General features: G+C 36.5%; 4 protein-coding genes across 5 annotated transcripts in view; 1 reads left to right on the top strand and 3 right to left on the bottom strand.

Annotated features, from left to right (window-relative positions):
- LOC136038234 (outer membrane protein H.8-like) overlaps positions 1–5,600 on the bottom strand; it is a 27,189-nt gene extending 21,589 nt beyond the window's left edge. Inside the window, exon 1 of the mRNA XM_065721339.1 lies at positions 5,533–5,600. Within this exon, the coding sequence (XP_065577411.1) occupies positions 5,533–5,541 (9 nt within the window). The 5' untranslated portion in view covers positions 5,542–5,600. The remainder of the gene's footprint in view (positions 1–5,532) is intronic.
- Positions 5,601–25,479: 19,879 nt separating this feature from the next.
- On the bottom strand, positions 25,480–54,964 carry LOC136038232 (protein asteroid homolog 1-like). Of its 2 annotated transcripts, XM_065721337.1 has the most exons (4): positions 54,867–54,926; positions 37,955–38,005; positions 33,519–34,359; positions 25,480–26,826 (listed from the first exon to the last, which is right to left on the bottom strand). In XM_065721337.1, exons 3-4 carry the CDS (start codon positions 34,311–34,313, stop codon positions 25,534–25,536), a joined length of 2,088 nt encoding a protein of 695 aa, XP_065577409.1. In that variant the 5' UTR covers positions 34,314–34,359; positions 37,955–38,005; positions 54,867–54,926; the 3' UTR covers positions 25,480–25,533. The 2 variants fall into 2 exon arrangements, with proteins under 2 accessions (XP_065577409.1, XP_065577410.1); XM_065721338.1 differs by lacking the exon at positions 37,955–38,005 and having other exon boundaries at positions 54,867–54,964.
- LOC136037583 (52 kDa repressor of the inhibitor of the protein kinase-like) lies at positions 46,664–47,449 on the top strand. Its single transcript, XM_065720303.1, has one exon. It carries the CDS (start codon positions 46,664–46,666, stop codon positions 47,447–47,449), a length of 786 nt encoding a protein of 261 aa, XP_065576375.1.
- An 8,137-nt stretch (positions 54,965–63,101) lies between the features above and the next one.
- Positions 63,102–69,015, bottom strand: LOC136037582 (uncharacterized). Its single transcript, XM_065720302.1, has 2 exons — positions 68,925–69,015; positions 63,102–64,252 (listed from the first exon to the last, which is right to left on the bottom strand). Exons 1-2 carry the CDS (start codon positions 69,013–69,015, stop codon positions 63,102–63,104), a joined length of 1,242 nt encoding a protein of 413 aa, XP_065576374.1.
- Positions 69,016–72,089: the final 3,074 nt, after the last annotated feature.

The raw sequence follows: 72,089 nt of genomic DNA, 5'->3' as shown, positions 1-72,089 counted from the left end.
AGACAAATCACGGGTGCGTGTTTATTTGTTTGTTTTTTTTTTTCACAGGGGACATCGTATCGACAAAGTGGTCCTAGAATGTCACAAGAGGGCTCATTCTAATGGAAATAAAAAGTTCTAGTGCCATTTTTAAGTGACCAAAAAAATTGGAGGGCATCTAGGCCCCCTCCCACGCTCGTTTTTTTCCAAAAGTCAACGGATCAAAATTTTGAGATAGCTATTTTGTTCAGCATAGTCAAAAATATAATAACTATGTCTTTGGGGATGACTTACTCCCCCACAATCCCTGAGGGAGGGGCTGCAAGTTACAAACTTTGACCAGTGTTTACATATAGTAATGGTTATTGGGAAGTGTACAGACGTTTTCAGGGGGATTTTATTTTGTTTGGGGGTGGGGCTGAGGAGAGGGGGCTATGTTGGAGGATCTTTCCTTGGAGGAATCTGTCATGGGGGAAGAAAAATTCAATGAAAAGGGCGCAGGATTTTCTAGCATTACTATAAGAAAACAATGAAAAATAAACATGAAAACTTTTTTCAAATGAAAGGAAGGAGTAGCATTGAAACTTAAAACGAACAGAGATTACTACGCATATGAGGGGTTCTAAAAATACTTTAGCATAAAGAGCGAGGTATTTAGGAGGAGATAAATACCTCACTCTTTATGCTAAAGTATTTTTTAGTAATTTCAACTATTTATTCTACGGCCTTTCTTATTCAGGGGTCATTCTTAAAGAATTGGGACAAAACTTACGATTTAGTGTAAAGAGAGAGGTATTAACGAGGGTACAGACCCCCTCGTATACATAATAAAAATATAAGGTTATGAAAATTTGTTACGTAAGTTAATTCTTAAGTTACGTATATTTTTTACTAATAAAAACGTTCATTAAAAATTAAAAGTTCTAGTTGCCTTTTTAAGTAACCAAAAAATTGGAGGGCAACTAGGCCTCCTTCTCCACCCCTTATTTCTCAAAATCGTCTGATCAAAACTAAGAGAAAGCGATTTAGCCAAAAAAGAATTAATATACAAATTTCATTTTAATAATTTATGTGCGGAGAGCCAAAACCAATCATGCATTAATTCAAAAACGTTCAGAAATTAAATAAAAAAAAACTAATTTTTTTAGCTGAAAGTAAGGAGTGACATTAAAACTTAAAACGAACAGAAATTACTCCGTATATGAAATGGGTTTTCCCCTCCGCAATCCCTCGCTCTTTACGCTAAAGTTTGACTCTTTGCCACAATTCTACTTTTTAAAACAATTGAAAGCTTTAGCGTAAAGAGCGAGGGATTGCGGAGGGGAAACCCATTTCATATACGGAGTAATTTCTGTCCGTTTTAAGTTTTAATGTCGCTCCTTACTTTCAGCTAAAAAAAATTAGTTTTTTTTTATTTAATCTCGGACAGGGAACGACAGGAACAAAGGGATATGGTCACTATATTCACCTTCGAAACTGACTTTAACAATAAGATCTGCATTGGGAGGATGGAGAAAGACTACATGGCCAAGATTAGAAGTACTTTCACAAGTTGAAATAAACGAATAATTTCGATCTTTCGGTACAATCGAGTAACCGGTTGGTAGAATAAATAGAAACGTTTCAGCTCTAGCCCTTGAATTCGCAAGTAGATCACAGTTAAAGTCTCCGATAATTATACACTTCCTGCTCATCTTCTCGATCTTTTTTAACAGTTTGGCCACCTGTCTGTAAGCGATAGCAAATTTTCTTTCAGAAACGGCCCTCTAATTCGTTGGAAGATAAAGATTGACAATTACCAAGTTATCAACCGTCACAGCAAGATAGCAATCACACATTTCAAACAATTCTGATTGACAAGTTGTCAGGAAGGCTAAACCGCCACTTGGTTTTACTTTAACTTTAAATCTTCTTGCTGTGGAGAGACATATTGTTACGTTAGAGGAAGGGCATAAAAGCTGACGATTCAAATCCATCAAAAAGTGCTCCTGCATACAGATGACACTATAAGATTCGCATAACTTCTCCAGGACTGGTAGTTTATTAAGAATGCCACCGTTAATATTCCATGACACAACGGAAAAAAAAACATCAATATTCGTTGAAAGCTGTTAGATTTGTACTGTTCAGCAGTCAATTTCCGATTTTCGGGGCAGGACACTGAATAACATGAACAACCCGAAGCTTTGCACACAACACATCTTTTCTTCTACATACATGGCTACTCCTTTATATTTTTATGGTCAGAGCCTGTGCACTGAGAACAGAACTTGGCATTATGACACTCGGCCGCCAGATGTCCTACATGGTGGCATTTGAAACAACGGCAGTGTAATGTTTGAAAAACATCAATGCGAAAACGTTCAAAACCGATCTTCAGGGGTTCCTTCATGTTAGCCCCCAAGGCCTCTTTTGACGGAAAATAAAGTCTGAAAGTGCGGGACTGACCGATTTGCTCAGCTTTTTCACATGATGGAATCAACTTAGCCACATCTTTGCTTTAAGATCATTTGGGACAAATCGCAGAACTCCTAAAAACCTCTTTGATTTAACGCTTGTTTCAAGTGGACTATTTCCTACCTTCATGGCATTAGCAGACTTCTCAGCGGAATCCTTTGATTTGACTATTACTTTCCACTCATCCTTATTTTTCTTGAGCTCTACTATATCGTCACTTAGCTTTCCATATGTAGTTAGAATGAAGTCCTTATGGGCGTCGGGAGATTCAAGAGACTTTAGCGGGTTTTTCACAACGACCAAGTATGGTAGAGGGGTGGAATGCTGTTTCGTAGTAACAGCAGTGGGCCACCACATTGGAGCCTGTTTCAGATGTTCCGTGACGCTGTCTAACTTTCTAATCATCTGTTTCACTTTAGTTGTAATACCAACTGCATCGACGCTCTCGGGTACTTAATCGGGCTCATATATAACAAATCTAGGCAAAACTTTCTTGTCTTTGGAGCCTCAATAGACGGCCTTCACTAAATCTAGCACATCGAGCCCTTATTAGCTGTTCTCATTCTATCATCGTATCCCAAATTTTCATAAAATGTCCATAATACTTTCTTCGCATCAACGATAGATTCACGAGAGAAGAACTCGACTATTAACGAAAACTTGTGTTTTCAATCTACATGCTAGTGACCGGGTAATAAAGTTCAGTAGCGGATTTCATACAAGTTAAGTTTTGCCACATTAACCCATTCCGTATCCCTCTCGCCCTAATTAACACAGGCAATTTTTTTTTCAATCGTCTTGCAGAATCTAAGTCCGTATCCAAGCCGGTTATTACAATTTTTCTCCTCAATAAACAGGTGTTCAGACGACATACAATTTACCCTTGGGGCGTTAATTAGCTATGGTTACTGAATTAATTAAAGTTCACAGCAAGTTAAAATCCAATAAATCAAAAAGGTGTTCTCACTCTGAAGACTAAAAGAAGACTTTTTATTTAATTAAAAAGATATAATCAATTGATTTTATTTAATTAAAAAATAAAATCAATTTTATTTAATTAAAAGATTTTATTGAATTTCTGTCTGCTTTTCAAATCATGCCAGAGTGTAAAAATTCCCCTGAGAAAACACCCCCAGAAACTTTGCTCTTCACAAAAGTTTTTATCTATGAAATACCTCCGTGCATAAATCCCCCCCTGTTAAATTTCTGCATATTTCCCAATAGCAAAAACTACATGTAAACAATGGCAAAAATTTTAATTAAGATCGCTTATGTTTTGAGGATGATTCACCCCTTTTAGTAAATCAGGCAAATTTTCTCTGACTCTTAGCTTTTGATGGGTGACACTAAATCTAATGAATTTTATATATATGGAATCATTACAAACAGCAAGTCCTTTTGATGCATTTACTTATTATTAGAAATCATTCTTTGTAGTCCAGTTTACTGTTTGCCTTGGTCGCTTTTTACTTACAGTTTGTTACCACAAACTGTTCGAAAAATGAAAAAAAAACTGTTTTTTATTCAAATGAAAACCAAGAGTGGCATTAACACTTGAAGCGAATTGAAATTATTTCACGTATAAGAGCGTATGTCTCCTCCAATAGTGGTCCTACGTGTTTCAAGCTTATACCTTTAACCGTTCATAACACATTGCGGATACGCCCTGTTGATAACCTGGATGGTTATAGTGTGGTTTGACATAGTCCCTTTTGATCCTACATGTGAACAATTGGCAAATTGCAAAACTAACGATCCTTGCTCCAAAGCTCTGGGAGGCATGGTATCCCTAGATGCATAGCTATTAGAAGTTTTGACTAGTCTGAACAATGACAATTTCAAAATTTCGATCAGTGTCGTACAGAGGGGGAACCTAAAAAGGGCAAGGAAGGGGGTGGGGGATTCGGCTGGCCTTCAATCCATCTTTAACATCACCTCAACATACATTGGGATTTTCAAATTTTCCTTAGATATTGCCGATACATCCTTTTGATAACCAGCCTGACAATCAGCATGATCGTGTTTGACATCTCTCAGCATTTCCTTAAAGTTTCACTTTAATGCCCTAACCAGGGGCGTTTCTAGTATTCGTATTCTGGGGGAGGGAGGGGGTAAAAATACTTCACAAAATGCAGCAAAAATTTGTTTATATGCATTTTTGTTACTTTTCACGTTCGGAGATAAATATTTCATGGGGAGGAATTCAGACCCAGTAGCCCTCCCCTTTCTGAAAATATTAAACGAAATTAAAAGACGTTTGGTGCATCCACTCTGTGAAAAATATTAAGAGTAATTATACAGAATACAGTCCATTCGTTGAGAGGGCAAACGGTTCTCCTCTTATTGCAGAAATATGTCCAGCAGGAAATGAAAGACCTTGTTCTTGTTCTTTCCGGCACACGGAGGAGAGAGGTAGCGGGGTATGTACCAGAGCAAGGTACAAAAAACTGAAAGAATCTTCAAATGACTTTTGGCATTTGTTCCATGTTTGCTAATCAGTAAAAAAAAAACATAAGGAGAAAAAATTAAACCAACAAAATAAAACCATACGTTTAGGAATAGCAAATATAAAGCACAGTGAAACTCATTTATAAGCAGTAGCAGTCGTGAAATAAAAATCATCTTGAAAGCATTTCAAGGCTTCAAACATTTGAAACAGTCATATGACAAAAAAAAAGACAACAGGAAAGACAGAACTAAAAAAAATATTGGACACAAGCAGAGAACTGAAGTTAGAAATGAGCAGACCTTGAGTCATTTAAGAGTTTAGTTTAAAAAATAGATCTAGGCCAGGATATCATTCCTACTTTGATAAAATTTAAACAAATATCCAGCTTTAGATGTTTTTCAGCAAGATAAGTTAAAAAAAATTATTGCTAAAATGCAAGAAAAAGACTTTGACAAATGTAGATTTAAAAAATTGGTTGCTATTATCTTGAAAAATGACTTATTCTTTACTTAGGGTGATCAACCATGTTTTTTTAATACCATTGTTGTTTGAAATATTTTAAAATAGATGTATATCTACGAATTTAGCTTAAGTAGTAAACTAATATTAGACTTCAACAAATGTTAGCAATAGAATGGACCACTTACATATTTCATTATTAGTAAAGGATTCCTCAAACACCGTAAACTAGAGAAATCCTTATAAGTTTTGAAGATACGGATCATATATTGTTAAACCAAATTAGCTTGAAGTAAAAATACTGCGGGAATTTTTATCAATGACGTTGTAGAGGTGAAGAACCTAGATTAACCAAAAACAACAAAGAATTGATTACAAGCTCTCTCATAAAAGCTGTCTCCAAACCGGATTTTTTGACACTCCGCATTAACGTCTTTTTAACCCCAATTACAGATTTCTTTTCCTTTTCATGGGATATAAACAATTGATGAAGCATTGAAGCAAGTATTGATTGAAGCAACGTTTGGCTCTAACACTCGCAAATTGCACTACTGCAGGCTAGAGTTACTACCATCTCTAGAATACGGAAATGGCAAAAAAAGACATTACAAACAGATAATCTTGGAATCCCACAAATAGACTTAATAATTAAGTCTTCTTTGTATTCTAGCCTATAAATTTGAAACGTTACATATGAACGCATACACACATGTTTACTTTGTTTGTGGTGTTAGTTTAACATTCTATCAACCAATGGTGTACCTAATCCTCTTTTAACTTGAACAGGAGATATTAAAGACAAATATAAGTAACGATAGCATTACAACGATACCACACTAGCATTGCCTTTAGTAAAAAGCCACAAAGCTTCAGTGTATTCTTCTTCTTTTCTCCAAAGCCACTTAAAATGGAAGGGGTGGTAGTAAGAACTTTGAAAAGGACTTACTTGATTGGAAACTGAAAGTCCTACAGCCCTTTTAAAAGGCTAAAGTGATCGGAGGGCAATTAACCCCCCTCAAATGCCCCTTTTCACCAGATACATGTAATCAAAATTTTGAGATAGCCAATTTCCATCAAAATAGTCCAAAGGCCGGACAACTATGCCTCTGGGTTTAACATAACTTCCCGTAGCTCCTGGGTCAAGGGCTGTATGTTGTGCAAGTTGCCCATTCTTAACACGTAAGAATAAGAAAAGGGGACGTGCTTGATCCTTCGTTTCCAAAAAGGCTTAAGGTATTAAGGTGAAATCTTAGGGGATGAGAGGGATGCCAAACACAATCAAAACACACCCTGCGCCATCTGGTTGTCAATCAGTAATATCTAAGAATAGCCGGGATGTTATGTTGACGGGATGTTGAAGAATGATTGAGGCCAACCCCTCTTCTCTTTTACATCCTCTCTCTGCACAGAACAGATCAAAAACAGATCAAACAGATCAAACAGATCAAAAACAGATCAAGAACAGATCAAAATTTAGGTTAGGTAAAAAAAAGCCTAAATAAAGCGTGATGTGGGCACAATGTTTTATTTTTATTATTTTTTTTTATACCAGGGCTAGAAGGAGTTGTCATAGAAACTTCAAAGGGGGCTTATTTGAATGGAAATTGAATGTGCTAGTGCCTTTTTTAATAATCAAAAGTGATTGGATGGCCAAAAGCCCCCTCCCACGCCCCTCATTTGCCTAAACACATTCAGTCAAAATTTTGAGATAGCCAATTTGTTCAGCGTAGTTGAAAGTTCCGTAAATTATGTCTTTGAAGATGATAACCCCCCCAGCCCTCAGGGCAAGGGTTGTCAGCAATACCCTGGGGCATTTAGGGTTTTTATAGAAAGGGTATTCATATAAACTCCATAGGGAGATCATTGGACTGCTAATCAGAGGTTATAGGGCCCTTTTTAAGATTCAAAGTGATCAAAGGGCAGCTACTCCCTTTTTTTTCATTTTAGACCAGGGCACTTCATAAGGAAGGGGTTACCCTAGAAACTTCGAAAGGGGCTCGTTCGATTGGAAGTTGAAAGGACTAGGGTCCTTCTTTAACCGTCGAAAGTTATTGGAAGGCAACCAGCCCCTTCCCCCTGCACCCATCATTTCCCAAATACATCCAATCAAAATATTGAAACGGCCATTTTGTTTAGTGCAATTGAAAGGTCCAGTAATTATGTCTTATGTTGTAAGTTATGCCCGGGGGCATATAAGGTTTTTATGCAATGGTGGTGTATAAACTATTGAAAGGGCTCATTGGACTGTAAATCAGAAGTTCTATTGTCCTTTTTAAGAGTCAAAGTGTCTTAGGACAACTAGTCCCCCCTAAGGTCTATTTTCCCCAAATACATCTGATAGAAGTTTTAAGACAGCCATTTGCTCAAAAACAGTCAAAAGATCACACTACAAGACCTGTTGGGCTGAACAACCCCCCAGAAACTTGGGGTAAGGATTTCAAGTTGTGTCCCGGGGCATATAAGCTTTTTATAGAAGGGCTGGTTGGGTGAACTTTAGAGGAGGCTTATTTGATTGGAATTTTATATTTATGGCTCTCTTTTCAGAGTCAAAAATGTCGGGGGACAACTAGCCCCCTAATGGTCTATTTCTCCCAAATGCATCCGAGAGAAATTTAGACACAGCCATTTGTTCTAAAACTGCCCAACGATAACATAACGAGGCTTTTGGGGTTGACACGACTCTCGAGACTCTGGAGGTAAGTTTGTAAATTATGCCCCATGGGCATAATAACTTTATGTTATTATGTAGCTTCATGGGCATAAGGAACTTTAGTTTTAGTTCCCTTTTGAAAAGTGATGGAGAGAAACTAGCCCCCCTCTCTGACACCCTCTTTCTCCCAAAGCAACCGATCAATATTATAAGATATCTATTTTCTTTACAATAGTCCAAAAAGCATATAAGAATGCCTGCAGGGTGGACACAATCCTCCAGAGTCCAGGGGTTGCAAGATATGCCAAGGGCATATAAGATTTCTATGGAATAGATGTTCGCATAAGTTTCGAATCGGACTGGGCTTATATGATTGAAAGATATTATGACTTAAAAGGGAATGGAGGGCAACCAGCCCCTCCCCTAAAAGCGTATTATTGCCCAAAACACATCTTATCAAATTTTTGAGAGAACTGTTTTGTTAAGCAGTGCTGAAAGGTTTAGTAATTATGTCTTTGAGGATGTCAACCTCCAAGTCCTCAGGCTAAGGGCTGTAAGTTAGAATATTCATTCATTCTTTATATACAATATATCTTAATGAGAAAGGTATGCATGTTTGAACCTTATCAAACAGTTCGTGGTAAACTGTAGTAAGGAGCGACCCGGCTCAATAGTAACCAAAACTCTGAAAAATTGAATTTTGATATCAATAGCTACATCGAAAGAATCGAATTTTAATGCTGATTTTAAATATATAAGTTTCATCAAGTTTAGTCTTACCCATCGAAAGTTACGAGCCTGAGAAAATTTGCCTTATATAAGAAAATAGGGGGAAACACCCCCTAAAAGTCGTAGAATCTTAACGAAAATGACACCATCAGATTCAGCGTATCAGAGAACCCTACTGTAGAAGCTTCAAGCTCCTATCTACAAAAATGTGGAATTTTGTATTGTTTGCTAGAAGACAAATCACGGGTGCGTGTTTATTTGTTTGTTTTTTTGTTTTTTTCTTTTTCCCAGGGGTCATCGTATCGTCCAAGTGGCCCAAGAATTTCACAAGAGGGCTCATTCTAATGAAAATGAAAAGTTCTAGTGCCCTTTTCAAGTGACCAAAAAATTGGAGGGCATCTAGGCCCCCTCCCACGCTCATTTTTTTCCCAAAGTCAACGGATCAAAATTTTGAGATAGCCATTTTGTTCAGCATAGTCGAAAACCATAATAACTATGTCTTTGGGGATTACATACTTTGGGGATACGTTTGTAACGCTGCAAGTTACAAACTTTGACCAGTGTTTACATATAGTAATGGTTATTGGGAAGTGTACAGCGTTTTCAGGGGGATTTTGTTTTGTTTGGGGGTGGGGCTGAGGGGAGGAGGCTATGTTGGAGGATCTTTCCTTGGAGGAGTGTGTCATGGGGGAAGAAAAATTCAATGAAAAGGGCGCAGGATTTTCTAGCATTACTATAAGAAAACAATGAAAAATAAACATGAAAACGTTTTTTCAAATGAAAGGAAGGAGTAGCATTGAAACTTAAAACGAACAGAGATTATTACGCATATGAGGAGTTCTAAAAATACTTTAGCATAAAGAGCGAGGTATTTAGGAGGTGATAAATGCCTCGCTCTTTATGCTAAATTATTTCAACTATTTATTCTACGGCCTTTCTGATTCAGGGTTCATTCTTAAAGAATTGGGACAACACTTACGATTTAGTGTAAAGAGCGAGGTATTAACGAGGGTACAAACCCCCTCGTATACATAATAAAAATATAAGATTATGAAAGTTTGTTACGTAAGTTAACTCTTAAGTTCCGTATATTTTTTACTAATAAAAACGTTCGTTAAAAATTAAGAGTTCTAGTTGCCTTTTTAAGTAACCGAAAAATTGGAGGGCAACTAGGCCTCCTTCTCCACCCCTTACTTCTCAAAATCGTCTGATCAAAACTAAGAGAAAGCCATTTAGCCAAACAAAGAATTAATATACAAATTTCATTTTAATATTTTATGTGCGGAGAGCCGAAACCAAACATGCATTAATTCAAAAACGTTCAGAAATTAAATAAAAAAAACTAATTTTTTTAGATGAAAGTAAGGAGCGACATTAAAACTTAAAACGAACAGAAATTACTCCGTATATGAAATGGGTTGTCCCCTCTGCAATCCCTCGCTCTTTACGCTAAATTTTGAATTTTTGTCACAATTCTACTTTTTAAAAAAATTAAAAGCTTTAGCGTAAAGAGCGAGGGATTGCGGAGGGGACAACCCATTTCATATACGGAGTAATTTTTGTTCGTTTTAAGTTTTAATGTCGCTCCTTACTTTCAGCTAAAAAAAATTAGTTTTTTTATATTTAATTTTCTAAAAGGACTAGGGGAACTCAGGTGATCTTTTCAAATCATGTTGAAGGGAGTGTTCAACTAAATAAAAAAAAACGCTATGTGTACACGGATTGTCAAAAGAGCGTAACTCATGAATGACTTGGTATTTCGCTTCTAAACTTTCAGAAAATAATAAGGGAGGTTATCAAAAAGGTAATATTTGCACGCTACCACTAGTACTACAGCTACCATCACTACTACTTCTACCATTACTACTACCAGACTACTCCATTTACAATATTGAGGGAATGTCTAAACTAAATGAAAATACGCTATGTTTCTGCACATTGTCTGAAGGGCGTATCTCAAGACTTGATCTGATTACTAAATTAGAACTTTCAGAGTTCTAAAAGGGAAATCATCTGACCAAAAGGCAATATGTGCACGCTGCTACTAATACTTATATTACTTCGGTGGTGTTATTCAAGAGGGGGGCAAGAAGGGCAGCTACCCTCCAATAATTTGGAGAAAGATCATTACATAGCCCAATCCCCTTGACTCTCCGGATGTGGACCACGCATGCCCCCAATAAAAATGCAGAAGCTACTCCCCTGATCACTGCTACATTTGCTATTACTACTACCAATACTACTACTTCTACTACTACTACTACTTCGACTACTGCTCCTATTGCAACTACTTGTAAAGGGAATACGCCAATACTGCTGCTGCTACTATTACTAATAGTACTACAAAAATTACTACTACGGCTACTATTTCAAATATCCATAAGGGTATGAAGATGAAATTTTAACGGATTCTTTAGGTGGGGGGGGGGTGAACTTAGTCATAACATGCTATCTGGTCATATGTTGTCAAAAAAGGCGTGACTGCAATATCTTCTTAGGAACAGTTTGGTGTGTAAAGTTGAAAATAGCAGGGTTTTTTGGGGGGAGGAGGATTTTGAACTAATTAAAAGAAAATATTTGTTTCGTATTGCTACTGCTTCTGCTCATGCTGCTACTACTGCTACTATTATTACTGCCTCTAGTACTATTGCTTCCACTAAAGCAAGGGCTACAACTATTAATTCTGCTACTACTACTACTACTACTACTACTACTACTACTACTACTACTACTACTACTACTACTACTACTACTACTACTACTACTATTGCTGCTACTAAAACTAATGGTGTTAAGGCGAAAAATCTGCTAAAAACTGAAACTCTCTGGAACTAAATCGAAACACACTATGCCCACACAGGTTGTTAATATGACGTATCAGAAATACTTCAAAACGGTTCCAATGTATCAAGGTTAAACTTTCAGCGTGTGTTGAAGGGGATGTTGAAGAAACCAAAGGTGCTATGTGCATACTGCTACCATTGCTATTACATCTATTACTACTAAGCAAGCTAAGAGTAGTAAAGTGAAGCTTTCAAGGAATATTTTGGTGGATACTGAACTAAATCAAAATGTCCTAGTGCCATTTTTAAGAGTCGAAAGAGATTGGAGGGCAAGCAGCCCTCCTCCCATACCTATTCATTTTTCAAACACATCCAGCCAAAACTTCGAGACAGTCGTTTTGTTCAGCATAGTAGAGCGGTCCAGGAACTATGTCTCTAGGGATATTGGGTATGTCAGCCTCCAACAATTATGTAATCGGTATATTAAGCTTTAAAACTAAATATTGTTTCAAAACTAAATCAAAAGGCACTTTGTATATGGTTACCAATAAGGGATCTCAGCAACATATCGAGAACGACTGGGGGTATTGAGTTGAAACTTTCGGGGCATCTACTTTTACTACTTCTGCCCTTACAATTTAAATAAATCAAATGAGTGTAAATGTACCCAAGTTGTCAAAGAACATTGATAGAATTTCTTAGGAATTTATATTATGTTTCATTTTTGAGTTCAGCTTGAGGAAATGTAAAATTAAATTAAACTATACTATTTGTGCCAGGATTAAACATTGGTAAAAAAAAGCTTTTCAAAGATGGAAATAGCAAGCCAAACTATGGATTCTAAGCCCTAAAGATATAAAAAAAATCCACAAAAATCACTATGTCAATAATAAATGAACAGAAATTAATGTAAGACATCTTTTAATAAAATAGGTTTTTCAAAGAAAAGTAAAGGACTCTATTAAGCCAAAAATCAGCAGAAACCACAATAAATAGATAAAATGAAACCAAAAACGAACAGAAACTACAATAAATAACCGAGTCAAACTCAAAACGAGCAAAAATTAACATGAGTTGTGTTGAAAACCCCCATGCCTTCTCAAGACCAGAACATAATTTGCACTTTACATAAAAAAAATGACTAAATGGAAAAATGAACATTGTCAAAAGAGTGTATCTCTAGTATTGATTTGGTTATTAAGTCGGGAATTCCAGAGAATGCTAAAAGGCATAAATCATTTGACCAAAAGGCAATATGTGTAAATTACCACTAATACTTCTATCACTGCTACATTTATTATTACTACTACAACTTCAACCACTACTTCTATTTAACTCCTTGCAAAGGCAATACGTTAATACTGCTACTACTATTAATACCGCTATTACTTTTAATACTAATATAGTAATGCGAAGACTACTGCTGTGACTACATTTACAACTATGCCTATGGGTATACATGTGAAATTTTCAAGGAATTATTTTTTGAAAGGGGAAGGTAAACTTAATCACAGCACGCCATCTGGATGCAGATTGTCAACAGAGTGTAAGTACAATATCTTAGGAACAATCTGGTGAGTGAATTTGAAACTAACAGGGCTTCTTGTGGGAGATGTTGACCTAACCAAAAGAAAATGTTAGTACTGTTTCTACTCATACTTCTACTACTGCTATTATTATTACTATTTCTACTACTACTAATACTGCCACTGAAGCCAAGACTACTACTATTAATTTTGCTGATACTACTACTACTGCTGCTACAAAGGATATGGAAAAATATTGGGAAAAATTGAAACTATCAAACAGTTCGTTGTAACGAACTGTAAGAAAGGAGTGATGGGGCTCAATAGTAACCAAGAATCTAAAAAATGGAGCTTTGATACCAATAAATATATAAAAAAAAACCGGCTTATTATGTTGATTCCAAATATGTACAGATGATTAAGTTTAATGTTACCCATCAAAAGTCACGAGCCTGAGAAAGTATGTCTGATTTTTCCCCCACAGAAAGTGGGGGAAAACCCTCTAAAATGCAAGGAATCTTAATGAAAATCAAACCATCAGATTCAACATATCCAAAAATCCTATTGTAGAAGTTTCAGGCTCCCATCTGCAAAAATGTGGAATTTTGTATACATTTCAAGAAGAAAAAATCACTTATGTGTAGTTTTTTCTTGTTTTTTTTCCAGGGTTGAACAAGTGCTCCAAGAATATCGAAAAAAGGCTCATTCGAACGGAAAATAAAAGTTCTAGTACCCTTTTTAGGTGGTCAAAAAAAATTGGAGGGCAACTGGCTCCTCTCCAACCCAACTTTCCCTAAAGGTCATTAAATCAAAATTCTGAGATAGCCATTTCGTTCAACATAGTTAAAAAGCCCAGTAACTGTTTCTTTAAGGATAACATAAGCCCCCACGCACCCTGGAAAAAAGTCTAATTCATGAAGTTCCCCCGTTGTTTATATATACTACTACTACTACCACTGCTACTACTACTACTACTACTACTAACAACCCGCTGAAGAACCTAGCTGGCTGAGGCCAACCCAGCTACGCACGCTCCTCCTCTATCCCAATCTAAACAAAGCCCCCCTCTTTAAACCTTCCATGAAATCCCATTTCCCTTCCGTTTAGCCCTAGGCGGTTGGTCAAATAGGACAATCTAGGGTAATTCGTCATCTTTCGTTCGCAGAACGCGCCCTAACCATCTCATCCTTACTCTCATTATCAGAGGCAACAGTATAGCGTTGCTTATAGCAAAGACCACAAGGCTCCAATGTTTTATCATTATTTTTCTCCCAGAGGTACTTCCTATGGAACGGGTGGTCGTATAAACTTCGGAGGGGGCTCTTTCGATTGTAAATTGGAAGTTCTAGTGCCCTCTTTAAGAGTCAAAAATGATTGGAGGGCAACTAGCACCCTTCCACGCCCTTTCTTCACCAAGTGCATCCGATAAAAATTTTGAGATAGCCATTTTGTTAAAAATAGTTCAAAGATCAGATATCAGAACTCCAAAGTCGACAAAACCCCCCAAAGCCCAGGGATAGGCGTTGTAAGCCGTGTGCTGGGGCATATAAGGTTCTTATGGAAGGACATGCTTGTATAAACTTAAAATGGGGTTCATTTGATTGGAAATTAAAAGTTCTAGTTCACTTTTTAAGAGACAAAAGAAATCGGAGAGCAACTGCTCCTCCCCCACCCTTTTTCCCCAAGCGCATTTCATAAAAATTTTTAGACAGCCATTTTGTTAAAAATAGTTGAAATATCAGATAACTAAAACTCCAGGGTTGACACAACACCCTGGATCACAACGCCGGGGGTGTATAATTTTTTTATGGAAGGGGTAGTCATGTCAACTTCAGAGGGGTCTCATTTGATTGAAAATTGAAAGTTGTACATCCTTTCTTAAGGTTCAAAATTGATTGGAGGGCATCCAATCCCCCTCCCACCCACTTTTTTTCCTTTTTAGTTTAAGTTCCCTTTTTAAGAGTCAAATGTAATTGGAAGTAACTGGCCCCCCTGCCCTCTGTTCTCCAAATCCATCCGATCGAACTTTTCAGATAGTCATTTTTTTTAAATAAGTTCAAAAATCAGATAACAAAACTCCAGGGTCGATATAATCCCCCCAGAGCCGAGTGCCAGTGTTGTAAGTTATACCCTTGGGTATTTGAGGTTTTTATGCTAGGATTTCTAAAATATTTAAAATATCAGACAAGCCCGATCCTCACCCTCACTCAAGAAAACTTATTAACGATATTTTATTCCGAAACTTATGGAAGCTGACCCCTGTCCCTCCATAGCCCGATCCTCCTCCTTTCCTCTAAAAATTTATCAAAGATAATTCATGGGAGCTGACCCAAGGTCCTCCCTCCATGGCTCAACCCCCTGCCAAAAAAGTTTCCAACGATATTTTATTCCAAAATATTATAGCCGACCCCCTGGCCCAAACTGCCCCTTAAACAAAACAACTTATCAACTTTATTTTATTACACAAGATCATGGGAGCTGACCCCCGGCTCTCCATCCGTGGCCCAGTCCTCCTCCCCCTGGGAAAGTCTTATCATTGATAAGTTCTCGAATGAATTATAAAAAATGAGAGCTAATCTCTGGTTCTCTCTTCCTGGCCCGACCCCCCTAAAAGCAACTTATTAACGATATTTTATTCCAAAAATTTGAGAGCTGACCTCTAGCCCTACCTCCATGGCCTCCCCCCCTCCCCAAAAAACTTATTAACGATTCTTTAAACCAAAAACCACGGGAGCTGACCCCTAGTCTGCCCTCCACGACCCCGACCGTTCCAAGATACAGTTTATGAACAATATGTTATTCCAAGAGTCATTGGAGTGGACAGCTGGCCCTCCCTCCATGGTCTGACCCCCCCCCCTCCCCGCCACAGAAAAACTTATTGACTGGATTTTATTCCAATAATCATTAGAGCTGACCCCTAGCCTTTCTCCACGCCCGTCCCTCAAAAACAACTTATTAATGGTATTTTATTCCAAAATCCAGGGAATTCAGCATAGTTTTATTGGATTTTTCCAAGACTTTTCGAGACACCTATAGTTATCACTAAAAACAAGAATTTGGGTACTGTCCGTTTACCCAACGGTATAAGCATAACGTTTACTGCATAGTTGACGCTTTACTAAAACGAGTTATATTACAAATACTTTCTTCTGTACTTGTTACAACATTGAAATTAAAATTCAAATTTCAGCGAAATAAAACCCTGAGCTGATGAGGTTTCAGCAATTAATATGATTATATATCGAAAGTTAAATCCAGTTTTACAAGTTCCTACCAAGACTGTTTCCAGACACGTGTAGTTTTATTTTGGAATTAAATAAAAAAACAAGTTTCTTTAACTGCGAGTAAAGAACGACATTAAAACTCAAAACGAACAGAAACTATTCCGTATATTAAAGGGGTTGTCCCCTCCTCCACACCCCACTCTTTACACTAAAGTTTGACTCTTTGTTACAACTCTACTTTTTCAAACAATAAAAAAGCTTTATCGCAAAGAGCGAGGTGTTGAGGAGGGGACAACCCCTTTAATAGACGGAATAATTTCTGTTCGTTTTTAGTTTTAATGTCGTTCTTTGTTTGCAGTTAAAAAAAACTTGTTTTTTTTTATATTAAATTTCTGAACGTTTTTAAATTAATGGATGTTTTGATTTTGGCTCACCACACATGAATAATTAAAACGAAATTTGCATATAATTTTTTTTTGCTAGATGGCATTCTCATACTTTTGATTGGATGATTTTGATAAAATGCTGTGGGGGAGGAGGCTTAGTTGCCCTCCAATTCTTGGTTACTTTAAAATGCAAGTAGATTTTTTTTTACGAAAGTTGTTGTTAGTAATAACAATGCGTAACCTACGAATTCATTTACGTAACAAACTTTTATATTTGTGTATTACAACTACAGAAGAGAGAATAATGAGGACTTTTTTCCCAAGACAGTAAACCAACAAAACCTATTTGAATATTTCGGCCCTAGATCTAAGGGCCGTCTTCAGCAAAGAAAATAATAAACAATAAAGCACTTACAATAAAAGTTTTCGGTTAAAAATCCATTCTTTTTTTTAAACAGCCTTGGCATCATTACTTCTTGACGAAAAGTCCAGTTAAGACTTTGTGATAAAAGCTAACATTTTACAAGCTAAAAAGGTTCATTCATTGAACTAACTGTATTTATTAAAAATTGGAATAATTTCTTATTGCGATATTTGCCTTCTCTGCAGCTAATCTTGTAGTTCTTTTGGGACTGGGTTTGTTTTTATTCGTTCCTATTTTTGTTTTATTTTGAATTAGATTATTTTCTATAATTAATTTTGTGTACACCCAAGTTTTTATTTAGGGATGTATTGTTATTTAAGTTTCGTTCGATTTCGATTGCCTCGCGGACAGCTTGTTTGATTCCTAGGCCATTGCTAATTAGAATTGTTTCGACAAACAGAACATAATGGTTTGGATTTTCGAAATATGATTGCTTAAAGCTGAATCGAAAGAAATGGAGTTATTTCTAGATTTTAATGTTTTTTCAATACTTTCTTTGTGTTGCTGTAATCTTGTTCCTAAATTTTGGTGGGTTCGACCAATGTAATAATTTCCACAACTACATGGTATTTGATACACCCCTCTTAGACGAGTAACTGGGGTTTTATCCTTGCCAGAATTGAGAAGATTCATTATGCTTAAATTACTTATGAATACAACACGTAAATTGTTTTTTAAACAAACTTTTTTCAATTTTCAAGTAAGTTTCAGAATATAAGGTAGGTAAATCGTGCTTGTGGGATTATTCGAGTTGTTTTCTGGTGTGGGATTTAAGGCTTTAGAAGAATGCATCTTTAATCTTTGAGCAATGACAGTATTTATGAGAGAAATTGGGTTCCCGTTGCCAAAGAGTATGTCTGTAATAAAATTCAATTCTTTTTTAATATACGGCTCTGAACAGATATTGAGTACTCTATCCACAAGAGATATTACAACACCTCTTTTAACCTGTGGATGATGGTTAGATTTGAAGTGAAGGTATCTATTATTATGCGTAGGTTTTCTGTAAACCGTAAAATCCAGTTTATTCATACTGCGTATTATCAATACATCTAAAAAAGGTATTTTTCCATCTGTTTCGGTGTCTAGAGTAAACTGCCGGTTTCTATCGTAAGTATTTAAATGTTCTAGAAAACCTTTAAGTTCACTTTCGCCATAATTCCAAACTGAAATTATATCGTCCATGAAACGTCCCAAAAACACATGATTAAGAAAATACGAATCCAGGGCCCAATTTTCAAGATTCTCGACGAAAACATTTGCGAGTAGGCCTGATAGAGGTGCTGCCATAGAAAGGCCCCTTACCTGTTTGTAATATGAATCTCGAAACTGGAAGTGCATCAAATATTTGTTTAGAATTCGAACAATTCTAAGTAGCAATGACCTAGGAATCAAACAAACTGTCCGCGAGGAAATCAAAATCAAACGAAATTTTAATAATAATACATCCCTAAATAGAGACTTGGGTGAATACACACTCAACCCAACGTACACAAAATTAATTATAGAAAATAATGTAATTCAAAATAAAACAAAAATAGGAACAAATAAAAACAAGCCCAATCCCAAAAGAACTACAAGATTAGCTGCAGAGAAGGCAAATATCGCAATAAGAAATTATTTCAATTTTTAATAAATACAGTTAGTTCAATGAATGAACCTTTTTAGCTTGTAAAATGTTAGCTTTTATCACACAGTCTTAGCTGATCTTTTCGTTAAGAAATAATGATACCAAGGCTATTTTTAAAAAAAGAATGGATTTTTAACCGAAAACTTTTATTGTAAGTGCTTTATTGTTTATTATTTTCTTTGCTGAAGACAGCCCTTAGATATAGGGCCGAAATATTCAAATAGGTTTTGTTGGTTCACTGTCTTGGGAAAAAAGTCCTCATTATTCTCTCTTCTGTAGTTGTATTATGGAAAGGCAGTGTGGTCTTTGTCGTTATTTATATTTGTGTATTTTTATTAAGTATATGAGGGTGTTCGCCCCTTTGTCAATACCTCGCTCTTTACACTAAATCTTGAATTGTGTCCCAAATCTTTAAGAATGACCCCTGAATCACAAAGGCCGTTGAATAAATAGTTGAAATTACTAAAAAAACTTTAGCGTAAAGAGCAAGGTGTTGTGGAGGAGACGAATCCCCTTATATACGTAATATCTTATGTTCGTTCTAATTTTTAATGCTGCTCATTACTTCCAGTTGAAAAAATCTTTTTTTTTCTCATTTTTTTTTTAATAATGCTAGAAAATCCTGAACCCACTTCACGGAAATTCTCTTCCCTCGTGATAAATTCCTCCATGGAACGATCCTCGCATGTAACTCCCCTAAGCCCACCCTCACCCCAACGCAGAAAAGTCCCCCTGAAAACGTCTGTACGCTTCATAATAAACCATTACTATATGTGAACCATGGTCAAAGTTTATAACTTGCAGCCCCTCCCCCGGGAAGTTTGGGGGATTAAGTCGTCCCCAAATACATAGTTATTAGGTTTTCGACTAAGCTAAACAGAATGGCTATCTCACAATTTTGATCCGGTGACTTTGGGAAAAAAGTGTGCACTGGAGGGGGCCTAGGTGCCCTCCAATTTTCGGTCACTTAAAAAAGCTCTTTTCACTTAAACCCTCTTGCGACATTCTAGAACCCCTGGGTCGATACGATCACCCCTGGGGGAAAAAACAACATAATAACAAATAAACACGCATCCGTGGTTTGACTTCTGGCAAAAAATACAAAATTCCACATTTTTGTAGATAGGAGCTTGAAACTTCTAGAGTAGGGTTCTTTGATACGCTGAATCTGATGGTGGGATTTTTGTTAAGATTGTGTGACGTTTAAGGGGTGTTTTCCCCTATTTTCTAAAATAAGGCAAATTTTGTCAGGCTCGTTAACTTTTGATGGGTAAGGCTAAATTTGATGAAACTTATAAATTTAAAATCAGAATTAATTTGCAATTTTTTATGTAACTATTGGTGTCAAGATTCCGTTTTTTAGAGGTTCGGTTACTATTGAGCCGGGTCGCTCCTTACTACAGTTCGTTACCACGAACTGTTTGATTTATTTTTGAATAAAAAATTATTTCGAAATAGGGAATTCGGAAAATTTGAAACTTTGGCAATCAAAAACGAACAAAAATCAATTAAAATAAAATCCAAAAAAGAAGGTTTTCAAAGAAAAGTAAAGGTCATATTGAACTTATGATCAGAAGAAATAAAAATCTACAGTAACTCCAACTCAAAATGACTAGAAATTACTATTAAAAAATAAATGAAACCCAAAACGACCAGAAATTAAGTAAACAATCATAGAAATAAAACATACAACAGGTTTTAATATAAATGAAACAATAAATCTTAAGGCAGGACGCACTCTCAAGGAATCTTCCTATACCTTCCATGTTAAACATTTGGAGTTTACCTGACGTTCCAGAATTAGTGATTTTGGCGGTTTTTATGTCAATAGAAATAAAAAAAAAATCGGTGAATATTTTGATCTAATCAAATCTTAAAGCTGACAATTTTTTTTTATAACTCCAAAATAATTATAAAACCTGTGTCAGGTTTGCATTCTAGATTGCTATACTTGACACTGTTGTTGTGGGGTATCAAAAAAATAGAGCAAAAAATTTTCTATTCAACAATCAGAAACTTATTTCTATAATATACACTTGCTGGCTGCAGTCTCTTCAAATACTTAACGTATTTGTGTTCCGAAGTCAAAAATTCCCCTCAAAAGACTAGATTCAGCTGTAATCGGAGCGTGTGAGAATGCATAAGTTACACCACGAGACAGACCACTCGGATTGTTCAGGAGCGATTCAGTCAAGTATTAGTTAGTTGTAACCTGTTTAAATAGAGTCTAGAGAATAAGTAGCATGCAGTCATCAAACTACCGGTTAATAAATACATATAAAAAATTATATTGTACAAAATAATTACAAGAGGAATTGCTAAGGATATCCTGCACCTTAGCGTAATTTTGAGTGAGAAACCCCTTAAGTTCGACCCTCTTATGTTTGTTTAGTTGAAACGACGAAGAAAACTGATAACTTTGTATTTGACCAACTTGCCGCCTAAGAAAAAGAATTGACAAGGGAGTTAAATTTTTGGACTTTGGCTAGGCCTTAAAATGAGTAAAGCGTAATTTGAATATGCAAATCAAGCTTAAAACGAACAAAAATATTTTGCTCCTGAAGCGTAAATGAAACCCAAAAACGAAAAGAAATAAACAATCACAGCAAATAAACATACAACAAGTGTTAATGTAAATGAATCAATAAATTTTAAAACGACTAAAGCTTAATTTGAACATGTAAATCAACCTTGAAACGAACAAAAATCACTACAAACAAGAGTTTGGGTTTTGCCTCAATCTCTCACTGTAAAAGCCTAAAGCCTACTGCGTCATTGGCGCTTTAATGAAAACGAATTATATTATAACTATTTTTTTGTACTTATTACAACATTAAAAATAAACAAAAGAATTACAGTTCAATTAAATTTTGAACTGATGAGCTTTCAGCGATTAATATCATTACGGATCAAATATTCAATTTAATTTGATTAGTTCTTTCAAAAGCTGTTCAAGACAAATATAATCTCACTACAAACACGAGTTTGGATACTGCCACCTTCCCTAACTGTAAAAGCCTAAAGCCTACTGCGTCATTGGCGCTTTAATGAAAACGAATTATATTATAAATATTTTTTTTGTACTTATTACAACATTAAAAATAAACAAAAGAATTACAGTTCAATTAAATTTTGAACTGATGACCTTTCAGCGATTAATATCATTACGGATCAAATATTCAATTTAATTTGATTAGTTCTTTCAAAAGCTGTTCAAGACAAATATAATCTCACTACAAACACGAGTTTGGATACTGACACCTTCCCTAACTGTAAAAGCCAAAAGCCTACTGCGTCATTGGCGCTTTAATGAAAACGAATTATATTATAAATATTTTTTTGTACTTATTACAACATTAAAAATAAACAAAAGAATTACAGTTCAATTAAATTTTGAACTGATGAGCTTTCAGCGATTAATATCATTACGGATCAAATATTCAATTTAATTTGATTAGTTCTTTCAAAAGCTGTTCAAGACAAATATAATCTCACTACAAACACGAGTTTGGATACTGCCACCTTCCCTAACTGTAAAAGCCTAAACCCTAAAAACTTCACTGAAAACGAGTTACATTACAAACATTTTTTTTTTCAATTATTTCAACACTTAAAAGGAAAATAAAAATTACGGTGAAATAAAATCTGGAACTGATGATCTTTCAACAGTTAATATTATTATATGACAAATATTCAGCTTGATTTTATTTATACTTTCCAAAACTGTTCAAAACACACATAGTTTTCAATAAACGCCAATGACGCAGGAGGCTTTGACTTTTACATTGAGAGGAGGAGGCAATACCCAAACTCCCTTAAAAAATAACAAAGACCATTAGGCTCCGATGTTTATTATTATTATTTTTCCCAGAGGCACTTCATATGGAAGGGTGGTTGTATAAACATTGGAGGGGGCTCACTCTATTGGAAATTTGAAGTTTTAGTGCTTTTTAAGAGTCAAAATTTAAGAGCCATTTTGTTACAAAGAGTACAAAGATCCGATATAAAAACTCCGAGGTCGACACAGCCCTCCAGAACCCAACTTCATATTGGGCTCATTTGATTGGAAATTTAAATTTCTAGTTAATTGTTTAAGAGCCAAAAGGGATCGGAGGGCAAATAACACCCTCCCCCACCCTTTTCCCCCAAACACATCCGACAAAAATTTTAGTTAGCCATTTTTTTTAAATAGCTTCAATATTAGAACTCCGGGTTTGACAAAACCCTCAGAGCCCAGGGCAGGTGTTGTAAGTTATGCTCCATGGGTATATAAGGTTCTTATGGCAGGGTTTTTTCGCATAAACTTCAGAAAGGGCTCATTTGGCTGAAAATTGAAGCTTCTAGTTCCTTTCTTAAGAGTCAAGAGCGATCAGAGGGTATCTATCCTCCCCCCACCCACTCTCTTTTCCCCAAATCCACCCCATCAAAATTTTTCGACAGCCATTTTGTTCAAAATACTCCAAAGATCAGCTAACAAAAACTTCGGGGTCAACCCCACAGCCCGGGGAAAGTGCTGTAACTTATGCCCAGGGGCATATAAAGTTTTGTGGAAGAGATGGTCGCATAAAGCTTTGGAGGGACTCTAGTGATTAGAAAGTGAAAGCTCCAGTTTACTTTTTATGAGTCAAAAGTAATCAGATGGCAACTAACCTTCCCACCCTAACGTCCTTTTCCCCCAAATGCACGTGACAAAAATCTTTAGATAGACATTTTGTTCAAAATAGACCAAAGTTCATATAAAGAAAACCTCGGGGCTTGCAAGACCCCCCAAAACCAGAGGGCAAGTGTTGTAAAGTATTACCTGGGGGCAAATAAAGTTTTTATCGAAGACGTGGTCGTGTGGCCAATGAGAGTATTGGCCAGATCGCATTGACAGCATCAACTGCTACACGAGGTAACAGTGAGAGTAATGGTCATGTAAAACTAGGAGGATTGGTGATGTAACAGTGAGAGTATTGGCCAGATCGTGTTGACATCATCGACTGCTACTTGAGGTAACAGTGGGAATATTGTCCAGGTAACATTGAGAGTATTGACCAGATCGTATTGAGGTCGTCAACTGCTAAGCCAAGTGACAGTGAGAGTATTGGACAGGTAGCAGTGAGAGTATTGGCCAGATCGCATTGATATAATCAACTGCTAAATGAGGTAACAGAGAGTATTTGGCCAGGTAGCAGTTAGAGCATTGATCAGGTAACAGTTAGACTATTGGCCGGATCGTGTTGAAATCATCAGCTGCCACACGAGGTAACAGTTAGAGTATTGGCCAGGTAACAGTGAGAATATTGGCCAGGTAACAGTGAAAATTTTGGCCAGGTAACAGTGAGAGTATTGGCCAGATCGCATTGACTTCATTAACTGCTACACGAGGTAACAGTGATAGTCGAACTATTGGATCGCAACCGATGATCAGTCAATCGTTTTCCCAACTTGGCAAAGGGATCAGAGGGCAACTAGCACCCCACCCCTACCCTTTTTTCCCAAACACATCCGATAAAAATTGTATATAGAATTTTTTTTAATAGCCACAATATTAAATAATAAATCTCCGGGTTTGACAAAACCCTCAGAGCCCGGGGTAGGTGTCGTCAGATATGCCCCATGGGTATATAAGGTTCTTATGGAAGGAATTTTTCACATAACCTTCAGAGGGGGCTCATTTGGCTGAAAATTGAAACTTCTAGTTCCTAATTAATTTTAATGTATTTGTATTCAAATTTTTTTAATAAATGAATTTTTTTTAAATTTGGCTTGAAAATTTTGGGGAGATGGAGGAGGCGCTAATCAAGGTTTTGCCCCGGGCACAAGAGAGGCCTGAACTGTCACTGATTGAAACTCAAGTTCAGGACTACTATTTAGATTTAATTCTACTGAATGATTCATCTCACCCCACTGGATACATATTTTCCATCACTAATTCATCTAACTAAAATTTGACTTCAAGAATAGGCCTTTCTCTTAAAAACTCAATTTCTTGTCACAAGTAGCTGTAATTTATAGAATTTAGTTCAAAAAGTTTTAGTTATTGATGATGGTGATAAACGGTGAGAAATAACCCAAATGAATTTGCAAGTAGCGCTGATATCGTAGGGAAGACGGGAACTGTCGGTTTCTATTTGGAAACACTCAGTTAATACCTTCTGAATTAATTAAAGTCATATTTATGATTTTTTCCTTCAGTAAAGACCTCTTTTCTTCTGAAGAGTTTCGTTTGTAAAGCATACCGTACACTATATTAAAAAGTACTGGCAGACATCTTCCCGGGGAGGGGGACTACCAGGAGACGGTTTTTAACGAGGTTTAAACATGGATATTTCTCAATTACTAATTTACATTTTTATTGTCATATTGTTTTTTGGGAGTGGGGCTTTTAAAAGATTTTATTGTTTTTCTTCAATTTCTTAATTTTATTTGGAAGCACTCAGTTAATATATTCCTAGTTTGCTGGCCAAATTAACGAGAAGTTGTGATAGTTATTTTCTTACCTGTATTTTTTTTTATACTTCTTGAAACAGAATTTACTTGCTAAAGCATTTCGACTCAAAAATCTGTCTTTCTTCTTACTGGCTTAATATTCATACCTAAGAACAAATCAGATTTGCGTCCATTTTAATGGCTCGAAATTCGAATTTCCAACAACGAGCATTTTTTACCTATACGACAATAGGTACAAAAAATAATTCATTTTACACATAAAGACAAGTTTTAATTACAATAATAAATTTCGTCATTATCGTTGGTCAATACGAAGAATCGGCACTTAGTCTAGGCTGTAAGAAATGCTTCGATTACAGTAATTTATTTGGTTAAAATCAGATAAGAAATGATCACTATTATTTAAATATATGCAATTGTATCGGTTATTACGTCAATTTCATCAGAACCTGGATCATCAACGATTGGATATGCCCCTTCTTCTTTAACTTGTTGAGGCGTGGGATTCCCATGCTTATCTTGCTTCAGTAGAGAAAATAAGTTATCAACTTTTTGCAAAAGTTTATGCAAAGATTTGCAGCCAAGTAAGCCATCCAACCAGCGTTCATTTGCCGTTATATGGCTGGTTAAACTATACAGTAAAGAGCTATTAAAATATAAAATCGAATTTGTGTCTTCATAAGGACATAATAGCAATCGGTTTAAGTACATCGTAAAGAAAAGTACCATTTGGAATTCTGAGTAGTTGTGAACAATCTTTATATTGTAGGTACTTGGGCTTTGGCTTTCACTTAAAATGTAACCCTTTCCTTGACCTTTAGTGACAATATCTAACTGGAATCGGTGAAGTTCTGGAAGGATTTTGAAAGCTGAAATGCAGTCTTCAATATCTATGTTATTCCATAAATCCTTGATATTGCTACTTGGATTATTTTCTATGGATTGTTCTGATAATATTGCCACCCTGTTCCTTTCAATATTATCTTCGGTATTTGTGTATGATGTCTCAATAATTTTAAGCAGAACTACCATGAGAACCAATCCATGAATTTTGAAACTTGCCTGATTTGCTCTACAGTAGCAATAGATGATAGAGCACATAAAAATCTGAACTTCATCAGGAAATTGTGCAACAACTTCCAAGTCATTATCATTCAACTTCAACACTTGATGCAAAAATTGCTTTCTAATGCCTGTTGGTAAATCCGGCATGTCTTTCAAATTTGGTAAGGAAACCACATCGCTTTCAGAAAATGATATTGTCATTTCTTTGAGTTCAGATCCAACTCTTATCTCTAAAATCACATCAATAACTTTCGACAAAGTGCTTTCTAAAGATATTTTTGGGTAGTCATTGCTCAAAACAATTGCTGCGAAAGCTTTGACAATATCCATTGCTGCTAGGAGGCTGTATGTTTGATCTTCAGCCTCCACTTGAGGGAAATACACAATCTCATGGAAGAAAGGAATTCTTAACACCCAAGATGGAAACTGATATTGTCTAAGAGCAGAGACAAACCATGGAGGTAAAATATTACCTTTGTTAGGGAGTGCAAGAGCATTGCTTGATTCGCAAAAAATTCTTTCGGGCTCTTCCATAACTTGTGTATAAGTAAGTTCCATAGTGGTCTTTGATGGATACTGAAGTAACCTCCTTGCTTGGTCTCTCTTTTCATGTTTCACACAATACATTATCTAAAATTTAAATTTAATAATTAGTACAACTGCAGTTAAAGTCAGGCGTAAAATTAAGGTCTCTTTCTGTTGTCCCAATTGTTACTAAATATTTTCAGTTCGTTTTCAAAAACCAAATTGTCAATTTAACACAACTTTGTTAGTAGCAATTCTTGGAAGTGTATAAATTAGGTGATAAATTGAAAAAACTATTCCTTTCAAACAGTTCGTGGTAACGAACTGTAGTAAGGAGCGACCCGGCTCAATAGTAACCAAAACTCTAAAAAATTGAATTTTAATATCAATAGCTACATCAAAAGAATCGCATTTTAATGCTGATTTTAAGTATATAAGTTTAGTCTTACCCATCAAAAGTTACGAGCCTGAGAAAATTTGCCTTATTTAAGGAAATAGGGAGAAACACCCCCTAAAAGTCGTAGGATCTTAACGAAAATGACACCATCAGATTCAGCGTATCAGAGAACCCTACTATAGAAGTTTCAAGCTCCTATCTACTAAAATGTGGAATTTTGTATTTTTTGCCAGAAGACAAATCACGGGTGCGTGTTTATTTGTTTGTTTTTTTGTTTTTTTGTTTGTTTTTTTTTTCTTTTCCCCAGGGGTCATCGTATCGACCAAGTGGTCCTAGAATGTCGCAAGAGGGCTCATTCTAACGGAAATGAAAAGTTCTAGTGCCCTTTTTAAGTGACCAAAAAAATTGGAGGGCATCTAGGCCCCCTCCCACGCTCATTTTTTCCCAAAGTCAACGGATCAAAATTTTGAGATAGCCATTTTGTTCAGCATAGTCGAAAACCATAATAACTATGTCTTTGGGGATGACTTACTCCCCCACAATCCCTGGGGGAGGGGCTGCAAGTTACAAACTTTGACCAGTGTTTACATATAGTAATGGTTATTGGGAAGTGTACAGACGTTTTCAGGGGGATTTTATTTTGTTTGGGGATGGGGCTGAGGAGAGGGGGCTATGTTGGAGGATCTTTCCTTGGAGGAATCTGTCATGAGGGAAGAAAAATTCAATGAAAAGGGCGCAGGGTTCTCTAGCACTACTATAAGAAAACAATGAAAAATAAACATGAAAACGTTTTTTTCAAATGAAAGAAAGAAGTAGCATTGAAACCTAAAACGAACAGAGATAATTACGCATATGAGGGGTTCTAAAAATACTTTAGCATAAAGAGCGAGGTATTTAGGAGGAGATAAATACCTTGCTCTTTATGCTAAAGTATTTTTAGTAATTTCAACTATTTATTCTACGGCCTTTCTGATTCAGGGGTCATTCTTAAAGAATTGGGACAAAACTTACGATTTAGTGTAAAGAGCGAGGTATTAACGAGGGTACAAACCCCCTCGTATACATAATAAAAATATAAGGTTATGAAAGTTTGTTACGTAAGTTAATTCTTAAGTTACGTGTATTTCTTACTAATAAAAACGTTCATTAAAAATTAAAAGTTCTAGTTGCCTTTTTAAGTGACCGAAAAATTGGAGGGCAACTAGGCCTCCTTCTCCACCCCTTATTTCTCAAAATCGTCTGATCAAAACTAAGAGAAAGCCATTTAGCCAAAAAAAGAATTGATATACAAGTTTCATTTTAATAATTTATGTGCGGAGAGCCAAAACCAAACATGCATTAATTCAAAAACGTTCAGAAATTAAATAAAAAAAACTAATTTTTTTAGCTGAAAGTAAGGAGCGACATTAAAACTTAAAACGAACAGAAATTACTCCGTTTATGAAATGGGTTGTCCCCTCCGCAATCCCTCGCTCTTTACGCTGAAGTTTGACTCTTTGCCACAATTCTACTTTTTAAAACAATTAAAAGCTTTAGCGTAAAGAGCGAGGGATTGCGGAGGGGACAACTCATTTCATATACGGAGTAATTTCTGTTCGTTTTAAGTTTTAATGTCGCTCCTTACTTTCAGCTAAAAAAATTAGTTTTTTTTATTTAATAAATATAAAGAACGATTTGGAGTACTGTAATAGACCAGTCGATCGGTCATTGCCTGTAGATACGTTGGACAGGGCTCGATCAGTGAGCAGAGTTTAGACGCAAGGTCCGTTGTAATCAATTAGCGTTATTGATAAATGAAAAAAAAAAACAAAGGTTTAAAATGACTTTTGAAACTTCAAAACAGATATAAAAATGTATATCAGCTTTGTAGAACGGAAAACACATCAACAGTTATTCTTTTATAATAGAGAAATTGGCAAGTTATATCTTTGCTCGTCAAATATTTTGGGTGCAACTTGCTTCCCTTTTTTCGGGGGGGGGGGGTGCAAATATTTGGGTGCATTCGCTTCTTTTTTTTATGACGATGTTTTGAATTGGGAGAAAGTTTCACTAACAGTTGTTACTATCAATGTATGCTGTTTTTTGGCTAAATTGTACTTACACTTTTTAGTATACTGTTTTTTGGTTAAATTTTACATACACTTTTTAGTTAGATTAGCGGAAACAGACTTTTATTTACTACTCCCTCCCCTATTGCTCACCACCATGAATCAAGGCAAACTGTGTTTTTAGTTTAACTAAACAAAATTTTTGTTTTTAAAGCAGTGTTTACCAATCGATTTCTGTAAGAACCGTAGGCCTACATGTTCAAACAGAGTTATCGAACAGTTCGTGGTAACGAACTGTAGTAAGGAGCGACCCGGCTCAATAGTAACCAAAACCCTAAAAAATGGAATCTCGATACGAATAGCTACATCAAAAGAATCACATTTTAATGCTGATTCTAAATACACAAATTTCATCAAGTTTAGCCACCCATCAAAAGTTACGAGCCTGAGAAAATTTGCCTTATTTTAGAAAATAGGGAAACAACCCCTAAAAGTCATAGAATCTTTTGGTGACTCCGGTGACTTTTCCCAAAGTCACCGGATCAAAATTCTGAGACAGCGGTTTTATTCAGCGTAGTCGAAAAACCTTATAACTATGTCTTTGAGGACGACTTACTCCCCCATAGTCCCCGTGGGAGGGGCTACAAGTTACAAACTTTGACCAGTGCTTACATATAGTAGTGGTTATTTGGAAGTGTACAGACGTTTTCAGGGGAATTTTTGGTTGGGGGGGGGGGGGTTGAGAAGAGGGGGTTATGTTGGGGGAACTTTCCTTGGAGGAATTTATCAGGGGGGAAGAAAATTTCCATGAAGGGAGCGCAGGATTTTCTAGCATTATTTAAAAAAACACTAAAAAAATAAATATGAACAAGTTTTTTCAACTGAAAGTAAGGAGCAGCATTAAAACTTAAAACGAACAGAAATTATTATGCATATGACGGGCTCACCTCCTCTTAATACCTCGCTCTTTACGCTAAAGTATTTTTAGTAATTTCAACAATTTATTCTACGGCTTTTGTGATTGAAGGGTCATGAATTGGGACAAAATTTAAGTTTTAGTGAAAAGAGACAGGTACTGACGAGGGAATGAACTCCCTCATATACGTAATAAAACATGAGAATACAGAAGCTCGTCACGTAAGCTAATTTGTAAGTTACGTATATCTTTTACTAATAAAAACATTCGTAAAAAATTAAAAGTTCTAGTTGCCTTTTTAAGTAACCAAAAAATCGGAGGGCAACTAGACTTCCTCTCCCGCTCCTTTTTTTCTCAAAATCATTCGGTCAAAACTATGAGAAAGCCATTTAGCCAAAAAAAAAAAAAATATGCAAATTTCGTTTTAATTATTCCTCTGCGGAGAGCCAAAATCAAAACATGCATGGATTCAAAACGTTCAGAAATTAAATATATAAAAAAGACAATTTTTTTTAACGGAAAGTAAGGAGCGACATTAAAACTTAAAACGAACAGAAATTACTTCGCATACGAAAGGGGCTGCTTCCTTATCAACGCGCCGCTCTTTACGCTAAAGTTTTTTACTATTTAAAAAAGTAGAGTTAAGAGAAAGAGTCAAACTTTAGCATAAAGAGCGAAGCGTTGATTAAAAAGCAACCCCTTTCATATACGAAGTAATTGCTGTTCGTTTTAAGTTTTAATGTCGCTCCTTACTTTCCGTTAAAAAAAACTTTTTATTTATTTAATAGCACACAAAAACACGAAATTTACTCTGGAAACATGTTGTCACCTTTTTTTTAACTGACTTTAAATCATAGACAGCGCAATAATGCTACGTAAGTAAATATCGCTGCAAAGTGGGCTCTGTGTATTATTATTTTTTCACCAGGGCAATTCGCATTGAAAGAGTTGTCCTATAAAATTCGAAAGGAGCTCTTTCGACTGAAAATTCTCCTTTTTTTTCTAGCGCCTTTTTTAAGAGTCAAAAGTGATTGGAAGGTAGTCAGCCCCCTCTTATGTCCTTTTTTCCTCAAAGACACCCAAATGAAATTTTGAAATAGCCATTATGTTTAGCATAGTGTAAAGGTCCAGCAACCATGCCTGTCTCCCCCCACAGGCCTTGGGAAAAGGGCAAGAAGCTACGAAATTTGACCATTGTTTACGCAGTATTTTATTTTGAGAAAGAGGGACGTTTTTGACCCTTGGTGTCCAAAAAGGGCAAAGGGATTCAGATGAAGCTGTAAGGGAATGTTGAGGGGAGTGTTGAACTAAATCAAAGCACACTATATGTATGCACGCTGTCGAAAGGGGGTATCTCAGGAATGGCTTAGGGTATCGAGTTGAAACTTCCAGGGAATAACGAGTGGGGTAATAAATTGACAAAGTTGCAATGTGTACATGCTACTGCTACTACAACTACTACTATTGTTACTGCTACTGCTACTAATACTTCTATTGAGACTACTACTAAGGCTAAGGGTATTAACGTGACAACTTCAGGAAAATCTGAAGGAGAAGTTGAACTAAATTAAAACATACTACATGCAAATAGGTTGTCAAAAAAAACGTATCAGCAATATCTTAGGAACGATTTGACGTAAAAGAGTGTCTTTGTCATATCCCGGGAAAAATCTGGGTCTTACGTTGGATCTTCAGAGTATGTTTCGGGAACTTCAACTAAATTAAAGATAGTGTGTGCCTCCAGTTTGCCCAGAAGCGATATGAGCGACATCTCAAGAACAGCTAAGGGCATTAGGTTAACATTGTGACGCTGCCATATCTCATGGAAGGTTAAGCAACTTAAGTTGAAATGTTCAGGGAATGTGGATGGCAATAGTTGCTGAACATTTGTCTATACTTAGGGCTGTATGATGCTGGGGGTTAAAATTCTGCCCGACCTATAGAGCCCCGAGGCTCATGCAGATTTTTGACCGATATATTTAAATATTTACCCCTCCCATCAATCCAAAGCATTATAAATAGAAATTCAAAGCAAAGGGAAATAGTAATAAGGAAGGTACAAGAGAGGTTGAAGAACCAAGAAACACAGATATGGTGGGCAAGTCTGGATCGATCAGGGTCGTTAAAATTGTATAGACAGATAAAGGGTAGTTGGGGGAGGAGGTATTTTGGAAGGTTGGGTTAAGTAGAGAGGATTTGAATGCTTATTTGGATTGGAGCGGAAATGGATTTTTGATTGGGGAGAAAAGAAAGTATCAAGGGAGAAAAGGGGAGAAGGTAGAATCTATTGCTTGTCCTATGTGTGGATCTCAGGATGAAAGTTTATTACATTTTTTGTGTGAATGTGTCGAATTGAATGATTGGAGGCGAGAGATGTATGGTAAAGAAAAATTGAATGAGATATGGATCCTAGATAGAATGAAAGAGACAAATTTCCTGAGTATTAAAAGGATAGCAAGATTTGTAAGGATTGCAGCGGCACATCGGGAGCGTTTTCTTTAAATAATATTAATTTAATGTAGTTAATTTATTGTTTGTTTGTTGTTATGTAATTTTCCTATAGCCCACGGGCTTTTTCTGGAATAAATTATTACTATTATTATAGTACAACTATTATAAAAATTGTTGCAAGATTCCGTAGAACATTTAAATAGTAATCCAAGATCTTGATTCTTATAAGGAAAACAAAAAGATTTAATATATTTTTAAAAATTCTAAATTTAAAAAAAGATTTTTCCACAAAAGAAGTTTTTCAAAGACAAGTAAAGAGATACATTAAACCAAAGATGAATAGAAATAAAGTCACATAATTTTTCAAGCGTAAAACTGCCATAAATCACCATCAATACATAAATCAAACCCATTTTTAAATGGACCTATTTTTATTACTACAATACTTTAGATTGATGGGTACGGGTAAATTATTCAAATATATCGGTTGGAAATCTGCATGATCCTTGGAGTTCTATAGGGCTGAAAAACTTTTCTTTTAAAAACTTCTTTTGTGGAAACAGTTTTTTAAATTGATCATTTTTAGATCAGTTGCAAGCTTTATCTATAACCCGGAAACCGCTAAATGTACCCCTACCACCGAGTTAATGTTACCAAGATTTCTCCTAACCATTTCTGATAATACGACAAGTTTCAGACAATTTCACTTATGATGAAAAATAAAAATTATTAGCAAAAAGTAAGATTGAAAAACTATTTAGAACAAAGAAGTTAAATCAGCACGTTTTATATTCTATTGCAAGAAAAGGCAATTCTTAGAAGGGAACAAACAGAAGGAAAGCGAGAGAGAGATAGGCAGATAGACAGAAATAGACAAAGAGAGTGAGAGAGAAAGGAGGAGGTAGAGAGAGAGAGAGGAAGAATGAGAAGAAGGTACAAAAGAGGGTAACATAAAACTGTAAGAAAAAATGATTCTGAAGCTTACTTTTTCAATTGCGGTATTGTTATGATGGTGTGTAAGCCACCTTCGTATAATATCCAGCTTTTTTTGGAAATAGAAAGGCTGTTCCAGATTGAACAGCTTTTTAAAAGCTGTACTGTCAATATATTCATCTTTAAGAAGAATTGCCAGAAACGGCAACTGGGATCGCTTTATACAGAGATCTTCTAAAAACCTGTCAATTGAGACCATTTTGCACCTCAGTGAAGATTCACGAAAGTGCTTCACTTTTTCCGGGCTTTCCAAATATTTAAATGGTATCAAGTTTGTACCAAAAATAATAAAAATTGAATCATTGCTCAAAATAGGACAATTTAATCTTTTTGCTAACTCGGCCATTTCTTCATGAGACTCGTGATCACTCTGAATTATTTTGAAATTACACTTTTTGCATGCCCTCATAAAAACATCCTTCGCAAAAAGTGGAAACGAATTTGATTTCTGCCACTTGTCCTCTTTCAGTGGGTCGTAATTACTACAGGCAGATAGTTTGTAAAGACGATTGTTTCTCTTTAATCTCCTTCTTCCACTATCAGCTTCAATTCCCCCCTCAAAGATTATAATTGGCGTGATATTGCACTGTTTCAGCATTGTATTGAAATTCATATATTTGTGGTAGAGTGTATCGTAGTTTCCGCCGAATTCTTGGCCCATTCCAGGACTGTCTTTATAAATACTGTATGCCAAATTAAGCCCATCAACAACCAATATAGAAGACTGTAATTTGTGGTTGATCATGAATCGTCGCTCAACAAAAGAAAAGAGCCCACTGATGCCCATTGTTGCCAATATCACACAGCGACGAAGGAGCGAAATTTGCCAACAACTGAAATGACAAAGGAATTGAAAATTTTGCTTTTTTTAACGAAGAATCATAGAAAAATTCAAAAAATACAAGTTTTGTTCCCATTATCACTTGCAGGTGATCCTGCAGGAGCATTCCTTCTCAGAAGGAAACACTTGAATAACAAAAGAGGGGTATTATTGTTGAATCCCCCTGTCCACCTCTTTTGGAGAGTACTGGTGGCAATTGTGACATTTGCATCCGATCCCCTCAACAGGGACCAACTGTTTATAGTGCTAGGCTATCCACAAAATTAAAAGAAAACATCTAAAATAGCATAATTTTTACTTTTATAATATGCAGAAACAACTACTACTAATAACTGCTAATACCTCACTGTAGCACCAAGATACTTGAGGCAAACACAGCTATGCACACTCTTCTTGCATACCAATCTATTCAAAGCCCCCCTCTTTACACCCTCTCAAGAAGTTCCGATTTCCTAGCCATAGGACCAAGAAGGTCCTAGCCATTTAGAAACTTGGGAGTCTTTCGATTAGGTTTGAAAGTTAGTTTCCTTTTTGGGTTGAAAGTTATTTGATGGTGACAATCCCCCTGCCTTGCTCTTTCTGCTACCCAAGATATCCCATCATGATCCCGTATAGCTGTTTTCCTCAAAATAGTCGAAGGGACCTATGAATGTGCCTTCCTGGATGATATTGGTTCCTGAACTCCTCAGACAAGGATCACGATTGGTGAACAGTTTGGTGAACATTGGTGAAGTGTCAACAGTTTAAAAAATAGGTTTTCTAGTGGAAAAAAGAAGCATGTTTGATATAGGGGTCGGATTAGCTCGAAACTTTTTTCCGTTCATCCCCTAGGCCAAGAGGAATATATGCTCTGCAGGGAGGCTGGGGTAAACGTATCACAGTTCATATTATTGACTTACCAAGAAAGTGAACTTACCATTCGATGCCCTTTTTTATGCTCTTTATGAATATAACAATCGCTTCTATCGCAAATTCAAATTTAAGCACTTTTTGATCTAACCTAACCCAACCTAACCTAACTTTAAATAATTTTGGCACTGAGAACATTTGGTATTATTTTATCGAAACTGAGAAAATGGCGCTGAGAAATCGTAGTATTATTTTCTCGAAAACGACAGATAACTCATACTTTAGTTGAAAATTCGTCATTTTTAAGAGCTCAAGAAGTGCTTAAATTTGAATTTGCGATAGAAACGATTACTATATTCGTAAAGAGCGTAAGAAAAGGCATCGAGTGGAATGTTCAGCTTATTGGTAAGTCAATAATATGAACTGTGATACGTTTACCGGGGGCTGCTATGCATCTTGAAGTGGAGAACACTAGCAGCCAACAAAAGTGAAACACAGAACACCAAAGTGAAAAGTGTTCACTTTTACATTTCAGGATGTAAAACTAAACAGCAAAAATTAGAACCAAGCATAGTCATTTAAGTCTATAACTTGACTAAATCCTGATTTTATGAAGTTTTAAAAAACTTGGAAAAATGTGCCTAAAGTTTAAGATGAATATCGTGGTCAAATCGTTGGAATTTTCATTTCGAATGCATTCCTGTATGTTTGCTTCCCCTGCCTCCACTAAGTTCAAAGAGAGCGAATAGCCCCTCGTCTAGAATTTTACCCTGTTCATTTAGTATTGACTACAATTACATTTGGGAACAACAGTCACTTTTTGTGGGGTGGGGGGGGGGGTAAGAAATTCTGATAAACGTTAATAAGAAAGGGACCTAATGTTAAAATGTTATTTTGACAAAACATTGCAAAAGCTTCTACAAAGAGCGTCGCAAGTGACGTTACAGCAAAACTGACATCATTTTGCAAATTTTTTTCCGAATAATATTTTACTGTTAAGGCTATGAAAATAATAGTGACCATCCCTGAATCAGCTGCAAATATCAAATTTTCTCACTAGACAGTTTTATTAGAAGCACATTTTTATTTTCTGGTGCCTATGGACTATTTTGAGCTTTTTTAACCCTTTTAAGGGCTCAAAATGAAATTTGCCGCAGAAATGATTATAAAATTTGGAAAGAGCATTAAACAAGGCATCAATTGGTGTATTAACTTTCTTCCTATCTAAATGATATGAATATGTATATACTTATCAAGGTCGGACCAATAGGCTTAAGCCTTTTGATAATTTCTTTGTATTTTTAAATTACTCGTGTAAAATTAATCATACTGTCAAAACGGCGTACGGTAAATTTTTCGCTGTTCATATAATTAACCTACCAATAAAGTGAAAATACCACTCTATCTCTTTTTATGTTCTATACGATTATTATAATCGCTTCTACCAATTTTTGAGCTAAGCAAATTTTTGAGCTTGCACTTTTTGAGCTATTAATAATGACGAATTTTCAATTAAAGTATGAGTTATCGGCCGTAAAATAATACGATATTTTCTCAGCGCTGTTTTCTTGGTCGTTTTCAACAAAATAATACTACATTTCATTAGTACCAAAATTATTTATAATAAGGTTAGTTTGGGTTAGGTTAGGTTGGGTTAGGTTAGGTTAATAAGTGCTTAAATTGGAATTTTCGTTAGAAGCGATTATTATATTCGAAAAGAGCATAAAAAAAAGGCATCGAGTGGTACGTTCACTTAATTGGTAAGACAATTATATGGACTGTAAAAAATTTACCCGGCGTTCATTAGACCATAATATATGGACTTATTTGATGAGTAAAAGCAATTAATTAGGCTACACTAGGCTATCTTGACCGTGCAGCTAATTATTTCCTCTTCACCCACATTATTACTCCTCCTGGTAAAATTCTAGTTAAGTGACTTCTTGCTATCTCGGAAAGGGGTTAGTTTAGGAAAATGAAACTTTTGGGGATGGGTCTACAGGCTAATTATATCCCGGGAAGGTGTTTTAAAGTACCCACCACCACTCCTTCTCCCTCTAAAGGGCCCTGAAATGTGCCTGCATGACAAGTCTATACCTATTGAAATTTTGACAAAACAACATTTTACCTTAATTTTCAGTTACTGGTTGCTTTTTCTTTGCCTTTAGTTCTAAAAATGCAATTCCTGTTATTTGAGTATAATTCTGAGCCATATCATTTTTTTTTTTTTCAAAATTTAGCAAATGTATTTGCATGTCTTTAAAACCTTATAAATTGAATTGAGCAAAAGTTGTGAAGCTGAAAACAATTTTGTTGTACTTTCATTCAAGCAGAAGATCTATTTTGCGAAGTTTCACTTTTACAGCGCACATATTTTTAAAGGTCATCAAAATTCAGGGCCCTTAAGAGGGAGAAGGAATGGAGGTACGTACTTCAAAATACCTTCCCGGGACATACTTTAGCCTGTAGACCCATCCCTGAAAGTTTCATTTTCCTAACCTAACCCCTTTCCATGATTGCAAGAAGTCACTTAACTAGAATTTTACCCTCCTCACATTTCAACTATAAAACATTATTTAATTTCAAAGGCTTTTTCACATTTCATTCAAAGATGTTATTAAATCATTATGCAAAAAAAATGAATGAATTTCGTAATCAGACCAGTCAATAATGAAAACGAAATTCATTCTTATAAAATCTGCTTTCTATATAATCAAAATGAAAAAAACTGTCATTACCTTCACAGTGATTCTTGCATTCAGCCTTACTCATTGATTACGAAAATCCAACTGAAATGAAACGCTCGACTTAGACCTGACAAACAACACACAATCATTTGATCATGTTGTTTTTGTCGTTAGAGCATTCATTCTTCAACCATTGAGGGGAAAAGTACAACTTAAATGTTGTATATGATAATTATTGGATGTTGGAAGTATTGATGTCATTGTATTTTCAGTTGAAAAAAAGGTAATATTCTAAAAGAGGGGCATTTCACTATCTTTGGGCTTTGGTAGCTAGGACACAACAAATTCAAAAGTGAATGAAGCGTCTGATCACGCTCCGGTGCGTTTAAAATCAAATATAATGACAACGAAAAAAATACGTATAAAACCTCGTAATTCAATACGTAAGTACGAAAGTCAATACGTATGACTTGGTGTTAAAGAATGAAACTCGTATAAACATCTAAATCGCCTATTTTGGAGAAAATCCTTTACTTACGACATTTCTGGCAAAGTTTGGATGCTCCAAAAAAAGAAGAAACGAGAAATGCACTATTTTGAGGAAGAGAAAAATTTTTAACCAAAATCTATGTCCAATTCGAAAACGTTTCGCTTTAAGTAATAAATTTACAGAATTTGTCTTTTTTATGTCCCAAATTTCTAAAAAAAAATGTCACTTTTCTATTCTTTAGTTCCATTGTGTCCCCACGTATTGCAATGTGTCCGAGAAGGGAATCAAGCGTCTCATTACGCTCCGGGTGCATCTTTCAAAATATTAACTTCCATCCCCTCCAGACACCACAGGTCTATCCTGAATTTTAACAAACTTTGTGTAACAGGAGCATAGCTTTCGAAAATATTGGACCAGCTCAAATAAAACCCAGAGAAAGTGTTTTGAGCTCCTGCCTCTTGTAAATCCTTTTTTATAAGATTTTACAGAAATATAGTTTTAAATTGAAAACTGACGTAAAATAGTTTAAAACTGTCACACATTCATCAGAATTTTATAAATTCTGATGAATTTTGATGAATTCTAAATTCAAATCTATTTTTATATAATTTGTGTACTTCTAGCTGTTTTACTTATTTTTCTAGCCCCTCCCGATAAATGTATGCACATGTGCCGTGCGTACTATTATTTGTGACTATACAATTATAATTTTAATTGAGTACCAGTTCACATAACGAATTTTTCATATTTGGAGTCAGGAAAAAAGGCCAATTCTTTTAGTGTATATATTGTTATCAAGATCACGTATTTTAGAGTATCTGCTACTGTTGGACCGAGCAGCTCCTTACTTACAGTTTTTTTTTCCACAAACCTCTTGATTAGTGATTTTATTTTCCAAATTTATATTTCCAAACTTATTTTCCAAATACTTTTGGATTGAACTATATAATAATAATAATTAAATAATTTTATTTCTTCCCACTCATAAAAAAAAAGAGAAAAGCGGAGTAATACAAAAGAAGAAAAGGAAAAACAAGTACACGCAGCATCAAATAATAAAATTAAGTAATAACTTCTTCATTCGCACTTGTAGATCAGCTTAAGATTTAGAATTTATAAGGTATTCATGTTTTTGTTTATGGTTTTGAGATATAATGAAGCATGTTCTCACATTTTAAAATTTATATTACTAGTTGATGAAATCAGCTTCAGCCCTTTTCTCGAAGCAGTGTTATTATAGAAGTTAAAGTTTTGCACAACGACAATGAAGGGAACAGTAGCCCCCTCTGATAAGAAAAACTCAGAATATAATACTAAAAAAGCAAGTAAGTTAAGTTAAAAAAAAACATAGATTTGAGATTGGAGGGTTCTTGCTATTTAAAAAGTAGCGGATTTTGGTGAACAGAACTTTTAGAAATGGATTCAAATAATAAGAACCCAAACTTTGAGAAGAGCCCAAACAATGCTTTGGATAAGTGTTTTCAAGCTCTTATATCTGCTCCGTCTTTATTTATAGGGGATAGAAGATAACATAGAAGACATATACTACAGTTCGTGGTAACGAACTGTAGTAAGGAACGAGCTGGCTCAATAGTAGCCAAAACTCTAAAAAAAAGGAATTTCGATACCAGTAGTTACCTCAAAAGAATCGCAATCTTATGCTGATTTCAAGTATAAATATAGTCTTACCCATCAAAATTTACGAGCCTGAGACAACTTGCCTTATTTTAGAAAATAGGGGGACACATCCCTAAAAATCATTGAATCTTAACGAAAATCGCATCATCAGATTCAGCGTATCAGAGAACCCTGCTGTAGAAGTTTCAAGCTCCTATCTGCAAAAACGTGGAATTTGTGTTTCTTGCCAAAAGACAAATCAAGGATGCGTGTTTTTTTGTTTATTGTTTTTTTTTTTGTTCTTTCCCAGGGGTGATCGTATCGACCCAGTGGTCCTAGAATTTCGCGAGAGGGCTCATTCTAGCGGAAATTAAAAGTTCTAGTGCCATTTTTAAGTGACCAATAAAATTGGAGGGCACCTAGGCCCCATTCCACGCTAATTTTTTCCAAATTCACCGGATTAAAATTATGAAATAACTATTGTGTTCGGCATAGTTGAAAACCTAATAATTATGTCTTTTCGGACGACTTAATCCCCCACAGTCCCCGAGGGAGAGGCTGCCAGTTACAAATTTTGACCATTGTTTACAAATAGTAAGGGTTAATGGGAAGTGAACATATGTTTTCAAGGGGACTTTTTCGTGATGAGGGGGGAGGGGGTAGTTCGGGGAAGGGGGCTACGTGGGAGGATCTTTCCGTGGAGGAATTTATCACGAGAGAAAAGAATTTCCATGAAGGGGCCACAGGATTTTCTATCATTATTTAAAAAAAAAACATGAGAAAATAAATGAAAAATAATTTCAGCTGGAAGTAAGGAGTAGCATTAAAAACTAAAACGAACAGAAATTATTACGTATATAAGGGGGTTTTTATCCTCCACAATATCTCGCTCTTTATGCTAAAGTGTTTTTAGTAATTTCCACTATTTATTCTACGGTCTTTGTGATTCAGGGGTCACTCTTAAAGAATTCAGACAAAATTCAAGCTTATTGTAGAGCCAAGTTCGTTTCGATTAGAATGAGTTTAGCATAGTCGAATAACTTAGTAACCATGTCTTCGGGGATGACTTAATTTCCCGCAGTCCCCAAGGGAGGGAGTCCCCAGGGGAGGGGTTGCAAGTTTCAAATTTTGACCAGCGTTTACGTACAGTAATGGTCATTGGGATTTGTACAGACGTTTTCAGGGGGATGTTTTTGGTTGGGGGGGGAGAGGAGTGAGCTACGTGGAAGGATCTATCCTTGGAGGAATTTTTCCTTGGGGAAGAGAAATTCCATGAAGGGGGCGCAGGATTTTCTAGCATTATTTAGACAAAACACAATGAAAAAATAAATATGAAAAGGTTTTTCAACTGAAAGTAATGAGCTGCATTAAAACTTAAAACGAACAGAAAATATTATGCGTGATACATGCGTGAGAAAAAAAGGTACATTCACCAAAAGTAAAGCTTCAGAAATAGAGTCGGATTTTATCCATTTCACCGCTTAAAATAGCGTAACATCAATTTTTTCCTCTCCTAATCAGAGGCGGTTTTAGAGGGCGGGGACAGAGGGGGCATGTGCCCCGGGCGCAAAGATTTTAGGGGCGAGAAATTTCAAACAAGTAATCAGCGGTTACAATCATTTTGTAATTTTGATATTCCATCTTTATTAGAATAAAGCAGAGGGCGCAGTTGGCTGTAAGTGCAAGCAGAATGAATCCGAAACTCTTATTTTTCTCATATCTTCATCACCATTCCTAGAAAATAAAAGTAAGTAGACGGAATTTAATTCATTTTAGAACACGAAGAATTAGAAGCAATCAATAGTGACGAGATAATGAATAATTTAACATTGGTTTAAGTTAGAAATGTCAGATTTAAATGAACAGAATTTTATTAAAGTTTGGTCTACAAATTTTTGGGGGTCAGGGATGGGAGCGCTAATTAAGAATTTGTGTTGACCGCAAGAGTGACCAGAACCAACCCTGTTCCTAAGACAGTTTTTATCCAAAAAAGAATGAGCTCATTCCGATTGCTTGACAATCTTACAATTGCTTACTGACAAACTGCTTATTGCTTACTGACTGCTTACAGACCTTCGGCGCTCGGAAATAGTCAGAACTATGATTGACTTGATATTTCTATATTTTCTATATGACTGATATTTCTATATGACTGATGTTACTATATTTCTGAAGTTTACATAATGATAATATGTGTTCTTTTCGCTAATGTACGAATTTCGTTCCAGTTCCTTAAGATGACCCCTGAATCACAAAGGCCGTTTGATTAGAATAAATAGCTCTTTTAAAAGTACTAAAGAAACTTTAGCATCAAGAGCGAGGTATTGACAAGGGGTCACACTCCCTCATATAAATAATAATTCTTGTTCGTTTAAGTTTTAATGTTCCTCTTTACTTTAAATAAAAATAACTTATTTTTTATTTAGTTTTTGATCTTTTTTAAATTTTGTTGGAAAGTCCGGCGTCTCCTTCATGGAAAATTCTTTCCCCCTGAAAAATTTATCCATGGAAATATCCTCCATGTAAACCTCTCTCCCTGAACCTCTCCCACCAGAAAAATTCCCCCTGAAAACGTGTGCATACCTCCCAATAACCAATACTATATGCAAACGATGGGCAAAGTTCATAACTTGCAGCCCTTCCCCCGGAGACTGCTGGGGTTTAATTCGTCCTTAAAGACATGGTTATTAAATTTTTCGACTATACTGAACAAAATGGTTATCTCAAAATTTTGATCCCGTGACTTTGGGAAAAAATGAGCGTTGGAGGGGGCCTAGTTGCCCTCCAGTTTTGTCGGCCAATCAAAAAGGGCATTAGAACTTTTAATTTATGTTCTTTTAATGAGCACTCTTGCAAAGTGGTCCTCTTGCAAAGGACCACTGGGTTGATAATATCAACCCTGGGGGAAAAACAAATAAACACGCATCCGTGATCTTCCTTCTGGCAAAAATATGCATATTCCACATTTTTGCAGTTAGGAGCTATAAAGCTCTGCAATATGGTTCTCTGATACGCTGAATCTGATGGTGTGATTTTCATCAAGATTTTATGACTTTTAGGAGGTATTTCACCCTTTTTTGAAAATAAGGCAAATTTTCTTAGACTTGTAACTTTTCGATGGATAAGACTAAATTTAATGGAACTGATATATTGTATTCAGTATAAGATTCTTTTGATGTATCCATTAATATCAAATGTCGGTTTTTAGAGTTTCGGTTACTATTGAGCCGGCTCGGCTCTTACTTACAGTTCTTTACTACGAACTGTTTGATAAGAGCTGGCAGCTGCATTAATTTACTATCAAAGTTTGAAGTTTGCTGTTTTCCTACACTATTATTCTTATGATTTTCCATTGTTTCCGTCGTTGTCTTCGTGTACTAACTACGGCATTTTTTTTACCTATTTTTTTTACTAATCCAGCGAAAATTGCTTTTTTTTAGTAAATGAGAATAAGTTCTAAGATCATGCTTGGTTAAACGTGAAAAAAAAAACACGGCTGTAACCAGAAAAATTCAAGATTTCAGCAAGACCAAGAAAAATCGAAAAAACTTAAGCCGAGACTTCTGGTCAGCCGTCCTTTCGCAAATTTTCGTATTCATAAAAAATATAAAATTTCATATTTACTCTTTGTGCACTTAGGACGATGAAGCAATTCTTATACTTGTTCCTTAACCTCACTGACTGTGAATTATTCCTATTATGTTCGTTGTTTCCATTTACTTAAGACTTAGACTTTGTCACTCCTACGCCTGGAGACATATAGGGCAGCAACCTAAGCTAACCTGACTTCCACGTCAGACGATCTAGGGTCAATGTCTACAGCCCATCGCGGGACAACTGCAAGACTCTCGCTTCATTAAGAAAAAAAATGGACAAGCGCCATTCTACGCCTTTTCTTTTCCAACTCTTTCTTCTGTAGCTTATTTTGGCAATTGTTTAGGCTTTCATTAGATACGATGGATGATATCCCCTAAATTTTTATTTCAAATACAATAGTGTTTTGATTGGTAGTGTTTCTTCTTTCCTATATTGACATTAACGGTCATCCCCGGTTTTAACAAGTTAATCCAATATGGAATTGAAAAGAGCAGTCCCATCCATCTCAAAAAATACTTTATTTTACACGCTGCTACGTCATCTCTGGGAACTAATAATCTTCGGTGCCTTCGAGAAAAGTAATGACCAGGGTTGCCATTACTGATTTTTGAGAATATTTTGTTCGTTCATGAAAAGACAAATAATGCATTTAAAGAATTTTCACGAATCTTGAAGAAATGGCACTAATATAAGTGTATTTGATGAAATTGCTCAGTTTAAGAAAGGTTGGCATTCAGAGTGAAAGCTTAATGTCACCGGTTATTTAGAGAAAGTATTCCATCATTTTTTCTTTTCGCTTATATTTCATTTTCGGGCAATTTTCCTTCTCTTGATCTTTTTTTTCTTTCATTTCTGGGATTTGATCGTTATTAGCTAGCTATTTATTTAATAGTGTGTCAGAGCTTTTGCTTTCTTTTTGCATGTATGCGTACTTATTATCATAGTTATATATCATCATCATCATCATCATCATCATTTTATTTATAACCCATTACAAAAAAACTGGGCAGAAAGCTTAGAAAAAAAAAACAGAGTAAGAATCAAAAAAAAAATAAGAGAGAGACAACAGAAATAAAAACACACTTTGATAATTACAAACAAGGGACAAGCAAAAATGACCAAAGATGGGAAGACTTCTGGGTTTCGGTAGAGAAATCACAAATACGCTTCTCAATAACCCCATCTGGGTTTACCAATTGATACTCTCTTTGTGGAAAAGAGTTGCTTGTCCAAGTTGGAAGTTCCATTAAATACTTTACAAATTCAAAGTAAAGGAGAAGAACTTGCTCTTACTTCCCACAATTAAGGAAAGGCCAAAGAGCAGCAAAGGCAGGTAAGTGAGGAACTGTTAGGCTATTATATAACTGAGGACGGTGAACTCTACTTAGATACGAAACGTTTGAAGCCAGGGAGGCATACGCAGCCCGGATCTTACTGGCATGATTTTTAATTGCCAGGTTTACAGTTTCTTTCAGATTTGCTCCAATAGGCATGCCCAGGTAAATAAAGCTGCTAGCAAAAGGAACCTCAGAGCCGGATAGACTTATTGAGTTCAACTGTTTTTGACCAATCTTCTAGCTGAGACTTTTCACGAACACGTCGAAGAGGAACGGTGCTTATGTCAGCACATTTGAGCGCGTGACTTATTTGTGCCAAGAAGGAAGTGAGCACAACTGAGATGTTCTTTTCACTTTGTGGTAGCACAACGCAATCACATAAAAGATTGAAAGGCACTTTGATTTTGCTCAGCATCTCGTCACAGACTTTACTGAAAGACTCACTTCACATATTTTTCCAATCTCGGTAGAAAAACCAATTCGATTCTGTATTTTGAGCCATAGGTGGGGATAAGTAAAAGCAAGTAGAGATAGGAAGGTGGTCAGAGTAGAATCCTTCTTTTAAAACTTTGACTTCGTGACTGCCAAACGAAGCGACACCATGGTCTAAGTCAGGGGCGGATCCAGGGGGGCGATGGGGGCGATCGCCCCCCCCCCCTAGACGGGCTGTAATTTTTTCTACTGCACTTACGGAAACGTAAGTGCAGTTAATGCAATTAATGCAGACTTACTTACGGAAGTCTGCATTAACGCATGTTCTAACTACTGTAACTAGACTATAAAACCTTTTTACATTACGTTCATTCCACAGCTTTTCCACTATCAAGCTAGCCTCGAGTATTTTTTGTCACCTCATAGCATAGCAACAATTCACCCGGTAAATTTTAGCTAGTTCTCGCCTCCCTGTTCGATGTAAACATTGGAAGTGGGTGGGGTTGCGCAACGCAACCGGATCTGAAGTGTCAAAACAAACATTTCGTTCCAGTGTATAATGAAATTTGAATGTGTATGTGTCACGAGGATTTTCGTCGTTTAAACGATATTGATGTCGGGAAAACGCGGACAAAAGACGCTTGACAGCTTTGTCATTTCAAAGTCTCGCAGAATAGATAGTGTAACTGTAACTGCAAGTAGCTCTTCAATTAGTTCTGTTGGAAGTGGCGAACACGGGCAAATTCTTAACACTTTGCAATCTTCTGTTAACCCCGTTAGCGTTCAGAGTGATCATCCAGCAACACCCCCGCCCCCTACCCTGTTTCCGGAAAACGATATTGCGATCCACATCGGTACAATACATGCCATTGACGACCGAATAAAGTGCGAGCTTCTGGAGAGGCCATGGAAACTCCCAATTGGATGCTAAATGCCATATTCTGCTCATTTAAAGCGAGGGAAAGACGAAAAAAGGTAGTTGAACGATTCTCATTTGCAGAGTTTCCACTGGCTTGTATATTCTGCTGCCCAGAAAGGCCTTTTTTGCAAATACTGCCCTCTTTTTGTAACTGGGGCTAGGGGGGGGGTTCAAACAGAGAGGTTCCCCTACAAAAGCTGGTCACAAAGCCTGTCACAAAATTTGCTAAGTTACTGGGAAAAGATGGAGACCTGACAGTACATGATACTTCCCAGTACCATCATGACGCAGTAGAGACTGGAAAGTCGTTTCTAAGAGTCTACCATTCTCCGCACGAATCTGTAAATAATCGCGTCAACGAACAGCGAATGAAGCAAGTAACAGAAAACCGAGAGAGGCTTAAGCCGATTCTAGAATCAATCATATTTCTAGGAAGGCAGAATATTCCACTGAGGGGCCATCGGGATGATGGCAGCTTAAACTTGGATGACATGCCACTTTCCAATGAAGGAAACTTCCGAGAACTACTACGTTATCGTGCTGAAAGTGGCGATAGTAAATTAAAGGAACAACTAAAAACATCAGGAAAAAATGCTACCTACATCAGCAAAACAACTCAAAACCAGTTGATTGACTGTTGTGCGAAAGAAGTTATAGGTGTCATTCTAGAAAGAGTAAAGTCAGCAAGGTATTACAGCATCATTTTTGATGAGGCAACAGATGTGTCACATTCATCGCAACTTAATTTAGCTCTCTGCTATGCCTTCGATAACCATAGACTACAGGACTTCATCGGTTTTGTTGACGTTCATCATGCCACCTTTGAACCTTCCACTGCAGACAAAGAGCCGACTGTCAACGGAAAAGTGGTTGGCCAGCTACTTCTGAGCCTTTTAGAAGAAATGGGTTTGAATTTACTCGACTGTGTTGGAATCGGGACGGATGGGTGTGCAATGATGGTATCAAATAACTGTGGTGCTGTAGTCGAAATTCAGAAAAAAGCTAAAAATGCGTCTCGTTATCCCTGCTTTAACCACGCCCTGAACCTTTCTTTGTCAAGAAGCTCAGCTGTTTCGAGCATCAGAAATGCCATAGGCATTGTAAAAGAAGTCGTTGCATTTTTAATGCATCTGCGAAGAGAAATTACGTCTTGAATAAGGTTCTAAAAGCTCAGCTCACGGGAATCAGCGAGACGAGGTGGATCGAGCGACACGAGTCACTTATGCAGTTTGTGTCCGAACTTCCTAAAATCATCCAGGCTTTGGAACACATTAGTCACTGGAGTGAATCAGTAACCGCTCCGAAGGCAAAGACGCTTGTCACAGCGTTACATAGTGCGGAATTTGTGGTTTCCCTTCAGTGTCTACACAGTATTTGCGCTCTGACCTTGCCTCTTAGTCGGCTATTCCAGAAGAAGACTTTGGACTTGGGCGCTACCGATGGCCACGTTTCCGATCTTTTGGATGTTCTAGCAAAGCGACGGGAAACGTATAACGAAGAGTTTGCATTAGTATTCGAGCAAGTAAAAGAATTGTCAGATAAAATCCAATTGGCTGTTGAAGTTCCGAGGATTACACAAAGACAGGTTTATCGAAATAATCCTCCTCATACTACGCCTGAAGAATATTATCGACGTGTTGTTTTTATACCTATGCTCGACTCAGTCATAAGTGACTTAAAGAGCCGATTCTCAAGAGACACGCTGAACTCTTTCCGGTTAACCGTACTGCTGCCATCAAATATTGTGAATTGTACCGATGATTTGCTGCAATCATCCGTCAAAGAGATCTCTAGCATGTACCGGTCAACTTCTTGGCTTAACCGTGCCGTCTACCACGGCAACACTTATTTTGGCAGAGGTGCATGTGCGGAGAAGTAGGTGGCTTCGAGTTAAGAGAGAAGGAGGTATTTTTCCTAGTTCAGTGGAAGAAACTGCCAAGGAATGTGACAGGCACCTATATCCTTATGTCAGCTCACTTCTTGATATTTTTATATCTCTTCCGGTGAGTGTAGCATCTGCCGAGCGTAGCTTCTCAACTTTACGCAAACTGAAAAACTGGCTCAGAGCACAGATGGGGCAAACTAGACTCAGTGGTTTGGCCCTCCTTAATGTGCACCGCGACATCGATATCAGCATTGACAGAGTAATTGACAGGTTTGCGAACAGTGGAGCCAGGAAGATTGAATTTGCTTGTAAACAGTTGTCAGTTGATCAAGTACAGTTTTTGTAATCATTATTGTAATATATGAAAACCACATTTTCATTAAACAAGAGACCGCCAGGGAAACTTAAAACGTGAAAAATAAAGTCAGCCTTGTGGCCGACAAAAAGGACACTACCCCCACTCTTTTCGGTAAGAATCGCCCCCCTTAGAACGAAAGGCTGGATCCGCCCCTGGTCTAAGTTAGAAGTTGAGGAAATTGGCCCAATATATGAAAAGTTATCACTCTTAGGCCATACACAATAGTTGGGAGGAACGCAGTCCCGAAAGATTTGTGATCGGGGAGACGTTGTGTTTGTTATATCTACATTAAAATCTCCGCTGATGATAACAGATTTACAGGCAACTTTTTTAAGAAACCTACCTAAAAGCTTGCAGTCAGACGCAAATCATGAATCAGTTTGTTTGTTGTTATAATTTGTTGGCAGATAAAGGTTAATTACTACATGATATTCAAGTTTAGCGGCAATAAAGTAATCAGTCTTTGCTAATAACTTGCAAGGGAATCGGGATAGGATAGCGAGACTGCCAGATGGTCTTTCTCACTGTCTCACAACTGCACTACGAAAGAGGAGATAAAAATTAGAAACTAGTGGTAACAGGCTTTGGCGGTCTTCTGATAGGAAATAGTCCTGAATCAGAATTAGGTCATGGGACTCCGAAAACTGCGATAGAATTGGGATTCAATCGGTAACTTTTCCATTAATATTCCACGACAAAATTCGACATCTCAATCTCATTTTGAACTAGATTTATTTTTCAGCAGAGTCTGTGCAATAGGGCATTTGTATCTCTAACATGGGTAGCTTTCTTATTTGCAAAGAGCACATTTTTTCAGTTTCTGGCAGGGGGCTGTTTTAGAACTCCCGTGACCTTTTTGTCCACAGACGGAACAACAAATTTCGTTTATACATGCACTTGAAATTTATCCGTATGATTGGCACTTATAGCATCGAAGGGATAGAAACAAAAACTCTTGAATGGGGAATCGTTTGAAACCGATCACAAATGGGAACTTCGTTGCTCGTAGTAAATTCTCTTTTTTTTTTAATTTCAGCCTGAAAGATTTGGTGGAGCCACTATGCTTTGCTTAACTATAATTTGGCACGAGAGACTTGACGTCATCAGAAGTCAGATCATTTGGGACACGTTTAACTATTCCAAAGTGATAAGGATTTTTAACTTTAGCGCTAATGGGGCTGCTAGAGCTACGAAGAGCATTCTTTATTGCATGAGCATCACATTTGGAGGCAGTGATAACTTTCCAGTCACCTTGGGTGCACTTTAGCTCAAAAATTTTTGAGCTAATGTCACCACATTCTTGTTCTAGGAAGTTCTTCCTTGACTGCGGTTTGGCTAGGTTACTTGGTAGATTTTTGACAATCACGGCATAGGATGGTTTGGAAATACATTCAGCAGGGACTTCAGCAAATACTGGTTTACTTTTTGAGAGGTTTTTTTCCATCAGAATGTCTAATTTGTTACACATTTTCGTAATCTTGCGTGTAATAATCGCTTTACTTTCACCTGGGATCGAGGTTCTTCTGGCTCAAAAATAAGGAAAGAAGGCAGAGCAATCTTATCGTCATCGCAAGTCTGTAACAATTTGAACATTTCCAAAACATTGTCACTCATAGCAACCCTTGTGGACATTCGAGCAAGACATTTCGCTTCAGTCCATAACATCTCTTTTTCTTTGATAATGTCTTTTTTTGGAAAAACTGGGCTGCTCTCTTTGCAACTTCATCATGGCTTTTTACAATTTTTACTGCAGGTGAAAAATTTTTTATACGGGATTCCAAATGAGCTTACCGGCCATCGCATGTGTGCAACCACATTAACACAGCAAGTTCAAAATCGCAGACCGTATATCACAGCGTAGGTTTTTATTGATAGGAAATATGTCAAGATCTTTTATTTAAATATCGAGTTCGTCCAGCAACAAGGGAAGTGTAGGGAGCCACTCACGCATTCCCTGCAATTTAAGGGAAATTAAATACCAGTAGGTAAGCACGGCCCATGCTGTGAATTCCTCCCCTCTTCTACTTGTTGCCTAAGACACTTGTTACGCAAAAAATCTTGTTACACAAGTAAATCAGACACTTGTTACACAAGTAAATCAGAAATCACCAAAGAACAAGGGAAGTGTAAGGACCCCTTCACCTATTCCCTGCAATTTGTGGGTAAAGGAATACCGTCGGGTAAAGTACGGCGTTTGCAGGGATTTCCTTCCCCTCTTCTGCTTGTTCTCAGGAAAATCAGATACACCTTAATGATATGGCAACAGCAGTGTTGCCACATTGTCAGCATAAAAAAACGCCCTGGGATTTTCAAAATAAGCCCGAACAAGCCCCAAAAAATTTTATCGAAATAATCCACTTTTGAGACTTCACTTTATAGTGAGCGTGTCCGAAAGCTTGTTCCACGGAGAATGCTACATCTGGATGCAACATTAATGCTGAATTTTCAATCCGAAAGCTATTCTCATCGTTTTTTCTTTAAACTTCAGGAAGAGTCGTATTATTGTTTATCTCCCCTCAACATTCACAGGGAAGAAGGATAAACCTACCCAGCAGACGGGAATACTTGACTTTTTTTGCCGCTTTTAAGTTTGAAATATAAAAGAATTACCTTAAGCTATATGGCAGCTTAATATTTTGAACTCAGGGTTTTTTTTCTGAAGCTAAGCCTTAGCATTGAAAAACTTATGGTGCGAAAGTGAAACTGTCTACTTGGAAACAAATTCGTCCATGGAATTCTCAAACTCGAGACTTTAGAAATCAAAGAGCATGTGCTCAGACGTAGGATCAAAGTTGGACGATTTAATTGTAACTGCTGCTATTTTAGATGAAAGCAAAATAAAAAAGACAAAGGGGCCATTTCCCAGCCGAGCCCTCGAGGCAAACCTTAATACGTTAGTATTCCTTACAGTTTTAGTTTTCCCTCCAAATTTACACCTTTCAACAGAGTTTCCGCTTCTCCATACCCTTGCGAAAGCTATGGCCCTATACAAATAAAGCCACTTCCCCATGCCCTATCTCTCTAATAAGGGATATTTTTTTTTAATTTGTCACTAAATATTATATTTTCTTTATGTTTATCTCTTTAGAAACCTATTTTGAAGCAAGATTATAATCTAAAAATTACTTTAAGCTACGTGGCAGCTAAGTATTTTGAACTTTTATGGTTATTTAAGACAAGATTTTTCACTGAAAACCTTCTTTTTTTCTTGTCACCTAGTTTTAATGAACGCGGCTTTTAGCTAATTCTTAGTGCATTGACATCGTAATACAACAACAAAAATTTCACGAGTAACAGAAAACGCAATGAGATCTTTTCAATAAGGACAATAATTTTAGCGAGCAAAACAGAATCGTGACCAAAATATCACACCTAGAAATACACAGGCTTAATAACTTCTTTGGATAGAGTGGTAAAATGCAAAAAAGAAAATAACTGAAGCTTGAAATTCCGTATCACAAAGGAAAAAAAAACTTCAAGAGAATCAACATAATGATTGAAAAGCTCTCAATACTTTTGGTACATTTTCTTAATATCTCAAGCAAGAAACATTAAAAATAATTTCTGAGAAATGAAATATAATGTACAGCTTTTGACAAAAAAAAATGCTACAAAACTAAAAAGCTAATTGCAATTTAGAAATTCAGTGTCATCACCTTAGGAAAAATATGCATATCAAAAGCTGATTGTTTTGTAATACAGCATTTTGGTTTTTAGATGCAGCTTATCATTCGGTTTCTTTTACCAGTGAGGCTCCAGTCCGAAGACTCCTAGTTTTGGAGCTCATTGAAGGAGCTCCACTGAAGGAGCTCATTTTTATATGAATTTCACAGAATCTGAAGAATTCCGACATTTTTTTTTAAAGAAACCGATGGTTTCTTATCTAATTCCTATTCGTACCTTGAGGTGCAAACTGAAAATATTCCTATTAAAAAATAATTTCGTGTCTTATTTTCAACATTATTTGCTAGAATAATCAGGAAAACGTAGAATATTAAGCTTTTTCGTTGGATTTTCAACTTTTTTTTGGAAAGTGCTTGGGCGTTATGAAGTCCATCTCCATCTGTTTCAAACACAATGTCGTATTTGGCGTCTTACCTTTTGTAGATGATTAAAAAAGCTAGTTTTTTTAACTGAAAGTAAGGCGCGACATTGAAACTTAAAACGAACTGAAATCACTCCGTATATGAAATGAGTTGTCCCCTCCGCAATCCCTCGCTCTTTACGCTAAAGTTTTTAATTGTTTTAAATAGTAGAATTGTGGCAAAGAGTCAAACTTTAGCGTAAAGACCGAGGGATTGCGGAGGGGACAACTCATTTCATATACGGAGTAATTTCTGTTCGTTTTAAGTTTCAATGCCACTCCTTACTTTCAGTTAAAAAAAACTAGTTTTTTTTAATATTTAATTTCTGAACGTTTTTGAATTAATACATGTTTGATTTTGGCTCTCCGCACATAAATTATTAAAATGAAATTTGCATATTAATTCTTTTTTTTTGGCTAAATGGCTTTCTCTTAGTTTTGATCAGACGATTTTGAGAAATAAGGGGTGGGGAAAGAGGCCTAGTTGCCCTCCAATTTTTCGGCTACTTAAAAAGGCAACTAGAACTTCTAATTTTTAACGAACGTTTTGTTAGTAAAAAATATAAGTAACTTAAGAATTAACTTACGTAACAAATTTTTATATTCTTATATTTTTATTTTGTATATGAGGGAGTTTGTCCCCTCGTCAATACCTCGCTCTTTAAACTAAATCTTAACTTTTGTCCCAATTCTTTAAGAATGACCCCTAAATCAGAAAGGCCATAGAATAAATAGTTGAAATGACTAAAAATACTTTAGCATAAAGAGCGAGATATTTATCTCCTCCTAAATACCCCGCTCTTTATGCTAAAGTATTTTTAGAACCCACCATATGCGTAAAAATATCTGTTCGTTTTAAGTTTTAATGTTACTCCTTACTTTCAATTGAAACACTTCTTCATGTTTATTTTGTCATTGTTTTTTTTATAGTAATGCTAGAAAATCCTACGCCCTTTTCATTGAATTTGTCTTCCCCCATGACATATTTCTCCAAGGAATGACCCTCCCACATAGCCCCTCCCCTCAACCACACCCCCCCAAACCGAAAAAATCACCCTGAAAACGTATGTACACTTCCCAATAACCATTACTGTACGTAAACAATGGTCAAAGTTTGTAACTTGTAGCCCCTAACCCAGGGACTGTGGAGGAGTAAGTCATTCCCAAAGACATATTTTTATGGTTTTCAGCTATGCGAAACAAAATGGCTATCTTAAAATTTTGATCCGTTGACGTTGGGAAAAAATGAGCGTCGGGGGGGGGGCAGAACTTTTCATTTCCGTTAGAATGCACCCTCTTGCGACATTCTAGGACCACATGGTCGATACGATGACCCCTGGGAAAAAAAAACAAATAAACACGAACCCGTGATCTGTTTTCTGGCATAAAATACGAAATTCCACAATTTTGTAGATAGGAGCTTAAAAATTTTTTGCTACAGGGTTCCCTGATACGCTGAATGCGATGGTATGATTTTCGTTAGGATTCTTTGACTTTTAGGGGGTGTTTCCCCCTATTTTCCAAAAGGCAAATTTTCTCAGGCTGGTAGCTTTTGATGGCAAACATTAAACTTGATACAACTTATATATTTAAAATCAGCATGAAAATTCAATTCTTTTGAAGTATCTTTTAGCATCCCGTTTTTTAGAGTTTCGTTTACTATTGAGCCGGGTCGCTCCTTACTACACTTCGTTACCACGAACTGTTTGAAACGTCTCTATTCAATAGTTGTAACTAGTAATCTCCCGTAATAAATAGTTCTTTGTGACTCACTTTACTTATTTTCTTCTTCTTTTTTAGTGAATCGTAGGGCATAGTTAAACTTTTCCTTAAATCCGTTCGCTTTCTTTCCTCGAAAGTTTTGTAAAAGAATGAACTTGAACTAGGAAAAAAATCTAAAAAAAAAAATTATTCTTTTGAGTAGAAAAAGCCCAAAACAAACCAAATTAAAAAACAATAAGCACAGTTTCCCGCCCCAAGCCCGCGAAAAAAAACGCCCGCCCCAGCCCAGAGAAATAAGCCACCGGGGCTTGAAACAAGCCAATCTGGCAACACTGGGCAACAGAGATGCTGCTATATGAAATTGAAAAAATAGATGCCGTGCCAATCTACATAAGAAGAAAAAGATAGCGCTGGTAAAAATACCCAGAGAGAAAGACCTATGCTAGGAACTGGAGAACTTCTCTCAGATACTACTTAACTAAAAACTTGTCTTTAGCGTGTAGAAATCAGTATGGAAATTACCTCAAAGTAATACAGAAGCTTTATCCCATTAAGGGCAAAGAAACAAGCTCAGCCACAATAACTCTCGATATAACATAGATGGCCTTTTGCAGCGGATTAAATATTTTCTGATCTTGTCCGTGTCTTGTTACTTATGTCTGTTTCTTGGTTTTAGTGTTATGAATTTTTACATATTTTGATCATCACATCTAATTATTATCTATGGCATTTTTTTATATATATAACTTCTTTTTTTTCATAGAACAGAGGTTTAACATTTCTACTAAGCCAAGTAAGACAACAAGATAATGCATAGGTATACCAACAAAAAAGCGAAATTACAGGCCAGTGGAACCGAAAGAAAATGCCAATCTTTAAGCTGAGACACAAATTATTGTAAATCATTATGTAAAGAACACAAAAATAACTTTTCTGCTCATTTTACCCTGAGCAATCCTAATGTTTTTTTTCTTATTTCACTGTTTGTGAATTTCCCTTGTTACTTCCATTGTTTTGCGTTTTCTCTTACTGTTGAATTACTACTGCTACTGCTACTACTATTACTACTAACAACTCACCGCAGCACCAAGCCGCCTGAGGCAAACACAGCTACGCACGCTCTTTTTCCATTAACAATCTATTCAAAGCCTCCCTCTTTATACCTTCTCAAGAAGTTCATTTTTCCTTTAGACTTTTCTTTATGAAATCCTCCCACCCCAAAAATATATTTTATTTCGCAAAACTCTTGTCTATTTCTCAAATCAAAATTATATGTTTATTTTGGCTATTGGATATTTCGTGATATTTTTGGTGGGTGATGTTTCTTCTTTTCTTTCTGGGTCTTAACGGCTCTTTCTGGTGAATAAATTAATCTACTACCTATGTGAAAAGAACAGACTCATCTAATTCCAAAAATATTTTTCGTCTATTGTTTTGTAGTATCATGTCATGTCCTTTTAGAAATTCGTAATCTTTGGTGTTATTTTGAAAATCAATGGTGTTTCTCTGGTTTGTTTGATAAAGAGCCTTATTAATTTAGCAATAATAGTATATATTCTTAAGTTTTTCTTAAGAATATATACTGAAAATAATGTACTGATATTTACTGAAAATATACCAAAAAATTTAATATGGGATCCAAAATGAGCTTATCGGCCATCGCAAATATGCAACAACATTGACACAGCAAGTCCAAAATCACAGACCTTATATCACAGCATAGGTTTTTATCGATTGGAAATATGTCAAGGTCACCTATTTAAATATTAAGTCCGTCCAGCAACAAGGAAAGTGTAAGGACCCACTCACCTATTCCCTACAATTTAAGGGTAACTAAATACCAGCAGGTACGTACGGCCCTTACGGTGGATTCCTCCAATCTTCTACTTGTTGCCTAAGACGCTTGTTACGCAACAAATCACGCAAATAAATCCGAAATCACGAAAGAACAAGGGATGTGTAAGGACCCCCTCACCTATTCCCCGCAATTTGCAGGTAAGTTAATACCGACGGATACAGTGCGGCGTTTGCGGGGGTTCCTTCCCCTCTTCTGCTTGTTCTCAGGAAAATCAGATACAGCTTAATGATAGCTGCTATATGAAATTAAAAAAATAGATGCCGCGCCAATCTACATGAGAAAAAAAGATACCGCTGGTAAAAATACCCAGAGAGAAAGACCTATGCTAGAAATTGGAGGAGTTCTCTCAGATACTACTTAACTAAAAATCTGTCCTTAGCGTGCAGACATCAGTATGGAAATAACTTCAAAGTAATACAGAAGCTTTATCCCATTAAGGGTAAAGAAACAAGCTCAGCCACAATAACTCTCGATATAACATAGATGGCCTTTTGCAGCGGATTAAATATTTTCTGATCTTGTCCGTGTCTTGTGTCTTGTTACTTATGTCTTTTTCCTGGTTTTAGTGTTATGACTTTTTACATATTTTGATCATCACATCTAATTATTATCTATGGCATTTTTTTATATATATAACTTCTTTCTTTTCATAGAATAGAGGTTTAACATTTCTGCTAAGCCAAGTAAGACAATAAGATAACGCATAGGAATACCAACAAAAAAGCGAAATTACAGGCCAGTGAAACCAAAAGAAAATGCTAATCTTTGAGCTGAGACACAAATTATTGTAAATCATTGTGTAAAGAACAAAAAATAACTTTTCTGCTCATTTTACTCTGAGCAATCCTAATGTTTTTTTTCTTATTTCACTGTTTGTGAATTTGCCTTGTTCCTTCCATTGTTTTGTGTTTTCTCTTATTGTGGAATTACTACTGCTACTACTACTACTATTACTACTAACAACTCACCGCAGCACCAAGCCGCCTTAGGCCAACACAGCTACGCACGCTCTTTTTCCATCCCAATCTATTCAAAGCCTCCCTCTTTATACCCTCCCAAGAAGTTCATTTTTCCTTTAGACTTATCTTTATGACATCCTCCCACCCCAAAATATATTCTATTTCGCAAAACTCTTGTCTATTTCTCTAATCAAAATAAAATGTTAATTATGGCTATTGGATATTTCGTGATATTTTTGGTGGGTGATGTTTCATCTTTTCTTTCTGGGTCTTAACGGCTCTTTCTGTTCAATAAATTAATCTACTACCTTTGTGAAAAGAACAGAGTCATCTATTTTCAAAAATATTTTTCGTCTATTGCTTTGTAGTATCATGCCATGTTCTTTTAGAAATTCGTAATCTTTGGTGTTATTTTGAAAATCAATGGTGTTTCTCTGTTTTGTTTAATGAAGAGCCTTATTAATTTAGCAATAATAGTATAGCAATAAGTTTTTCTCCACAACCTTATATATTCGTAAGTTTTCTATAAGATTTAACAGTACTTCTTATTAAAGGGCTGAAGATACTGGACCTTGGCCAGTTGAAGATTCCAGCTACGGTAATTATAGATTCTAGGCTGAATAGACCAGCTTATTCTAGTACCACTGAAACTAGAAGTAGATACTTTTAAAATCAAATATCGGCTTATTTTTCTCTCTCTTTGCTTTTTTTTACTCTAAAATATGTCTAGTTATATTTTTTAACTTTTATTTCGTGCCTTGTTTTTAACATTCGTTTTATAAAAGCTCAAGAAAATTACGCAATGCTTTCCGCCCTAAATCTGTGAAAAAAACCGAAATCGATATTTCTCCAAAGAAACATTTTGGATGTGTGTGTTTTCCAGAAATTCTTCATATGGAGTCGTAAAGTATCAAGAAGGAAAGTTGAATCCCTAGTGCACCAAAAATTTTTTAAGTAACAAGATGTGGCACATAGCGTGTTTTTGTCAGAGTAGAAAACTATGTTTAGTAGAAACTAGAAAACGTAGTAGAGAACTATTTTTAGGCGGAACGCTTGCAATCTTCATATACTGGTATACACAGCATATGCTTTATGCTATTATACTGCCATACTATTATGTACACTTATATACCTCACACACGGCATCTTTTTTTATTTTATAGTGTCTTATCTAGAACTTGCATGCAGATTCACTTTATTCATTGAGTTATGAGGTTTTTTTCACTCTTCATCATTTTTTATTGGTATTTTAAGCACGTTGCATGACGTACTTTTAAATCGTGTATACGTTACATTACTTGATCGTAGAATTTTATCGTTTTTGTGTTTCGTACTCTATTCTGCTCGATATTCAAACCTATCCAGATTTTAGAGATTTATACTTACTAATTTGGTAAAGTAAACCTTTTAAACTAGATACTGATCATGATTGTTTCTCAGATTTACAATATTTAATTACACCTTTTTGTTACCTCTTTTTGTAAAATAATAAATGGCCAGGATTATCCGCTACTCTGTTTAATTAAAATTCATCTTCTTACCCCAATTACCCTGGTTTTCCATAAAATAGGGCCATCGGTACTCCAAGCGGTGCACCTTGGAATCTAAATTTAGTGTAGCTAATTCTTAGTTTTGAAATGTATAGATAACTAAAGTAAAGATAGCTTTCTCCTAATTTGTACCTAAAATCCAAGAAGGAAAATTGATGGCAGGTCATATCTTCTGATATGTAATGAAGACCAACTTTTGATACATTTGAGCAAAAACAAATATTTCCTTTATAAATTCCAATTTTCGTTCTCGGAGGAGAAAGGTGGAAGTAGTACAGCAAAGGAAGTTCTCCCTCATTAATTTTCTTTCATGTTATTGACTTCTGATACACAATGGTTTTATCAAGTAATTTTTGTAATTTGTTTAATAAACTGATCCTGGAGGAGCAGCCCTGCCATCTACTTCATTTTATTGATTTTTGAGCACCGAAATTAGCTTTCGGTATCCCTAATTTTTTATACCTATAAATTTTTGGTCACCAAAAAAAGAAAAGCACTCGTACCTTAGATATAAACAGGCTTAAAACGGGTTCTAAAGAACTGACTTTAGTTTAGCGAATTGTCAGGCCTAGACCTAGACCTAGCTAGAATGGTGAACATTTCATGCTTGGTTTACGTCCGACTTCAAGAGCAGGTTTCTCAATTCGATAGACTAGTCCTAAGTTTGAGAACTCACTTAAATAAATTATGATTACTGAGTCTTCTAATGCTTTTAAACAGAACTTTAAAGAACATATTTTTGCTTTGAGTTTTTCTCTGTGGGTGTTGTCTTTCTTTTGGGTGTGTCACAATTTATTGGTCTCAAGTAAAAATGCACTTAACTCTGCGCTAGCGCAACATATTCAATACGGTTTAAAAGCCAATTCTATAAAATAACTTTTTTATCCTATGATTTGAGATATTATCCTATGATATGAGAGTTCATGGTGTGAGGACCTTTTTTGGATATAACCTATTACTAAAGGATTATAGTCTTTACCAGACCTACAGCTAATATTCAATTCAGTAACCAAGGGATTATATTTTGAATAAGCGGATCATTTTTCTTCTTGAGTGAGAATTCCCTTGGGAACTTTGATTAAGAATTAACCTGAGTGATTTCCCTAGAGTCATTTAATATCCGATTGTTTTGATTTATTTACTATTGACTTTTTTGCAATTTGAACTCGGTGTACGCAGTAGCGATATTTACAATGGATCTGGAGCAGTGTGGTACCTGTTTAAAAAGAATTACAAGCAAAACAGGCAGCGTGCAGTGTATCAAATGTAATAAATGGTCTCATTTTAGTTGTGGAAAAACTAAATACTCTAATGACCTGAAGAAGATCTTTGTGTGCGTAATTTGTACACAAAAAGATTCCCCAAAAACCTTTACTCTGAAAAAACTGAGATCGAAAAATAATAGTCCGAAACAGCAAAGTAACAACGATAAAATCCAGGATCACCTTAAAAAGAGCACTATCTTCCCAGTAGAAAAATTTTCATCCAAATCTCCAGGCATTCCTGGCAGTGCACTGAGAATTATGGATACTATAGAAAATATCACCGAGGAAAGAAATGACTGCTCAGGTCCTGATCTGAGCTGCCTCTTATGTGACGAACCGACAAAAGACAGCCCTTCGTTTGATTGTCACCTTTGCTTAAGCCGCATGCTTGCGGCCTGCACTACAATTAATGCAGACATAGTCCTTGCTCTGCAGAAACCCTCTGGACGTTCCTTTCTTTTTACCTGTGAGAAGTGCTTAAACCAGGGTAATATAACCAGCTCTAAAGTTCTCAGTAATAATGTATCTGTTCAATTCAGTAGCTTTCTTACTAGTCAAACAACATAAACCGACCTAGAGTATTCTCAGTCTCCGCATATAGATGAAGAGGGTCTTACAACAGATCATATTCCTGAACGACGTGTCTGCAGATTTCACATAAGGCGAGGCTGTAGAAAGGGGGAGAATTACACGTTTCTCCATATTTGCTTGGATTATTTCAAAGGCATATGCCGTGATGTATTCTGCCTCACAGATCTCTGTGTAAAAAATTTGTTCATGGCCTTTGTTTCATGAACTGTTGTCCTAATGTGCATCTCACTTCCCCCAGAAGGAAAAAGCTACGTTCCAATACTGAACTGCGAAGTTCAAAAAAAGGGGAGCGAAAAATTCCACCTCTGTTAAAACATGGTTGCCAAAGACAACAATTTACAGTCCCACTTATGAGCTTGAAGCTCAAACCACCTGTCTTAAATCAGCCAATGCAGATCCCTCTCCCCTCATACCAACCACTCCTCGTGAAAAACTTGGAGAAACTGGCAAGAACCAACACCTGCCAGCCTTCCGACAATATATCCAGTACTAACAACCAACCAGTTTGGAATTTCAAAGAAATCAAAGATTCACCCACCCCTTAAACCATGTCTTCCGAGTATCCCAACTTGGAACCGATTCAATGTGCTGGCAAGGAGATTCGAGACCGCAGTGTAAAGCCCTTCTTTCATCCCTATATATTTCCGAAAATACTATTATCAAATGTCCGGTCACTTATGAACAAATTAGAAGAGGTTGAACTTTGCTTGAAGAATGAACTGGTTGATATTGCTTGTATCTGTGAATCATGGTCCGTGACTGAAGATGTTGTAGCATTTGAAGGATATGATACCTATTTCAAACCTAGAATGACACCCAATGATATTTCAGTAACACATGGTGGTGGTGTTGGTATTATTTGTCGATCGTCTATAAGAAATCGAGTTCTCACTTTCAGTAATATACCAAATAAGCATGGTTTTGAAGTATTATGGTTGTGGTGCAGGCCTAAGAAGCTTCCTAAGGAAGTGGCATCACTGGTGATATGTGTTGTTTACTATCCGCCCCGTGGCCCCTATCGTAAAGACCTTGTGAATTACTTACAGAATTGCACTGACAATGTACGATCCTTGTATCCTAATGCTGGTATCATAATGTGTGGTGACTTTAATGACCTTACCTTAGACCTTAGATCCTCCTGTGCCGCCAGAGGCACCCAGGGCATCCACGAAGAGCCGCCAGTCATCTCGCATGTGTGCCGCTGCTCAAACATCTTCCCACTGGGGCTGGATCGTCGTGTGGATGTTCGACAAATCCCGTTGGTAGGTGCGCCGCAGCGTGTTCTTGGGTCTACCTCTCCTTTGAGTTCCCTGGGGTTGCCACTCTAGGATCAGCCTAGGGATCCTGTCTTCCTTCATACGGATCACGTGCCCAAGATACCGCCATCTACGTTGCCGGATGACGTCTGTGACCCTGGGCTAGCCTGAGATAGAGCGGACTATCTGGTTTGTGACGTGATCCCTCCAGTCGATGTTCAGGATCCTCCGAAGGCAGTTGTTTTCGAAGGCTAGGATCCGTCTTTCTTGTTGCTGATTCAACTTCCAGCACTCACTGCTGTAGAGAAGTGCAGAAAGGATGTTGCTATTAAATAGTCTCAATTTCAGCTTCAGGGAATACTTTTTCGATCGCCATACTGGCTTTAGTCGGTTAAAAGCTCCACTGGCTTGCCCAATCCTCTGCTGCACTTCTCGCTCACTTGATCCTGAGTTCTCCACAGTATTGCCGAGGTACCTGAACTCCAGGACCTGCTCGATGGTTGAATCTCCGCATTTCATGTCCAGAGGGGAATCGGTTGTTGCCATACTCTTTGTCTTCTCCGTGTTGATCTTGAGTCCAAGTCGGCTAGCATTTTCACGGATAGTATTAAGAAGATCCTGGAGTTTGGCCTTGTTCCTCTCCATCAAGGCAATATCGTCAGCAAAATCCAGGTCGGCTAGCTTTTTGGCTTCTCCAATTTGGATGCCAAATCCTGTACAATCACGAAGTACGTAATCAATAACGAGGACAAAGAGTAACGGAGAAAGGACACAACCCTGTTTTACGCCGGACTTGATACAGAAATATCTGGTGTTCCCATCTTGGGTCTGAACACAGCATTCTGTGTTTTCATACAATGCAACAATTAGGGACACTATTTTTTCGGGGATTCCATAGTCCCGCAGGATTTTCCAAAGTGAGTCTCGGTCGATGGAGCCGAACGCTTTTTCGAAGTCCACGAAAATCAGGTACATTTTTTGTCTCCATTCATTGGACTCCTCGATCATCATTCGTAGCACATAGATGAGGTCAGTGCAGGAACGGGACGGCCGGAATCCATGCTGTTCGTCACGCAAGTGACTATCGAGGGCTGTCTGAATGCGCCGGAGAATAATCTGTGCGAAGAGTTTACCCGGAGTCGAAATGGCTTCCCTCTAGTTGTCCCTCTAGTTGTCACATTTTGTCGCGTCACCTTTCTTAAAAAGTTTGACGAGCGTACTTTTTGTCCAATCATCAGGTACTTTCTCAGATTTTCAAATGCTAGCAAAGAGTGTCAGTCACACAGTCATACAGACGCTAAGTGATGCTTTTATCATCTCAGCTGATATCTTGTCTGTACCTGCAGCTCTACGATTTTTCAGCTTGCAGGCTGCTTGACTGATTTCTACATCAGATGGTTCTTCGGTGCTGATTTGGAGGTTCAAACAGGGGGTTACGGGGATGTCAGGCGGATCCAGAGGGTGGGGTCTGTTCAGAACCTTTTCGAAATGCAAGGCCCATACTTCGGCGATTTCCGATGGGTCTGTGACAGTTTTGCCACTCGCATCCTTGACTGGTCCGTTTACGTTTCGGCTTTTCCCAACGATTTCGTTAGTAATCTTGTATACGGCTCTGGAGTCACCTCGTTTTGCCGCTTCCTCCGCCATGGCAGCTTTTTCCTCCAAAAGGTTGTGCTTGTCCCCCCTTGCACTTCTTTTGACTAGTTTATCCAGATCTCTGTACAGCTGGTTCTTTAGGACTGTGTCGTTGCATTCCCCACGGTTAAGAAGCTGCTGTTCTAGGTTGTGTCGGTCGCCAATCAGGTTCCATGTCCTCTCGGATAGCCATTGGTCTTTGGGCCTCTTGGCATACCCAACCGTAGCAGCAGCCGTTTGGCTATAAACCTCCTTGATGGTGTTCCAGGTCGACTCCCGACTGGCGTCAGTGTCATCATCTAGGGCAAGGGCTTCGAACTTGTTAGAGAGTGTAAGGGCAAACACATTTCGTATTGCCGGAGTGGAAAGCTTTGCGGAGTCGAAGGCGGGGTTTGCCTTGGGGCTGGTCTTCGGTGCAGCCTTTAACTTCAACGATATCCTGGCTATCATTAGGGCGTGATCGGATGCCACGTCAGCTCCTCTGAAGGCTCTCACATCTTGTAGACTAGACTTCCATTTTCTATTTATCAGAAGGTGGTCGATTTGGTTGTGCGCTCTCCCGTCTGGAGAGTTCCAGGAATATTTGTGGATTGTTTTGTGTGCAAACATAGTACCCCCAATTATTAGGTCATTTGTCAGTGCAAAGTCCACTAGTAGCGTTCCGTTCTCGTTTATTTCGCCGAATCCTTCGCTTCCCAGGACCTCAGGGCAGTAAGACTTATCATTCCCCACTTTGGCATTGAAGTCACCGGCGAAGCAGATTAAGTCATGACTGCGAATGTCTTTTGCCACAGCTTGAAGGGTGTTGTAAAAGCTGTCCTTCGTCGCGTCCAATGCTCGCTAGTTTTCTTTTTGAAAGATCTCAGTGTGTCCAACTTCCTGATCATGAGCCATCTGAATTTGTAAATATTTTTTGTGGTTCGCCACAAGGGACTAAATTAGGTCCGCTTTCTTTTCTTATTGTTTTTAACCGTATTTTAACAACAATACGTGAGCGTTTTAAATTTGCTGATGGTTTAACTGTTTTATCACTGCGACTAAGCCCTCCGATTACTGAACGGTCTGACTTGATCAAAATCTATCATGACCTAAAAGCTGAATTAGGAAAGATAAAACTGACGGTCAGTGAAACTAACAGCTCTTATGACATTTTCCTTCCTAAAGGGTAACAACCACTCTTCTCATAATTCCATACTGCCAACAAAGAAAACTGTTAAAATACTTGGGATTCTTTTGGACGATGATTTAAGATGGAATTCACACGTTGACTATCTGACTAAAAAAGGCGCCTCGCTTTTACATTCATTTTCCAACCTAAAAAGATTTGGTACACCAACTGAGGTTTTAAAGTCTGTATACTGCAGCTATGTTAGACCTTCTCTTGATTATGCATGCCCTGCTTGGCATCCAGGATTGACAAAAGATCAAACAGATAGACTTGAGATGATACAAAAAAGAGCCGTAAAAATTATACTTTGACAAAACTACTAAACTTACGAAGATGCACTGAAACAAATCAATTCGGACTCACTTGATAGTCGTAGACATGGCTTAATATATAGATTTGGACTAAATTGTTTAAATTCCCCAACTCATTGTCGTCTACTACCCAACTTTGTGAGCCCCCCCCCCCCCGAACTGAAGGACCAGTTACTAGACTCCGACAAATAAAAAAGAATTGTCCACAGTTACTGACTTGCTCAGCTTATAGAACTGAGAGATATCGCAAATCATTTGTTCCATATTTTACCCGTCATTTTAATAATATAGACGCGACTAATATTTAATGTTTGATTAATATATGTTTGATTAATATAATGTTTGTTTAAATTTTCCTGTGAGTGTTTTTGAAGGTATAAATTATTTTTGTCATGACATGCTAATGCTAGCTCCGGCTATTGTAGTGAATAAATATATTCTATTCTATTCTAAAAACAATTGGTAATATTTATTTAAAAAACTCTGTATGTTCAGATAGATCTTGGCAGCAGGACCAAATTAGTATTCGCTCTTTTTTATGTTTTGCACGCAACTATGGTACACAAGTTTTAGCCATTTTGGCGGAGGCTGAACTTATATATGAGAACTTATATAGGCAGAACTATTGTGTCGCATTTAAAACAAAAGAAAGGACAAATATGAAAAAAAAAATATGCCACTATATATGTGGATGCAACCAAAAAAATTTTACGGGGGGGTGGTGGTAATGAGATTTTCGTTCGCGTCTTTACAAAGCTAAAGACGGCAAGAGTTACGAACAGTGCAAGGGATACTTAGATAATTATCGTGATTCTCTCTCAGATTTAGAATATTTAATTACACCCTTTTGTTACCTCTTTTTGTAAAATAATAAATGGCCAGGATTATCCACTGCTTTGTTACATTAAAATTCATCTTCTTACCACAATTATCCTGGTTTTCCCTAAAATAGGGCCTTTGGTACCCCAAATGGTGCACCTTGGGATCTAAATGGCACAGACCCTGATGTTAAGACACAATTTTCACAAGTGTAAACCCTAAAGACAAGCTTATGGTTTCAACGAAAAAGAAAAGCTATTAAGGAAAAAATGCCACAATTATATATAAGATAATTATGTAAAGAAATAATGCTATACATAAACTTTGTTTTCAAAGCATACTTTAAAAATGAAATATTTTACATCCTATGCATAAGCGAGTGGCTTCTTTAATTATCGGCTATTAGTCCTGAAAGTTGAAAGTCAGCTAGTGAGAGAACTTTTTTTTTACTGTCTTGAGTGCATATTTTTCTTTTTTTTTATAATTTAAAGTTTTGTTGTTTATGACTTACAGATTTGGAAGATACAATGAAAAGAAACAAAATAAATAACGGCATATAAACTAAGAGAGTGACAGAGAGAAAAGAGGGAAAGAGATAAAGCGAGTGAGAGACAAAGATGGAGAGGGAAATATAACTAGAACTAAATCGAGATTGAGCTTGAGCGATTTTTTTTGGCATTAACAGTGTTAGTTGTCTGCATATGAAGCCCATAGGTCCTTCACTCGTACAGCATTTAACGTTATTCATGTAGATCAGTAGTTCTGAAACTTATTTAGACACTGTACCCTTTTTACCCATAAAACATTTTAGGTACGCCTTCTCAGTTACCGGTACTAAGTAAACTACAGCTAAAATATTAAGCGAAGTTTTTACAGGGCTAGAATTGTGTAGTGTCTTTTTGAGGGTGGTGGGATATTTTTCATGGGATATATTTTCTAGAGGAAACTTTCTGCGGGAGCAACTTTCAACTAGGGGACGAGTGCAGTGGGGTGGGGGGGCTTTTTGATGGGAAACTACCATGGAGGAGAAGGTTACTGGCATTATTTTTAAAACAATCAGAAATTACAGTCTGGTTCAAATGAAGTGCGCTAAGAAAAATTTCTCACCCGAGATCGTCAACAAGAAATTTTCTGGATGGAATTTTCAGCTAGAATGGAATTACCTGGGGGGAATTGCAATCTTTTTAATTAAAAAAAAAACTTTTTCAAACAAAAAAAGTTTGTTAAAGAAAAATAAAAAGTTCCCTTAAAGCAAAAATGAGTAAAAATAAATTCAAATAATTTTCTAAGGGTAAAAATACAAAACAAATCACAATCAAAAACCAAATTAAACGCAAAAGGAACAGAAATTACAATAAATAACCAAGTAAAGCTCAAAACAAGCAAAAGTTAACATGAGTAGGGCTGACAACCCCCACACCTCAAGACCAGAGCATAATTTTCACTTTACTGGAAACAAAATACATTTTAAATGTTTTCACTTTTTTGATCTATAATAAATAAAGAAGTATTAAAACTTTAAGGACTAAATATGAGAATATGTATATTAAACTGACAATCGACAATTATTATTATGTTTTTCTTAATGAAGCGAAAATTCTGTTCTGTTTGTTAAAGACATGGGGATTGTAAGTCTAATCCTTATAATTTTTACACGTTTTGAGTTTGATCAGCTTATTTATTGTGATTTCTGTTTGTTTTGGGTTTCATTTATTTTAAAATGGTGAATTTTTGTAGTTCTACACTTGGAAGATAAGAAAAACTACCCCGTAGAATTTGACATCGCTTTCTTCCGTAAAAACTTAAACAATAATAATATGTTGGTTCCCAAAGGAAAAGGTTCCCAAATGCTTTCAAACCTTCTTAAACTTTATGGTTCTATATGTTTTTAGCTTAATTTTCATTATTTTTCATCTGCATTCTTTGTTCTTCTTTTTTTAATTTGGCACCCACTACTGTCAAAATAGTACCTTTTAACAAATTCAGGTTTTGGATTTTTTTTTTTTTGAAGTTTTCAAGATATTTATGGTGTGTAAATTCTTCTTTTTCACTTTCCTTAGATCTTTTCAACGACACTAAGCAAAATAAAACACAACTCAAACAAAATTGTTAAACTTGGATAATCCTATTTTCCAAGGAGGTGGAGGGGGGGGCTTCCGGATGATATTTTACAAGGGGATATTATCCACGGGGGGGGGGGGGTAAAAGCTTGGAAGCCAACCGTTATTCATATCAATTTTCATTTATCCTGTAAACACCCTTTAATATTTAGTCAACCGTTTTATTAAAGAATCTTTTCGTGTTACACTTCAATACAACCAAAATAGTAAAATTTCGATAACTACAAAATAGGACGTTAGTAACCAATACAACTAGATTTGTTCCTCAGCCTGTTACCACATTAAATCAATGAATAACGTTTTGACATTATTCATATGCTCTCTAGGTCTTAAGCCTTCGGGTTTAGAATTATCGTGTTATAATTACGGAGAGAGTGCTTTGTTTAAGAAAACTTCTACCCAATTTTGACAGCTCCGATTCAAAATACCCCTGCAATTCCGCTAGATACTATGTTGATGTGCGTAACAAATTTTTCTTTTCCTTTAGAAATAGGAATGTGTATTTGGGGCCCAAGTAACAATAACTGAGATGAGATTCGTGTTCGGTAAAAAAAAATACAATTCTTTGGGAAATTCATTTACAAGGGGAACAATATTTCTCTGATAAAGTGGTTGTACCTCAGTAGGTAGCAATAAGTTCTCATGGAATCTCCCCATTTCCGGGCATAGAATCTTAAAGTAAGAGATTTTTGAGGTCTAGTTTTTAAGAAGTTCACAATTTTAACACTCTCTGATCAAAGTCATCTTTAAGTTCATCAGGGAGGATCTTAACCACCAAAGCCTCTCGGTAAAGTACAGAATGAGTGAACTTACACTCAGTTGGGACATTTTTAACATGGCCTACAAGCCCCATGATGCGACCGCTCATTGCCTTAGCACCATTCATACACACAGTTTTTCCACTTGAGCTGGTTTTTAGAAAAAAAGATTTATCAACTTGAAAATATCTTCACCTTTTTCCGATGTTTCAAGTGTCTTACAAAATAAATATCTTCAAATATTGTATTTTGAAAAATTACACGTGCAAAAACGATCAATTGGGCTATACCAGTGACATCTTGGGTTTCATCGCATTGTATACCAATGCGAGGTCTACCTCGAACTGTTCCGACAAGTTGTTCTTCTGTGTCATACGCCATATCACTAATTCTCCTTGAAACTGGATCATTTGATAATGGAATCGCTTTACTCTTTTTGCCTCTTCCTCACCAAATATACAAGGAACAATTTCTGCGGCGACAGGAAGAATTAGATTTTCGGCAATAATATGGTTTTTACCAGGCTTCGCAATCAACTGACTAACTATGTAAGAAGCTTTTGCAGCACTTTCATTTTGTTCTGCACCAGAAAACTATTTTGTTTACAAAAGACGCTCAAAGTACTGTAACTCCTGTTTTACTAAATTCTCGTGTTCGCTTTCAAAATGATATTCTAAAAGACAATGTTTCACAGATTTGTTATATAAAATTTCAGAACAAACAGCGCATTGTGGATTAGGCTTGTCTGAGCTTTCAGTCCAAGTAAAAGCTAGTTTAAGTACAATTCTTCATATTTTCTCTTTTACTTTTAGATTCATTTGCCAGTTTTTCGTTTTTTTCTTGGGCTGCTCATTGATAACAAGACTTTCAGAACTAATTTCATTTTGTAAAGTTGATGGCCCAGCACTTTGATTCAGATCTGCATGAGGTCTTTTCTTTGGGAGCCATTTATCTATTGTTGATTTTGTTGTAAAATTCACTTGCGTACCTGAATCAATACACTGACGTAGTGCTTGAACACGATTGGGTGTCCGCTGAATAACACAACACACCACAAAAATAGCACAATACTGAGAGTGAGCTCGTAATAACAGGCAATAATACTGCAGTGCAGTGACACAACAGACTGGCCGGCCTACAAAGCCACTCTGATGACTAGGCCTTAGTGGCATGCGCACGTCAACGTGTCCCCACTGAAACCGCTTGAGGGTCAGAAAGGGACAATTCTTATAATTTTACCAGTCCTATAGTTAAAGAATTGCTTCATTTTTTTTGTTGGCCGGCCGCGTACCCCTAAAAATGTTCCCTAACCCCAACTGGTAAGCGTACCATAGTTTGAGAGCCACTGATGTAGATGATCTTAACCCTTGGTGTTCCTCCTAAGTCATTGTGTATTGGAGACATTATGCTTATTCTCGAGAATGGAAAATCGCTGTTTCTCCGGCGAATTATGTTTCAACTATTCTGTCCAAGCTGTTTGAATTAGCCCCATGAACACGGCCGGTATTCTTACATATCGAAGAGAGTCAATGCCTGTCTTGGTTCATATACCGAAGATGCATTGGATAGCTTTAGATGATATCTTTTCCTGTAATTTAAAATTACAGTAAACCATTGAAATGGTTCATAGTTACTCAACTTCAGAAATTTTACCATCTAGTTTGAAAAGTTAATATTTGCATTTGAGGATCAATGAAGGCAGTTTGCGCTTATTACACTAAGGTGTTAGGCAATGCAGAATTTATGGACATATCTCTTAAGCTTTTGGCAAATAAAAATCATGAAATTACCAACATTTTGAACTTTAAGATGATTCTGGTGTCAGCTGGCAACATGGATGAATATATTCATATAATAAGATATATATAAGTATTTATCAATATATGCTCAACAAATAACAGTAAACAATAACATCATGTTCAACATAATTACCTCATTAAAATAGAGATGTTCAAGATAATGCAGGAAACATAAACATATTCATGAGTCAAACAGTAAACATTGCTACACGAATTGAAGAAACAAATGCTGGGTGGCGTGCTACTAATGTAACCCTTAAATTGGGTTGACTGGTATCAGGAAAAAACCTCTATTTAAGCCTACTACACATATACTACTACACGTATAGCAAGTTTTTCCATGTATAGGTGTGAAAAAATTAAATAAAATTATAATTTTTGTTAAATGAAATAATTTTATCCCGTGAATAGTACCGTTTAAAAAGTAACCATACTCACCAATTAAAAAAAAATATAGAAGCAACATAATGCCTTATTTTTCAACCAATGAAGAGTATAAGGTGTTAAAATACAATTTTCAAGCTAATAGACAAATTTAAACACTATTCAAAGTTCCGACTTATTCTAAATTAAATATTTACGTTTTCACCCCGTAAAAACGCACTCAAACAATTCCCCATAAGAATCATATATTTGTATTTTCTAGATTTTGTACCGTCGAGCACTGCTGTCTTTTATTCGTGTATGTGCTTATGGAAAAAACGTGTTTTTCTAGGCCGTTGGTTTTGTGAAGGGCCTCCGAACTTATCTTATGGGGAAAGTTTGATGGGGAAAGAGTTTTTATGGGGAAAGTCCTGGAATAATGCCAGTGCAGGTAAATCGACACACTTAGCACAAGTTCAGGAGCACTAATTGAGGGGGGGGGGTTTCGAAAGCCCTATTCATAATTTCATAAGAAAAACAAAACAAAATCCCCCCCCTAGGTTTTGAATATTTTATTTTCCGCAATAACAGAAATTCGTTCCACTACTTTCCCCCAAGAAGATATTTCAGGAAGAATTTCTGAGGAGTCATTGAGCGAAAACTTCAATTATGTGTCAGAAAACAACCACTCTTACTACTTATAGCTACTAACTACGAAGAGATATTACGAAAACTACGAAAAGAAAATCTTTGTTTTCAACATTGCTGCGCTCTTGTCAAACTTAAGTTTAACCACTTAAGTTTAACTTAAGTTTAACTTTTTAACTTTTTAACTTAAGTTTAACAACCACTCTCACTACTTATAGCTACTAACTACGAAGAGATACTACGAAAACTACGAAAAGAAAATCTTTGTTTTCAACATTGCTGCGCTCTTGTCAAACCGCAGTTTAACCACTTAAGTTTAACTTAAGTTTAACTTTTTAACTTTTTAACTTAAGTTTAACAACCACTCTCACTACTTATAGCTACTAACTACGAAGAGATACTACGAAAACTACGAAAAGAAAATCTTTGTTTTCAACATTGCTGCGCTCTTGTCAAACTTAAGTTTAACCACTTAAGTTTAACTTAAGTTTAACTTTTTAACTTTTTAACTTAAGTTTAACAACCACTCTCACTACTTATAGCTACTAACTACGAAGAGATACTACGAAAACTACGAAAAGAAAATCTTTGTTTTCAACATTGCTGCGCTCTTGTCAAACTTAAGTTTAACCACTTAAGTTTAAC

Source organism: Artemia franciscana, chromosome 17 (assembly GCF_032884065.1).
Source record: "Artemia franciscana chromosome 17, ASM3288406v1, whole genome shotgun sequence".
Taxonomy (NCBI): domain Eukaryota; kingdom Metazoa; phylum Arthropoda; class Branchiopoda; order Anostraca; family Artemiidae; genus Artemia; species Artemia franciscana.
The sequence above is the reverse complement of the archived record's forward strand: the minus strand, read 5'-3'. Positions and strand labels throughout refer to the sequence as shown.

Excerpts from the sequence above, each read along its gene's own strand:
- LOC136038232 (XM_065721338.1), bottom strand. The coding sequence starts at position 34,313 with ATGGGCATCAGTGGGCTCTTTTCTTTTGTTGAGCGACGATTCATGATC. Across the intron at positions 26,827-33,518 it reads ACAATACCGCAATTGAAAAA|ATAATGTATTGTGTGAAACA; the intron begins GTAAGCTTCAGA and ends TTTAAATTTTAG.
- LOC136037583 (XM_065720303.1), top strand. The coding sequence starts at position 46,664 with ATGAAGCAAGTAACAGAAAACCGAGAGAGGCTTAAGCCGATTCTAGAA.
- LOC136037582 (XM_065720302.1), bottom strand. The coding sequence starts at position 69,015 with ATGGCGTATGACACAGAAGAACAACTTGTCGGAACAGTTCGAGGTAGA. Across the intron at positions 64,253-68,924 it reads TGAAACCCAAGATGTCACTG|CTGTGGCAAAAGACATTCGC; the intron begins GTATAGCCCAAT and ends ACACCCTTCAAG.